The 72,089-nt window shown below is 46.1% G+C and overlaps 3 long non-coding RNA genes across 6 annotated transcripts; all 3 read left to right on the top strand.

Annotated features, from left to right (window-relative positions):
• Window positions 1-12,207: 12,207 nt before the first annotated feature.
• LOC134928908 (uncharacterized) lies at window positions 12,208-14,233 on the top strand. Of its 2 annotated transcripts, none has more exons than XR_010178120.1 (3): window positions 12,208-12,263; window positions 12,678-12,798; window positions 13,974-14,233. It is a non-coding gene; the product is annotated as an uncharacterized LOC134928908 (long non-coding RNA). The 2 variants fall into 2 exon arrangements; XR_010178119.1 differs by lacking the exon at window positions 12,208-12,263 and adding an exon at window positions 12,271-12,364.
• A 19,415-nt stretch (window positions 14,234-33,648) lies between these two features.
• On the top strand, window positions 33,649-35,674 carry LOC134928907 (uncharacterized). 2 transcript variants are annotated; one of them, XR_010178118.1, is made up of 3 exons: window positions 33,649-33,704; window positions 34,119-34,239; window positions 35,415-35,674. It is a non-coding gene; the product is annotated as an uncharacterized LOC134928907 (long non-coding RNA). The 2 variants fall into 2 exon arrangements; XR_010178117.1 differs by lacking the exon at window positions 33,649-33,704 and adding an exon at window positions 33,712-33,805.
• A 3,120-nt stretch (window positions 35,675-38,794) lies between these two features.
• LOC134928906 (uncharacterized) lies at window positions 38,795-50,254 on the top strand. 2 transcript variants are annotated; one of them, XR_010178115.1, is made up of 4 exons: window positions 38,795-39,027; window positions 48,240-48,284; window positions 48,699-48,819; window positions 49,995-50,254. It is a non-coding gene; the product is annotated as an uncharacterized LOC134928906 (long non-coding RNA). The 2 variants fall into 2 exon arrangements; XR_010178116.1 differs by lacking the exons at window positions 38,795-39,027; window positions 48,240-48,284 and adding an exon at window positions 48,297-48,385.
• The last annotated feature ends 21,835 nt before the right edge of the window (window positions 50,255-72,089 follow it).

Raw genomic sequence — 72,089 nt, 5'->3', positions numbered from 1 at the left:
TATAAGTACGGACTGTGTGACGTGCCTACTTGGATGCGGTCACTCATATAATCCTCCACCATTCTTTCAATGGGGAGAGAATCATATGCAGTGCCAGTAGACGACATGTCCGTATCCGTAATCGTTGTCAGGTCCTTCAGTCCGGACCAGATGTCAGCATCAGCAGTCGCTCCAGACTGCCCTGCATCACCGCCAGCGGGTGGGCTCGGAATTCTGAGCCTTTTCCTCGCACCCCCAGTTGCGGGAGAATGTGAAGGAGGAGATGTTGACAGGTCGCGTTCCGCTTGACTTGACAATTTTCTCACCAGCAGGTCTTTCAACCCCAGCAGACTTGTGTCTGCCGGAAAGAGAGATCCAAGGTAGGTTTTAAATCTAGGATCGAGCACTGTGGCCAAAATGTAGTGATCTGATTTCAACAGATTGACCACCCGTGAATCCTTGTTAAGCGAATTAAGGGCTCCATCCACAAGTCCCACATGCCTAGCGGAATCGCTCCGTGTTAGCTCCTCCTTCAATGTCTCCAGCTTCTTCTGCAAAAGCCTGATGAGGGGAATGACCTGACTCAGGCTGGCAGTGTCTGAACTGACTTCACGTGTGGCAAGTTCAAAGGGCATCAGAACCTTGCACAACGTTGAAATCATTCTCCACTGCGCTTGAGACAGGTGCATTCCACCTCCTATATCGTGCTCAATTGTATAGGCTTGAATGGCCTTTTGCTGCTCCTCCAACCTCTGAAGCATATAGAGGGTTGAATTCCACCTCGTTACCACTTCTTGCTTCAGATGATGGCAGGGCAAGTTCAGTAGTTTTTGGTGGTGCTCCAGTCTTCTGTACGTGGTGCCTGTACGCCGAAAGTGTCCCGCAATTCTTCTGGCCACCGACAGCATCTCTTGCACGCCCCTGTCGTTTTTTAAAAAATTCTGCACCACCAAATTCAAGGTATGTGCAAAACATGGGACGTGCTGGAATTTGCCCATATTTAATGCACACACAATATTGCTGGCGTTGTCCGATGCCACAAATCCACAGGAGAGTCCAATTGGGGTAAGCCATTCCGCGATGATCTTCCTCAGTTGCCGTAAGAGGTTTTCAGCTGTGTGCGTATTCTGGAAACCGGTGATACAAAGCGTAGCCTGCCTAGGAAAGAGTTGGCGTTTGCGAGATGCTGCTACTGGTGCCGCCGCTGCTGTTCTTGCGGCGGGAGTCCATACATCTACCCAGTGGGCTGTCACAGTCATATAGTCCTGACCCTGCCCTGCTCCACTTGTCCACATGTCCGTGCTTAAGTGGACATTGGGTACAACTGCATTTTTTAGGACACTGGTGAGTCTTTTTCTGACGTCCGTGTACATTCTCGGTATCGCCTGCCTAGAGAAGTGGAACCTAGATGGTATTTGGTAACGGGGGCACACTGCCTCAATAAATTGTCTAGTTCCCTGTGAACTAACGGCGGATACCGGACGCACGTCTAACACCAACATAGTTGTCAAGGCCTCAGTTATCCGCTTTGCAGCAGGATGACTGCTGTGATATTTCATCTTCCTCGCAAAGGACTGTTGAACAGTCAATTGCTTACTGGAAGTAGTACAAGTGGGCTTACGACTTCCCCTCTGGGATGACCATCGACTCCCAGCAGCAACAACAGCAGCGCCAGCAGCAGTAGGCGTTACACGCAAGGATGCATCGGAGGAATCCCAGGCAGGAGAGGAATCATCAGAATTGCCAGTGACATGGCCTGCAGGACTATTGGCATTCCTGGGGAAGGAGGAAATTGACACTGAGGGAGTTGGTGGGGTGGTTTGCGTGAGCTTGGTTACAAGAGGAAGGGATTTACTGGTCAGTGGACTGCTTCCGCTGTCGGCCAAAGTTTTTGAACTTGTCACTGACTTATTATGAATGCGCTGCAGGTGACGTATAAGGGAGGATGTTCCGAGGTGGTTAACGTCCTTACCCCTACTTATTACAGCTTGACAAAGGGAACACACGGCTTGACAAATGTTGTCCGCATTTCTGGTGAAATACTTCCACACCGAAGAGCTGATTTTTTTGGTATTTTCACCAGGCATGTCAACGGCCATATTCCTCCCACGGACAACAGGTGTCTCCCCGGGTGCCTGACTTAAACAAACCACCTCACCATCAGAATCCTCCTGGTCAATTTCCTCCCCAGCGCCAGCAACACCCATATCCTCCTCATCCTGGTGTACTTCAACACTGACATCTTCAATCTGACTATCAGGAACTGGACTGCGGGTGCTCCTTCCAGCACTTGCAGGGGGCGTGCAAATGGTGGAAGGCGCATGCTCTTCACGTCCAGTGTTGGAAAGGTCAGGCATCGCAACCGACACAATTAGACTCTCCTTGTGGATTTGGGATTTCGAAGAACGCACAGTTCTTTGCTGTGCTTTTTCCAGCTTGAGTCTTTTCATTTTTCTAGCGAGAGGCTGAGTGCTTCCATCCTCATGTGAAGCTGAACCACTAGCCATGAACATAGGCCAGGGCCTCAGCCGTTCCTTGCCACTCCGTGTGGTAAATGGCATATTGGCAAGTTTACGCTTCTCCTCCGACAATTTTATTTTAGGTTTTGGAGTCCTTTTTTTACTGATATTTGGTGTTTTGGATTTGACATGCTCTGTACTATGACATTGGGCATCGGCCTTGGCAGACGACGTTGCTGGCATTTCATCGTCTCGGCCATGACTAGTGGCAGCAGCTTCAGCACGAGGTGGAAGTGGATCTTGATCTTTCCCTAATTTTGGAACCTCAACATTTTTGTTCTCCATATTTTAATAGGCACAACTAAAAGGCACCTCAGGTAAACAATGGAGATGGATGGATACTAGTATACAATTATGGATGGACTGCCGAGTGCCGACACAGAGGTAGCTACAGCCGTGGACTACCGTACTGTACTGTGTCTGCTGCTAATATAGACTGGATGATAATGAGATGTAGTATGTATAAAGAAGAAAGAAAAAAAAAACCACGGGTAGGTGGTATACAATTATGGACGGACTGCCGAGTGCCGACACAGAGGTAGCTACAGCCGTGGACTACCGTACTGTACTGTGTCTGCTGCTAATATAGACTGGTTGATAATGAGATGTAGTATGTATGTATAAAGAAGAAAGAAAAAAAAACCACGGGTAGGTGGTATACAATTATGGACGGACTGCCGAGTGCCGACACAGAGGTAGCTACAGCCGTGGACTACCGTACTGTACTGTGTCTGCTGCTAATATAGACTGGATTATAATGAGATGTAGTATGTATAAAGAAGAAAAAAAAAACCACGAGTAGGTGGTATACAATTATGGACGGAGTGCCGACACAGAGGTAGCTACAGCCGTGGACTACCGTACTGTACTGTGTCTGCTGCTAATATAGACTGGATGATAATGAGATGTAGTATGTATAAAGAAGAAAGAAAAAAAAACCACGGGTAGGTGGTATACAATTATGGACGGACTGCCGAGTGCCGACACAGAGGTAGCTACAGCCGTGGACTACCGTACTGTACTGTGTCTGCTGCTAATATAGACTGGATGATAATGAGATGTAGTATGTATAAAGAAGAAAAAAAAAACCACGGGTAGGTGGTATACAATTATGGATGGACTGCCGAGTGCCGACACAGAGGTAGCTACAGCCGTGGACTACCGTACTGTACTGTGTCTGCTGCTAATATAGACTGGTTGATAATGAGATGTAGTATGTATGTATAAAGAAGAAAGAAAAAAAAAACACGGATAGGTGGTATACAATTATGGACGGACTGCCGAGTGCCGACACAGAGGTAGCTACAGCCGTGGACTACCGTACTGTACTGTGTCTGCTGCTAATATAGACTGGATGATAATGAGATGTAGTATGTATAAAGAAGAAAGAAAAAAAAACACGGGTAGGTGGTATACAATTATGGACGGACTGCCGAGTGCCGACACAGAGGTAGCTACAGCCGTGGACTACCGTACTGTACTGTGTCTGCTGCTAATATAGACTGGATGATAATGAGATGTAGTATGTATAAAGAAGAAAGAAAAAAAAACCACGGGTAGGTGGTATACAATTATGGACGGACTGCCGAGTGCCGACACAGAGGTAGCTACAGCCGTGGACTACCGTACTGTACTGTGTCTGCTGCTAATATAGACTGGTTGATAATGAGATGTAGTATGTATGTATAAAGAAGAAAGAAAAAAAAAACACGGGTAGGTGGTATACAATTATGGACGGACTGCCGAGTGCCGACACAGAGGTAGCTACAGCCGTGGACTACCGTACTGTACTGTGTCTGCTGCTAATATAGACTGGATGATAATGAGATGTAGTATGTATAAAGAAGAAAAAAAAAAACACGGGTAGGTGGTATACAATTATGGACGGAGTGCCGACACAGAGGTAGCTACAGCCGTGGACTACCGTACTGTACTGTGTCTGCTGCTAATATAGACTGGATGATAATGAGATGTAGTATGTATAAAGAAGAAAGAAAAAAAAACCACGGGTAGGTGGTATACAATTATGGACGGACTGCCGAGTGCCGACACAGAGGTAGCTACAGCCGTGGACTACCGTACTGTACTGTGTCTGCTGCTAATATAGACTGGATGATAATGAGATGTAGTATGTATAAAGAAGAAAAAAAAAACACGGGTAGGTGGTATACAATTATGGATGGACTGCCGAGTGCCGACACAGAGGTAGCTACAGCCGTGGACTACCGTACTGTACTGTGTCTGCTGCTAATATAGACTGGTTGATAATGAGATGTAGTATGTATGTATAAAGAAGAAAGAAAAAAAAAAACACGGGTAGGTGGTATACAATTATGGACGGACTGCCGAGTGCCGACACAGAGGTAGCTACAGCCGTGGACTACCGTACTGTACTGTGTCTGCTGCTAATATAGACTGGATGATAATGAGATGTAGTATGTATAAAGAAGAAAGAAAAAAAAACCACGGGTAGGTGGTATACAATTATGGACGGACTGCCGAGTGCCGACACAGAGGTAGCTACAGCCGTGGACTACCGTACTGTACTGTGTCTGCTGCTAATATAGACTGGATGATAATGAGATGTAGTATGTATAAAGAAGAAAGAAAAAAAAACCACGGGTAGGTGGTATACAATTATGGACGGACTGCCGAGTGCCGACACAGAGGTAGCTACAGCCGTGGACTACCGTACTGTACTGTGTCTGCTGCTAATATAGACTGGTTGATAATGAGATGTAGTATGTATGTATAAAGAAGAAAGAAAAAAAAACCACGGGTAGGTGGTATACAATTATGGACGGACTGCCGAGTGCCGACACAGAGGTAGCTACAGCCGTGGACTACCGTACTGTACTGTGTCTGCTGCTAATATAGACTGGATGATAATGAGATGTAGTATGTATAAAGAAGAAAAAAAAAACCACGGGTAGGTGGTATACAATTATGGACGGAGTGCCGACACAGAGGTAGCTACAGCCGTGGACTACCGTACTGTACTGTGTCTGCTGCTAATATAGACTGGATGATAATGAGATGTAGTATGTATAAAGAAGAAAGAAAAAAAAAACCACGGGTAGGTGGTATACAATTATGGACGGACTGCCGAGTGCCGACACAGAGGTAGCTACAACCGTGGACTACCGTACTGTACTGTGTCTGCTGCTAATATAGACTGGATGATAATGAGATGTAGTATGTATAAAGAAGAAAAAAAAAACACGGGTAGGTGGTATACAATTATGGATGGACTGCCGAGTGCCGACACAGAGGTAGCTACAGCCGTGGACTACCGTACTGTACTGTGTCTGCTGCTAATATAGACTGGTTGATAATGAGATGTAGTATGTATGTATAAAGAAGAAAGAAAAAAAAACCACGGGTAGGTGGTATACAATTATGGACGGACTGCCGAGTGCCGACACAGAGGTAGCTACAGCCGTGGACTACCGTACTGTACTGTGTCTGCTGCTAATATAGACTGGATGATAATGAGATGTAGTATGTATAAAGAAGAAAGAAAAAAAAACCACGGGTAGGTGGTATACAATTATGGACGGACTGCCGAGTGCCGACACAGAGGTAGCTACAGCCGTGGACTACCGTACTGTACTGTGTCTGCTGCTAATATAGACTGGATGATAATGAGATGTAGTATGTATAAAGAAGAAAGAAAAAAAAACACGGGTAGGTGGTATACAATTATGGACGGACTGCCGAGTGCCGACACAGAGGTAGCTACAGCCGTGGACTACCGTACTGTACTCTGTCTGCTGCTAATATAGACTGGATGATAATGAGATGTAGTATGTATAAAGAAGAAAGAAAAAAAAACCACGGGTAGGTGGTATACAATTATGGATGGACTGCCGAGTGCCGACACAGAGGTAGCTACAGCCGTGGACTACCGTACTGTACTGTGTCTGCTGCTAATATAGACTGGATGATAATGAGATGTAGTATGTATAAAGAAGAAAGAAAAAAAAACCACGGGTAGGTGGTATACAATTATGGATGGACTGCCGAGTGCCGACACAGAGGTAGCTACAGCCGTGGACTACCGTACTGTACTGTGTCTGCTGCTAATATAGACTGGATGATAATGAGATGTAGTATGTATAAAGAAGAAAGAAAAAAAAAACCACGGGTAGGTGGTATACAATTATGGATGGACTGCCGAGTGCCGACACAGAGGTAGCTACAGCCGTGAACTACCGTACTGTGTCTGCTGCGACTGGATGATAAATAATGATATAAAAAATATATATATATCACTACTGCAGCCGGACAGGTATATATTATATAATGACGGACCTGCTGGACACTGTCTGTCAGCAGAATGAGTTTTTTATAGAATAAAAAAACACCACACAAGTCACACGACGAGTGTTTAACTTTTTCAGGCAATCACAATATAGTATACTATACTGGTGGTCAGTGTGGTCAGGTCACTGGTCAGTCACACTGGCAGTGGCACTCCTGCAGCAAAAGTGTGCACTGTTTAATTTTAATAATATGTACTCCTGGCTCCTGCTATAACCTATAACTGCTCCCCAGTCTCCCCCACAATTAAGCTGTGTGAGCACAGTCAGATATTATACATAGATGATGCAGCACACTGGGCTGAGCACAGATATGGTATGTGACTGAGTCACTGTGTATCGTTTTTTTCAGGCAGAGAACGGATTATATTAAATAAAACTGCACTGGTGGTCACTGGTCAGTGGTCAGTCACTAGTAAACTCTGCACTCTCTAGTACTCCTAAGCTCCAGTAAATCAAGTGTCTCTGTCTCAATCTCACTCTCTCTCTTCTAATCTAAATGGAGAGGACGCCAGCCACGTCCTCTCCCTATCAATCTCAATGCACGTGTGAAAATGGCGGCGACGCGCGGCTCCTTATATAGAATCCGAGTCTCGCGATAGAATCCGAGCCTCGCGAGAATCCGACAGCGTCATGATGACGTTCGGGCGCACTCGGGTTAACCGAGCAAGGCGGGAAGATCCGAGTCGCTCGGATCCGTGTAAAAAAAGCTGAAGTTCGGGCGGGTTCGGATTCCGAGGAACCGAACCCGCTCATCTCTACTATAAGCGGGGCCCAACACAAATTGGGCTTAAGAAAATTGTTAGTATTACTCACAGTGGTAGTAAGCAAGGCTAATGCAGCATGGTAGGCAGTCACAGCACCAGCAGTAAGATCGTGTCACAGGAGGTGGAGATCACACTGGTGGGTGGGGCATTGCACTTGTAGTCAGTCACATCACCTGCAGGAGAATCATGTCACAGGAGGTGGAGATCACACCAGTAGGTGGCGCATTGCACTGGTAGGCAGTAACAACAGCACCAGCAGAAGGATCGTGTCACAGGAGGTGGAGATCACACCAGTAGGCGAGGCATTGTACTGGTAGGCAGTCACAGTACCTATGGTAGCTACACCCCTATATATAATACATGTAACTGTGACAGGGAAGGTGGCCGCTCTCAGCTCTGGGCCCCATAGTAGCTAGCTGCACTCCCTGCACCTATGGTAGCTACACCCTTGTATATAACACATGTAACTGTGACAGGGAAGGTGGCCCCTCTCAGCTGTGGGCCCCAAAGCAGCTGCACCTATGGTAGCTACACCCTGCATATAACACATGTAATTGTGACAGGGAAGGTTGCCCGTCTGAGCTCTGCATAGCAGCTGCAATCCCTGCACCTATGGTAGCTACACCCTGCATACAACACATGTAATTGTGACAGGGAAGGTTGCTCCTCTCAGCTCTGCATAGCAGCTGCAATCCCTGCACCTATGGTAGCTACGCCCTTGGCGAGCCCGCATGGGCTCTGTTGCACTCATATCCCCACCGGCAATCTGGCGGCTAGGATCCCGGCATCAGGATGCTGACTGCTGGGATCCCAACCGCCGGTTACACGATGCCAACGCATGATAGAGCATATGGTACTTGCCTATTCTCCCTCAATGTCTTGGAGACTCCAGGATAGCAGGCACCAAGGTGTAGGCATATCTTCAGTAACGCCTCAGTTCCACACGCTGATGCCCACTTCCCATGTGAAGTGACCAGTCCAGGCGAGCTGATGACGCTATTCCTGCTGAATCCCATCATCATGGCCCCTTCCCCCGCTTTACAATGATGTAATCGTGACTTTATATACTGTGCCTTGATGATGCGATTCTGCTGACATGCCCCTGCACTGCCCACATGGTTGTGCCATTCCCCTCCCAGCTGGCAGCCAAGAACTTGGTAAGTGTGTGATATCTGGGCCCTGTAGCTCACCAGCAAAAAAGTATCTATTTTTTAACCATTTCATCACCCCCACATCCGCTGCATACAATGGGGTCTATGTACTAAGCCTTGGAGAGAGATAAAGTGGATGGAGATAAAGTACCAGCCAATCAGCTCCTGTCATTTTTAAAACCCAGCCTATAATATGACAGTTAGCAGCTGATTGACTAGTACTTATCTCCATCCACTTTATCTCTCTCCAAGGCTTAGTAAATAGACTCCAGTATTTGTAACGAGCCCCGGTGCTTTAGCCTACCAAACACCCACCACCACCAATTTTGCAACTAAACACTGTAAAGCATGAGAGGACGTGGGCTGTTATCCGATGTCTCCACTGTACAGCTGGCCACACGCAGGCCCATCCCGCCTCTGGAGCTGCGGCCCAGGATTATTGATCAATTTGACCTCACACCTGGATGGCCAAACCTGACATGGACCAGTAAAACAGCCCCATGGGGTTTCTGGAGGATCCATGGGGCCAATTCAGACCTGATCGCTCGCTAGCTATTTTTTGCAGTCCTGAGTTCACATAGTCGCTGCCCACCGGGGAGTGTATTTTAGCTGTGTAAGTGTGCGATTGCATGTGTAGCCGAGCGGTACAAAAAGATGTTGTGCAGTTTCTGAGTAGCTGCTGCGATCACCTCAACCTATCTGGGATCGGAATTCACGTCAGACACCCGCCCTGCAAACGCTTGGGAACGCCTGCGTTTTTCCAACCACTCCCAGAAAATGGTCCGTTGACACCCACAAATGCCTTCTTCCTGTCAATCTCCTTGCGATCGCCCATGCGAATGGATTCTTTGCACAAACCCATCGCAGAGCAATGAACCTCTTTGTACCTGTGCGATGTGCCTGCACATTGCGTTGCATGCGCAGTTCTGACCTGATGGCAGCGCTGCAAAAAACGCTAGCAAACGATCAGATCTGAATTAGGCCCTATAAACACTGTGTTATGCGCACATTAAGTGGTATAAATGAAAATGTATGGAACATGAGTAGTTAACATGAATTAAAAACAAATCATCACATTATAATGAAGTCCAGTAAACATGACACAATGGGAGTTGTAGTGCACCAAGGTCCTCCTAGACAGATCCGCACATGACATTCCACCATGCACTGGGCTCAGCCACCAAGCATCCCTGGAACTTGTTATAAAATGTTGCCAAGTATGACAGTCACATATCAAAGTAAACTCTAAGTGTATCTACTATATAAAAGCAGCACAGAGTATATCAGGAGACAGCATAACTCCGGAATTGCTAGAGCAATGTACTCAAAACTTGGTACACGTATGCCTTACAATCTGGGAACAAACACTGTGGGAGGTAGACATCCCTAGCACTCCTAGGGCTGGGACAGCAGCACAGAGTATGTCAGCAGACAGCATAACTGTGGAAGGCCTGGAGCAATTTACACCAAACTTGGTACACATCTGATTTACAATCTGCAAATAAACTCTGTGGGGGTTAGACACCCCTAGGGGTGGGACAGCAGCACAGAGTATGTCAGGAGACAGCATAACTCCTGAATGCCTGGACCAATTTACAACAAACTTGGTTCACATGTGACTTGCAAGCTGGGAACAAACACTGTGGGGGTAAGACACCCCTAGCACCCCTAGGTGTGAGGCAGCAGCACAGAGTTTTTCAGCAGTCAGCATAACTCTGGAATGCCTGGAGCAATTTACACCAAACTTGCTACACATATGACTTACACTCTGGGAACAAACACTGTGGGGGTAACATACCACTAGCACCCCTATGGGTAGGCCAGCAGCACACTCTATATCAGTACATGCATGATATCTCAGTGATGACAAGCCTGCATGTGACAGGGCCAGTGACAGAGTTGTATAGTGGGAAGAGCAGGATCCCTTGGGGCACCAAAAAGGGGTGCGGCCACTACACAAAGTGCATCAGGGAAGCAAGATATGCCTATATACTAGATCTCCAATCAACGTAAATGAACAAACTATCATTCTAATTTACCATCCTCATCCCGTACCAAAATACGGGTATTCAGCTATCTACTATGTTATTTATACTGTGTGTTTAATATTTACATGTATTTTTTGTAAACAGATATTCTTAAAATCTGGGGCAACGCCGGGTACTCCAGCTAGTATATACTAAATCATCTGTCACAGTAGCAATATTCTGAGTATACTGGAAGTCTCGCAATAGAACATTTATAGATGGAGTTTAAGATCATACATGTTAACATTCAGCAATATGCTATGTCGGCATGCCCTCTTATGGAGTCTATGTAAGTCATTAGCAAAACCAAATGCTCCGTCTACATACAGTACAGCGCAGGCACAAGGTCGTCATGCAATAAGTGATATGCCGGCCAGACTCTTATATCTAAGTTTCCTTTTGATGCTTGATCCAAATAATGTATCACTAACAATGACATTACTGTGAAGTAAAGGAGAGATGATTAGGATGGTCACCTGTAACACACATGCAATGTTTCTGTGACATGGAAAAACAATGGAAGAAATGTTATGGAGTCACCTTCATTGTTGTCCTAGTTGATAGGATAACCAGAAGAGTAGCTTTGGGTGGAGTGTCATGAGATGAAATGAAAACCAAAAAGTTATGTACCCTCCAAGTTCCGTTCTCAGCAGTTTGGCTGTCGGTACAGTGGTGCCACGTGGTGCCTCGTGGTGCCACATGGCACAGCCACGCTCACTGTCCACTCAACCTCTTTCCAACACGTCCAGCAGGTGTGAACAAGTTGAGTGGATATCATTACCTATTCCCTGTGAATGTCACCTTGCGGGCCCGCCTTACCGGTTTATATACGCTGGTATTGAATAATACATTTCTAGTACGCCAGCAAAAAAGACAACTCTTATTTCTTCTCCTCTTTATACGCTCATGGGTTACACAGGTTCTGTGGCTGATTAAACAAGGTGAAATGCAGACTTGAGGCCAGCCAGCCACAGAAACTGTATAATTCGTGAGTTTCCTGGATTAATGGGATAGTATAGCGCTCTCTCTCTCTCTCTCTCTATGTGTATGTATATATATATATATATATATATGTATAAACATATATACACACACACACACACCCACACACATAATGGAAAATTATTAATTCAGCTTCTTAGATAAAGAGCTTTATTTCCTTATAAAATATAAGCGGTGATTTAGTCTAGAAATTCCTGTCACTTATGTTTTCCCTTTACCTATATATTGAGGCACTTTACAACATTGCCTTATACTTCATTTTCTATACTTGTCTCATTTTTTTTAAATTAGAAACTCATGTATATCCAGTTGTAATTGATATAGAAAATGTATATGTAAGATAGCTGTAACTCTGTAGCTTTGCTGCTGGTTGCTGTGACATCACACCTAGCCTGTGACATCACTAGCCCGTGACATCACAATGCTTCATCCTGTAACATTCTATCTACAGCTGCTGACGTTTCCAGTTTCCATGCAGGAAGACAGGTAGGATGAGGTGAGTCCTACATAGCAGGGTATGATGGAGGGGGTAAGGAAGACAGAGTGCAGTATAGTCCGCTGAAAGGCAAGACAAGATAGACAGAACAGGGAAAACAGGTACAAACACACATAAATAGGAGAAGTGCAGGAAGGAACGACATATTTAGGAATAAAAATGTAGCGTTACAGGAATAAAGAGGGCAGTATGGAGGATAAGCACACATACAGGGGATGCAGATAACCTGGGTCTCTATGAGGCAGGATCATGGCTTTAGGATGAAAAAGTTAATAAAATAGATAAATGGGATATTGATAACTTTGAAAGTATCTTATTTGGTTTAAGGAAAATTGGGAAACTGGTTGACTCATGGACATTTTATTGTACTTAAACTAGTGCTATGCTTAATGATAGTCTTTTGTGGTTTTTTAGATCAACTGGCAAAGAGATTTGCAGAGTGTCGGGTGACCGGCAAAGAGATCTGCAAAGTGTCAGTTGAAGACGACGGGAGGGGTCGCAAAGGAATTAATGACTGGAGAATAGCATGCAGGAGGTAAGTTACCATACTTGTGTAATTGTGTGTGTGGTGGGGGTATTGTGAGCACAGTACAAAACAGGGTCTATGGTGGGGGAGAGCGGACAATACAAAACATGCAGAAGGGGGCAACTTGGTACAGTACATACAGATGGTGTGGGGGCACAATACAAAAACATAGAAATTGTGGCGTACTCTATAGGACATATAGAGGAAGGACATACACTTTTGGGGGCTGCGAGATGTAGTACACACTGTAATACAGAAAAACAGGAAGGGTGGGAGAGCATGATACAGAACATACAGATCGGGGGAAGAACAATACAGATCGGGGGAGATAGTGAAATGGCTGACCTTTACAGTATATCAATAAACTGGGGGCAAGTATACAAAGCCTGGGAGAGTAATAAAGTGGAGAGAGATAAACTAACAACCAATCAGCTCCTAGTTGTCATTTTTCAAACACAGCCTGTAACATGGCAGTTAGGAGCTGATTGGCTGGTACTTTACCTCTCTCCACTTTATCGCTTTGCAGGGCTTAATACATCTCCCCCATAGAATAACCAAATGATGAAATGGTACAGAATGGTATAAATTATGTGAATTGGAGCTGTAACAAGTGACTGTTTCCCTATCTTTACATATAATAAAGTTGACATAGTCCTTTCCCTAGAGTCCTTCTCCTTACCGCTCAGGGGGCCTGATTCAGATGCGGACGCAGAACTGCTGTTGCACCAAGTGACTCAATGCTTTTTCACTGTGCATGCGTGTAAGCTGCACTGCGCACAAAATGAAATCAAGATCACATAGAGCATCCCATTGCAAAGTGATTGACAGGAAGTCAGCATTTGAGGTGGTAACGGGGGTGGCTCACTGTATACAGGCGTGTCAGGTCCGTTCAAATGCCGTTCCATGTGTGTGCATAAATTACCCATTGCGACCTGTGTTGCTGCTGGAGAGCCCCCTGTGTCTAGGGGACTTGCTCAGCCTACGACTGCTCAGATTCACAATGCAATTGTGAACGGCAAGATTGCAACAGCGATCGCTTCAACAACCACAACTAAATCAGGCCCACAATTACACCATTATATTTTACTATTTTATCACATTTAACAACTAAGAGTCAGTTTCTCTCTCTGCTTGTTCTTCCAATAACAATAATTTTTCATCTCTTCCTCTTCGTCTACACGCAGTGGGTGATCCCTGAATAGCTGCCCTGGGAGGAGAGCTGCGGACACATGCTACAAATATTGGGACATATGCATTACCTATTAGGAGATGTGGTAAAGATGCCGGCTGTCGGGTTTACGGCAGTCAGAATACTGACACTGGGATCCCGACACTCTACAGAATCCCGACGTTGGAACTCCGAATGGGCAAGGATACCGGCGCCCGTATCTCCATGATCATAGGTTTAGGGCTGGGCAAAGGGGGTTAGGTTTAGGCATCAGGCATGGGGGGAGGAGGGGGTGGTTAGGCTACGGGGGAGGGAGGGTTAGGTTTAGGCGCCAGGCGGGGGGGTTAGGTTTAGGCGTCAGGCGGGGGGAGGTTAGGGTTAGGCTGCAGGTGGGGGAAGGTTAGTGTTAGGCTGCAGGTGGGGGGAGGTTAGGGTTAGGCTGCAGATAGGGTTGGTTAGGCACCCCCAGGGGAGGTTAGGCTGCGTGGGAGGGAGGGTTAGGTTTAGGTATCAGGCGGGAGGGTTAGGTTTAGGCGTTAGGCAGGGGGGTTCAGTTTAGGCTGTGGGTGGAGGGAGCTTAGTGTTAAGCACCCCTGGGGGTGGTTAGGCTGCGGGGGATGGAGGGTTAGGTTTAGGCATCAGGTGAGGGGGTTAAGTTTAGGCTGTGGGTGGGGGGAGGTTAAGGTTAGACTGCGGGTAGAGTTGGTTAGGGTTAGGCACCCCTGGCGGTGGTTAGGCTGCGGGGGAGGGAGGGTTAGGTTTAGGCATCAGGGATGGAGGAGGGGTGGTTAGGCTGCGGGAAAGGGAGGGTTATGTTTAGGCAGCAGGGATGGAGGTTAGGATTAGGCACCTTCGCGGGAGGGATAGGCACAAAGGGGGAGGTTAGGGATAGACTGCTTATAGGTAGGGTTAGGGGGGTGGGGAGAGGGTTAGGCATCAGTCTGAGGGGTTAGGGTTAGGCAGCGGGTGGGGGGAGGATAGGGTTAGGGTTAGGAACCCCCGGGGGTGGTTAGGATGCGGGGGAGGGAGGGTTAGGTTAAGGCATCAGGTGGGGATATTAGGTTTAGGCATCAGGCAGGGGGTAGTTTTAGGCTATTGGTGGAGGGAGGTTAGGGTTAGGCAGCGGGGAAGGTTGGTTAGGTTTAGGCACCCCTGGGAGTGGTTAGGCTGTGGAGAAGGGAGGGTTAGGTTTAGGCATCAGGCGGGGGGTTAGGATTAGGCTGCGGGTGGGGGGAGGATAGGGTTAGGCTGCGGGTGGGGGGAGGATAGGGTTAGGCTGCGGGTGGGGGGAAGTTAGGTTTAGGCTGCGGGTAGGGTGGGTTATGCACCCCCAGGAGTGGTTAGGCTGCGGGGAAGGGAGGGTTAGGTTTAGGCAGCAGGGACGAAGGTTAGGATTAGGCACCTAGGGAGAAGGTTAGGGTTACACTGTGGACAGGCAGGGTTAGGGGTGTGGGGAGATGGGAGAACACCCCTTACTCACCCCTGTCGGTCTTTTCTGTACTGGGATCCCGGTATCGGTACGACAACCACCGGGATCCCATGCGCTGGGATAGCATACTGACCCCTCTATTAGTACACCTCTTAATGCCCAGAGGGAAGGGCGATCCTGAAGCCATGGTTCCCCAGAGGTTTCCCCCCAAGGGGGTTTTCCTCTCCTGAGTGCTGAAGGATGACTCTTTGTGAGTCCAGAGGTGTAGCTTTTATGCCATAATGAGTACCAATCTCATGCCCGGCCCTGCAATGTATAAGAAGTAAAATAATCGCTAATGCGATCACTTTACTTCTGGGTTTAGACCCCGGCTGCGCTAGTTCACATGTGCAATCGTCAGACTGCGTATGTGAGAGCAGACAGTAATGCAGAGGGATCCCAAGGATCCTTCTCCTGGGAATTATTGCATAATGTAGCCCACAGGCTACAAAAGCCATTTAGAAATGGCATTAGCTGCCAGGCCAAGCTCAGAAATACTTTGCATTCTGGAGCTTGGTGAGTTTCACAGTTTACCATCTGCCGTAGAAACTTTTGGTGGCTGCTTTTGTGTTCAAAATAGGAGGAACGCAATAGATATATCAAATATCCATTGCAGTCCCCAATACATACATTCAGGGGCTGCTTAATATTTGTGGGCAGCCCCCAAAACCGACTGTTTTTGGAGATGTCTCGCAAATACTATTTATTAAATATTCCACTTAATAAACTTTTTATATTTTAACATAAACTAAAAAATGTTTTTTTGTATTCATTGACTGAGTCTCCCGTCTTTACTGAATGCTAATTTCACAGGGTCCGCAAATTATTACTGATATGACTGTTACTCTACTGTCCTGCTGGTGCTCCTGGCCTGCTGTATAGCAGCCAGACATATATTTTATATGCAGCACTCTTAGGGAGATGTATCAAGCCTTGGAGAGAGATAAAGTGCAGATGTCCAAACCACCCAATCATCTTCTGTCACTTATCTAGCACAGTACATGAAATGATACCTGTAGTTAGAACCTTCATTTGATTTGGGCAAATACTCAACTTTCTGTCTCTCCACGGCTTGATACATCTCCCGGAAAATATAATGTCTTCCTTTCACTTAATTAACAAGTTCAATTAATTAATTGTCTTGGAAACTGGGTAAGAAATTCACAGTATAAGATAATGTTATAAAGGCTTGTCAATATCTTCTGGTACATTTACATTGATTTATCATTCACATTTCTTCCATGCCAGACAGGGGCGGATTGGGAACGTAAAGTGGCCCTGGAAATATATGAAAAGTGGCCACATGTAGGTTGGAGTACTGTAAGTCAGCTATAAGCGGGGCCCAACACAAATTGGGCTTAAGCAAATTGTTAGTATTACTCACAGTGGTAGTAAGCAAGGCTAATGCAGCATGGTAGGCAGTCACAGCACCAGCAGTAAGATCGTGTCACAGGAGGTGGAGATCACACCAGTAGGTGGCGCATTGCGCTGGTAGGCAGTAACAACAGCACCAGCAGAAGGATCGTGTCACAGGAGGTGGAGATCACACCAGTAGGGGAGGCATTGTACTGGTAGGCAGTCAGGGCCGGATTAACAATGGGGCGGATGGAGCTGCAACTCCAGGCCCCCCATTGTAAATAGGCCCACACGACCCCAACCCAAAGGCCTATCTGTAACTGCCGTTTCTCCCCCGAATACACCTGACATTATCATGCCCCCTTCCCACCCCGTCCGAATCCCCGCCCCCACGATCGTCTGCTAACCTCAGACTCGGACTGCGCACAGTAGGATAAATCCCCAGTGAGCTCCCAGTTCCCTGCTCTGTAACCCCGCCCACTATCATAGGGGGGCGTGGCCAAGGCAGGGTCGGCTGATGACTGTCAGGGTGAAGCTGTATACAGCAGTCACTACTTCAGCAGCTGCTGCTGTGCTGCGTACAGTGGACTGGCCTGCTAATGTAACGCTGAGGAGATTCCTGCTCGGTGCAGGAACTCCCCAGCAGTGTCTGCTGTGCTCCGATTGGCAGAGTGACACATCACTCAGTCACTCAGCCAATCGGAGCACAGACAACCCCACACCCTTCCCAGAAAGGAGGCTTGCTAGTCTGACTGTACATGAAATTGCAGGCTAAAGCTCAACACTAACACGGCACAAATGGTAAGTGTAGTGTCAGTGTGTCACATACTATGTACTGTATGTGTATAGCACTGTACAGAGTAATCACTGTAATAAGCGAGGCCCCTCCCCCTCTTCTCCCCAGAGCTTACATGTTCCTTATAGCCTTATCCCCTGGATGTAGCAGCCTCTTATGTAACCCCCTCCCTCCTGGCTGCCTTTTCTACAGTATGTATAGCTATATATAATATGTATATACTGTGTATATTCTATGTACGTGTATACCATGTGTTTGTGTGCTATATGTGTAAATATATATATATATATATATATATATATATAAACAAATCAGCCTGTTTATATGTTTTTATTCATTGAGCAACACGTGGGAGGGCACCCAGGCAATATTGGAGAGCTGTGGAATTGAGTGCCGACACACTTTCATGCTTAACTATATTTAACATACAGATGGAGCCATGCTAATCGTGGCTCCGTCTGTGCCAAGGCGCGTCCGTGATGCGCATGCACCCCATTCACAAGAATGGGAGCGTCTCTGTTCACTCCCGGCGGGGCTAGGCGGCCGGATTGCCTAGTCCCGCCGGGAGTGCACCTATACGATAGAGCCACACTAGATGAGAGCAGCTCCATGTGCATGCAAATATATATACACATACTCTATATATGTGCAGGGTGGTATTCAGTTTGCCGGCTGTTGGGATCCTGGCGCACAGTATACCGACGCCGGAATCCCGACACCCGGCATACCGACAACTTTTCTCCCTCTTGGGGATTCACGACCCCCCTGAAGGGAGAATAAATAGCGTGACGCGCGTAGCGAGCCCGCAAGGTGCTCATTTGCGCTCACCCAGCTGTCAGTATGCCGGCGGTCAGGATCCCGGTGCCGGTATGCTGGCCGCCGGGAGCCTGGCTGCCGGCATACCATACTACACCCTATGTACACTGTATCTGCAGGCACGCTATGTACACTATATATATATATATATATATATAGTCTATAGGTATATATACTATATGTGTGTATGCATACTGTACTATGTATATGTATTTTGTATTGGTATTTATGCTATGTAAATGTAAACATGCATTCTATGTATACTGTAGATAATGTTTATGTACACTGCAAACATATGCTGGGTGTGATACATTTTACCAGCGTTTGGGATGCCGGCAGTCATAAAACTGACAGCGACATCCCGAAGGAGAAGACGTCGACAGGGGTTCGGTAACTATACTTGCCTTCCCCACCAACCCCCCTAACCCTCCCTCCCCGCAGCCTAACCCTAACCCTCCCCAGTGGTGCGTAAACCTAACCCCCCCTTCTCACAGCCCCCCTGCAGCCTAACCCTCCCCGGTGGCTCCTAAACCTAGCCCCTCCCTCCATGACCTAACCCTAAGAGTCCCCAGCATACTTACGATCTTGATTCCGGCGTCAGCATTTCAAGTCATGATGGAGTTCCGGCCGCATGTCGGGATTCTGGCACCAGGATTTGGAGTGACGGCATCCTGACCACCAGCATGCTGAACGTATCCCCATATACTACTATGTATACCGGAGGCAGTCAATTGACCGCCTGTCTGGATCCCGGCGGTCAAGGTACCAACGCTGGAATCCCGACACCAGCTGAAATACTGGCGGTAGGATTCCCGACCGCCGGCTGGTTACCCCTCTTGGGTGGTGGTCCACGCCACCACCCGGAGGGGAGCAGAACCCTGTGGCGACCAGAGGTCGCCACCGGGCCCGAAGCGTGGCGAGCAGACACACTGCATTCGCCGTCGGGATCCCGGCTGTTGGGCTCCCAGCGTCGGTCTTCTGACCGCCGGGATACCAAATGCCGGGATCTCGTACTGATCCGATGTATACATATGCATAATATATAGGTACACTGTATATTGGGTAGGCAATGTTCAGCACTCCAGCTACAGTTTAACTGTACATCCCAGCACGCATTGCCACAGATTTGCTGTTAGGGCAAACTATAACTGCTAAAGGACATGCTGAGATATTTAATTCCACAGCACCTGGAGGGCTGGACATTGCCAATCCCTGCTGTATATATACTGTACATGTATACTGTGGGGTTGTGGCTGCATGACCGGCTGCCGGGATCCCAGTGACTGCATCCCATACCATGTATATGCACATATACTATACATATGGATACTGTATATGTACACTGTGGAGGAGATTCAAATTGTTTTGCACACCCATTCTCCCGTCTAAAATGATGGGAGATCGCGGGGCGCAATTCAATAGTTTTATTTTTAATTCACTAATCTCGCCCAGACAGGCCAGGTTTAGACACATAAAATTGCTAAACCCACCCAAAATGCTGGGCGTGACGTGAAAGGTGCTGTTTGCACGCTGAAACGGGTCACTTTTCACACACTTCAGCTTGCCACACTGCCGGCTACGAGCTGAAATGTATCTTCCCACGGCTCAGCGTGCCCAAATGGAGCAACAATTGAATTCCCCCCTTAATCTAGGTATGTTAACTATGTTTATGTACACCATGTATATGTATACTATGTATGTACACTATCTATCTTTAGCTTAGGGGTCAGTCCTACTGCGGGCTAACGGTGCAAGTTGCCTGTTGTAGTGGTGTGGAGACGGCAGTAATGGCACTGCATCTTGCACCATTAATGGCACACTCCCACCCCGAATTTTAACAATTTTGCACGCAGACCCAAAAAGCTGCTTACAAAATTGTACAAGTCGCAGCAGGCATAAAGTACTAATTTGCGGGAATGAGAATATCACTTGCAATTGTATTCTTCCCGTTATGTGTAAACTATGGGAGGGATGTAAGGTCGTCCGAGTTCGCCGGATGTGCAGGTTGCCGGCCAAAGTTGAATGTTTTTTTAAAGGGGCATTCATTTACAAGGCAAAACCATGCCTTAGTGATTGCCCCTTCAGAAAAACGTCCGAGTTCGGCCGGCAACCTGCACGTCCAGCAAACTCGGACAGCATTACATACTGCCTCGTGTATTATTGCTAATCTATTAAAAGGGGCACCGATTATTGATATTTTTTTAAGGGGGAGCAGATTAATGATATTTTAGTAAAAGGGGCATGGATTAATGTTAATCTAATTTAATGGGCACAGATTATTTACATTATAATGTGGGTTGACCACACCCCTCCTATTGATGGCCACACTTACCTAAGGCTGGTTATGTCCCTTCAGTGGGCCCCTGCCATTGCATTCCTCTGTGGGCCCTTGATGCCCCAGTCTGACACTGACCTCAGTGGACGACCCTGGAGCAGCCCTGGGCAACCCAATCTGCCATCTGAGAATTTAGATATCTTCCCAGGAAAGGAATTCCTGAGCTCTTGCAAAGACCACCTGCTGCTGGCAGAGTGGGTAAGAGCCCAATTATCAGAGGTGCTTCAGTTTCCCTAGTCATTTGTCCGGGGACCCTCTAACATGTTGGTCTGAGTTAAACCACTACACGCAGCTGTGCACAGGCAGCCTATGGCACTTATCAGGGTGATCTATAGGAGCTTTGTATTGTCCCTCCATTTATTTCACCCCTATACCTTGTCCCTGCTTCCAGCTACCGTCACCCCTAGATCATGTCCCTGCATCCCGGTACCATCACCCCTGCACCCTGTCCCTACATCCTGATAGACTCACCTCTACTCCCTGTACCTGCATCCAGGTACCGTCATCCCTACACCCTGTCCCTGCATCTAAATACAGTCATCCCTACACCCTGTTCCTGCATCCAGATACCATAACTCCTACACCTAGTCCCTCCATCCAGGTACCATTACCCCTGCAATCTGTCGCTGTATCCTGATACCCTCACCCCTACACCCTGACCCTGCATCCCAGTACCCACACCCTGTTCCTACATCCAGGTACCCACACCTTGTTCCTACATCCAGGTACCCTCACCCCTACACCCTGACCCTGCATCCCAGTACCCACACCCTGTTCCTACATCCAGGTACCCTCACCCCTACACCATGTCCCTGCATCCCAGTACCCACACTTTGTTCCTACATCCAGGTACCCTCACCCCTACACCATGTCCCTGCATCCCAGTACCCACACCCTGTTCCTACACCCAGGTACCCTCACCCTGTCCATACATCCAGGTACCATCATCCCTACACTCTATCCTTTCATCCAGAGACCCTCACCTCTACACAGTGTAATTTCATCCAGAGACCTGCTCACATCTATAGCAACACCCAGTCTAGCAATCTCCTAGACTACCTATGCCTCAGATCTCTGTTCCTATCCTCACACTCGTCTCCTCAAAGTCATCTACTCTCAGTTTTACCCCATGGGAGTGGTGTCCTTTGTATTTTATGGTGGTGGTTGGAGCTCTCTATATATAATATGGCATTTATTGTAATGTTCTTTAGTGTGTGGAGGTCATTTGAATGCTTTGTGTATTACATGTTAGTCACTGGAATGCTCTCTAATGTGGACACTGTTACTCTATCTTTTTTATGTGGCAGTCATTGCGATGCTCTTGGTATTATATGATGTTCACTGCAATACTCTCTGTATCATATGGCGACACTGTAAAGCTTTCTGTGTCATATGGCGGTCACTGCAATGGTCTCTGTATTATATGGTGGTCACTGTGATGCTGTCTGTATCATATGGCGGTCACTGATGGATCTGTATATATGGTCACAAACTTTTTGTTATTATATCTTCACTTAAGTAGTTGAAGGTAGACACTAGCTATGACCTCCATGGGGATAGCGACACACACAGCACAGGCCACACCCACTTTGTAAACCACACCACACTGGTCACACCGCCGCAGCGCTCGTCACACCTCCTGGCGAGGCACACAATAGGCCCTTCATAAATTTCAGCTCCAGGCCCATGTGGACCTTAATCTGGCACTGCAGGCAGTCACAGTACCTATGGTAGCTACACCCCTATATATAATACATGTAACTGTGACAGGGAAGGTGGCCGCTCTCAGCTCTGGGCCCCATAGTAGCTAGCTGCACTCCCTGCACCTATGGTAGCTACACCCTTGTATATAACACATGTAACTGTGACAGAGAAGGTGGCCCCTCTCAGCTGTGGGTCCCAAAGCAGCTGCACCTATGGTAGCTACACCCTGCATACAACACATGTAATTGTGACAGGGAAGGTTGCTCCTCTCAGCTCTGCATAGCAGCTGCAATCCCTGCACCTATGGTAGCTACGCCCTTGGCGAGCCCGCATGGGCTCTGTTGCACTCATATCCCCACCGGCAATCTGGCGGCTAGGATCCCGGCATCAGGATGCTGACTGCTGGGATCCCAACCGCCGGTTACACGATGCCAACGCATGATAGAGCATATGGTACTTGCCTATTCTCCCTCAATGTCTTGGAGACTCCAGGATAGCAGGCACCAAGGTGTAGGCATATCTTCAGTAACGCCTCAGTTCCACACGCTGATGCCCACTTCCCATGTGAAGTGACCAGTCCAGGCGAGCTGATGACGCTATACCTGCTGAATCCCATCATCATGGCCCCTTCCCCCGCTTTACAATGATGTAATCGTGACTTTATATACTGTGTCTTGATGATGCGATTCTGCTGTCATGCCCCTGCACTGCCCACATGGTTGTGCCATTCCCCTCCCAGCTGGCAGCCAAGAACTTGGTAAGTGTGTGATATCTGGGCCCTGTAGCTCACCAGCAAAAAAGTATCTATTTTTTAACCATTTCATTACCCCCACATCCGCTGCATACAATGGGGTCTATGTACTAAGCCTTGGAGAGAGATAAAGTGGATGGAGATAAAGTACCAGCCAATCAGCTCCTGTCATTTTTCAAACCCAGCCTATAATATGACAGTTAGCAGCTGATTGACTAGTACTTATCTACATCCACTTTATCTCTCTCCAAGGCTTAGTAAATAGACTCCAGTTTTTGTAACGAGCCCCGGTGCTTTAGCCTACCAAACACCCACCACCACCAATTTTGCAACTAAACACTGTAAAGCATGAGAGGACGTGGGCTGTTATCCGATGTCTCCACTGTACAGCTGGCCACACGCAGGCCCATCCCACCTCTGGAGCTGCGGCCCAGGATTATTGATCAATTTGACCTCACACCTGGATGGCCAAACCTGACATGGACCAGTAAAACAGCCCCATGGGGTTTCTGGAGGATCCATGGGGCCAATTCAGACCTGATCGCTCGCTAGCTGTTTTTTGCAGTACTGAGTTCACATAGTCGCTGCCCACCGGGGAGTGTATTTTAGCTGTGTAAGTGTGCGATTGCATGTGTAGCCGAGCGGTACAAAAAGATGTTGTGCAGTTTCTGAGTAGCTGCTGCGATCACCTCAACCTATCTGGGATCGGAATTCACGTCAGACACCCGCCCTGCAAACGCTTGGGAACGCCTGCGTTTTTCCAACCACTCCCAGAAAATGGTCCGTTGACACCCACAAATGCCTTCTTCCTGTCAATCTCCTTGCGATCGCCCATGCGAATGGATTCTTTGCACAAACCCATCGCAGAGCAATGAACCTCTTTGTACCTGTGCGATGTGCCTGCACATTGCGTTGCATGCGCAGTTCTGACCTGATGGCAGCGCTGCAAAAAACGCTAGCAAACGATCAGATCTGAATTAGGCCCTATAAACACTGTGTTATGCGCACATTAAGTGGTATAAATGAAAATGTATGGAACATGAGTAGTTAACATGAATTAAAAACAAATCATCACATTATAATGAAGTCCAGTAAACATTAGAGATGAGCGCCTGAAATTTTTCGGGTTTTGTGTTTTGGTTTTGTGTTCGGTTCCGCGGCCGTGTTTTGGGTTCGACCGCGTTTTGGCAAAACCTCACCGAATTTTTTTTGTCGGATTCGGGTGTGTTTTGGATTCGGGTGTTTTTTTCCAAAAACACTAAAAAACAGCTTAAATCATAGAATTTGGGGGTCATTTTGATCCCAAAGTATTATTAACCTCAAAAACCATAATTTCCACTCATTTTCAGTCTATTCTGAATACCTCACACCTCACAATATTATTTTTAGTCCTAAAATTTGCACCGAGGTCGCTGTGTGAGTAAGATAAGCGACCCTAGTGGCCGACACAAACACCGGGCCCATCTAGGAGTGGCACTGCAGTGTCACGCAGGATGTCCCTTCCAAAAAACCCTCCCCAAACAGCACATGACGCAAAGAAAAAAAGAGGCGCAATGAGGTAGCTGTGTGAGTAAGATTAGCGACCCTAGTGGCCGACACAAACACCGGGCCCATCTAGGAGTGGCACTGCAGTGTCACGCAGGATGGCCCTTCCAAAAAACCCTCCCCAAACAGCACATGACGCAAAGAAAAAAAGAGGCGCAATGAGGTAGCTGTGTGAGTAAGATTAGCGACCCTAGTGGCCGACACAAACACCGGGCCCATCTAGGAGTGGCACTGCAGTGTCACGCAGGATGTCCCTTCCAAAAAACCCTCCCCAAACAGCACATGACGCAAAGAAAAAAAGAGGCGCAATGAGGTAGCTGACTGTGTGAGTAAGATTAGCGACCCTAGTGGCCGTCACAAACACCGGGCCCATCTAGGAGTGGCACTGCAGTGTCACGCAGGATGTCCCTTCCAAAAAAACCCTCCCCAATCAGCACATGATGCAAAGAAAAAGAAAAGAAAAAAGAGGTGCAAGATGGAATTGTCCTTGGGCCCTCCCACCCACCCTTATGTTGTATAAACAAAACAGGACATGCACACTTTAACCAACCCATCATTTCAGTGACAGGGTCTGCCACACGACTGTGACTGATATGACGGGTTGGTTTGGACCCCCCCCAAAAAAGAAGCAATTAATCTCTCCTTGCACAAACTGGCTCTACAGAGGCAAGATGTCCACCTCATCTTCACCCTCCGATATATCACCGTGTACATCCCCCTCCTCACAGATTATCAATTCGTCCCCACTGAAATCCACCATCTCAGCTCCCTGTGTACTTTGTGGAGGCAATTGCTGCTGGTCAATGTCTCCGCGGAGGAATTGATTATAATTCATTTTAATGAACATCATCTTCTCCACATTTTCTGGATGTAACCTCGTACGCCGATTGCTGACAAGGTGAGCGGCGGCACTAAACACTCTTTCGGAGTACACACTTGTGGGAGGGCAACTTAGGTAGAATAAAGCCAGTTTGTGCAAGGGCCTCCAAATTGCCTCTTTTTCCTGCCAGTATAAGTACGGACTGTGTGACGTGCCTACTTGGATGCGGTCACTCATATAATCCTCCACCATTCTATCAATGTTGAGAGAATCATATGCAGTGACAGTAGACGACATGTCCGTAATCGTTGTCAGGTCCTTCAGTCCGGACCAGATGTCAGCATCAGCAGTCGCTCCAGACTGCCCTGCATCACCGCCAGCGGGTGGGCTCGGAATTCTGAGCCTTTTCCTCGCACCCCCAGTTGCGGGAGAATGTGAAGGAGGAGATGTTGACAGGTCGCGTTCCGCTTGACTTGACAATTTTGTCACCAGCAGGTCTTTCAACCCCAGCAGACCTGTGTCTGCCGGAAAGAGAGATCCAAGGTAGGCTTTAAATCTAGGATCGAGCACGGTGGCCAAAATGTAGTGCTCTGATTTCAACAGATTGACCACCCGTGAATCCTTGTTAAGCGAATTAAGGGCTGCATCCACAAGTCCCACATGCCTAGCGGAATCGCTCCCTTTTAGCTCCTTCTTCAATGCCTCCAGCTTCTTCTGCAAAAGCCTGATGAGGGGAATGACCTGACTCAGGCTGGCAGTGTCTGAACTGACTTCACGTGTGGCAAGTTCAAAGGGCATCAGAACCTTGCACAACGTTGAAATCATTCTCCACTGCACTTGAGACAGGTGCATTCCATCTCCTATATCGTGCTCAATTGTATAGGCTTGAATGGCCTTTTGCTGCTCCTCCAACCTCTGAAGCATATAGAGGGTTGAATTCCACCTCGTTACCACTTCTTGCTTCAGATGATGGCAGGGCAGGTTCAGTAGTTTTTGGTGGTGCTCCAGTCTTCTGTACGTGGTGCCTGTACGCCGAAAGTGTCCCGCAATTTTTCTGGCCACCGACAGCATCTCTTGCACGCCCCTGTCGTTTTTTAAAAAATTCTGCACCACCAAATTCAAGGTATGTGCAAAACATGGGACGTGCTGGAATTTGCCCATATTTAATGCACACACAATATTGCTGGCGTTGTCCGATGCCACAAATCCACAGGAGAGTCCAATTGGGGTAAGCCATTCCGCGATGATCTTCCTCAGTTGCCGTAAGAGGTTTTCAGCTGTGTGCGTATTCTGGAAAGCGGTGATACAAAGCGTAGCCTGCCTAGGAAAGAGTTGGCGTTTGCGAGATGCTGCTACTGGTGCCGCCGCTGCTGTTCTTGCGGCGGGAGTCCATACATCTACCCAGTGGGCTGTCACAGTCATATAGTCCTGACCCTGCCCTGCTCCACTTGTCCACATGTCCGTGGTTAAGTGGACATTGGGTACAACTGCATTTTTTAGGAGACTGGTGAGTCTTTTTCTGACGTCCGTGTACATTCTCGGTATCGCCTGCCTAGAGAAGTGGAACCTAGATGGTATTTGGTAACGGGGGCACACTGCCTCAATAAATTGTCTAGTTCCCTGTGAACTAACGGCGGATACCGGACGCACGTCTAACACCAACATAGTTGTCAAGGACTCAGTTATCCGCTTTGCAGTAGGATGACTGCTGTGATATTTCATCTTCCTCGCAAAGGACTGTTGAACAGTCAATTGCTTACTGGAAGTAGTACAAGTGGGCTTACGACTTCCCCTCTGGGATGACCATCGACTCCCAGCGGCAACAACAGCAGCGCCAGCAGCAGTAGGCGTTACACGCAAGGATGCATCGGAGGAATCCCAGGCAGGAGAGGACTCGTCAGACTTGCCAGTGACATGGCCTGCAGGACTATTGGCATTCCTGGGGAAGGAGGAAATTGACACTGAGGGAGTTGGTGGGGTGGTTTGCGTGAGCTTGGTTACAAGAGGAAGGGATTTACTGGTCAGTGGACTGCTTCCGCTGTCGCCCAAAGTTTTTGAACTTGTCACTGACTTATTATGAATGCGCTGCAGGTGACGTATAAGGGAGGATGTTCCGAGGTGGTTAACGTCCTTACCCCTACTTATTACAGCTTGACAAAGGGAACACACGGCTTGACACCTGTTGTCCGCATTTCTGGTGAAATACCTCCACACCGAAGAGCTGATTTTTTTGGTATTTTCACCTGGCATGTCAACGGCCATATTCCTCCCACGGACAACAGGTGTCTCCCCGGGTGCCTGACTTAAACAAACCACCTCACCATCAGAATCCTCCTGGTCAATTTCCTCCCCAGCGCCAGCAACACCCATATCCTCCTCATCCTGGTGTACTTCAACACTGACATCTTCAATCTGACTATCAGGAACTGGACTGCGGGTGCTCCTTCCAGCACTTGCAGGGGGCGTGCAAATGGTGGAAGGCGCATGCTCTTCACGTCCAGTGTTGGGAAGGTCAGGCATCGCAACCGACACAATTGGACTCTCCTTGTGGATTTGGGATTTCAAAGAACGCACAGTTCTTTGCGGTGCTTTTGCCAGCTTGAGTCTTTTCAGTTTTCTAGCGAGAGGCTGAGTGCTTCCATCCTCATGTGAAGCTGAACCACTAGCCATGAACATAGGCCAGGGCCTCAGCCGTTCCTTGCCACTCCGTGTGGTAAATGGCATATTGGCAAGTTTACGCTTCTCCGACGACAATTTTATTTTAGGTTTTGGAGTCCTTTTTTTACTGATATTTGGTGTTTTGGTTTTGACATGCTCTGTACTATGCCATTGGGCATCGGCCTTGGCAGACGACGTTGCTGGCATTTCATCGTCTCGGCCATGACTAGTGGCAGCAGCTTCAGCACGAGGTGGAAGTGGATCTTGATCTTTCCCTAATTTTGGAACCTCAACATTTTTGTTCTCCATATTTTAATAGGCACAACTAAAAGGCACCTCAGGTAAACAATGGAGATGGATGGATTGGATACTAGTATACAATTATGGACGGGCTGCCGAGTGCCGACACAGAGGTAGCCACAGCCGTGAACTACCGCACTGTACTGTGTCTGCTGCTAATATATAGACTGGTTGATAAAGAGATAGTATACTCGTAACTAGTATGTATGTATAAAGAAAGAAAAAAAACCCACGGTTAGGTGGTATATACAATTATGGACGGGCTGCCGAGTGCCGACACAGAGGTAGCCACAGCCGTGAACTACCGCACTGTACTGTGTCTGCTGCTAATATATAGACTGGTTGATAAAGAGATAGTATACTCGTAACTAGTATGTATGTATAAAGAAAGAAAAAAAAACCACGGTTAGGTGGTATATACAATTATGGACGGGCTGCCGAGTGCCGACACAGAGGTAGCCACAGCCGTGAACTACCGCACTGTACTGTGTCTGCTGCTAATATATAGACTGGTTGATAAAGAGATAGTATACTCGTAACTAGTATGTATGTATAAAGAAAGAAAAAAAAACCACGGTTAGGTGGTATATACAATTATGGACGGGCTGCCGAGTGCCGACACAGAGGTAGCCACAGCCGTGAACTACCGCACTGTACTGTGTCTGCTGCTAATATATAGACTGGTTGATAAAGAGATAGTATACTCGTAACTAGTATGTATGTATAAAGAAAGAAAAAAAAACCACGGTTAGGTGGTATATACAATTATGGACGGGCTGCCGAGTGCCGACACAGAGGTAGCCACAGCCGTGAACTACCGCACTGTACTGTGTCTGCTGCTAATATATAGACTGGTTGATAAAGAGATAGTATACTCGTAACTAGTATGTATGTATAAAGAAAGAAAAAAAAACCACGGTTAGGTGGTATATACAATTATGGACGGGCTGCCGAGTGCCGACACAGAGGTAGCCACAGCCGTGAACTACCGCACTGTACTGTGTCTGCTGCTAATATATAGACTGGTTGATAAAGAGATAGTATACTCGTAACTAGTATGTATGTATAAAGAAAGAAAAAAAAACCACGGTTAGGTGGTATATACAATTATGGACGGGCTGCCGAGTGCCGACACAGAGGTAGCCACAGCCGTGAACTACCGCACTGTACTGTGTCTGCTGCTAATATATAGACTGGTTGATAAAGAGATAGTATACTCGTAACTAGTATGTATGTATAAAGAAAGAAAAAAAAACCACGGTTAGGTGGTATATACAATTATGGACGGGCTGCCGAGTGCCGACACAGAGGTAGCCACAGCCGTGAACTACCGCACTGTACTGTGTCTGCTGCTAATATATAGACTGGTTGATAAAGAGATAGTATACTCGTAACTAGTATGTATGTATAAAGAAAGAAAAAAAAACCACGGTTAGGTGGTATATACAATTATGGACGGGCTGCCGAGTGCCGACACAGAGGTAGCCACAGCCGTGAACTACCGCACTGTACTGTGTCTGCTGCTAATATATAGACTGGTTGATAAAGAGATAGTATACTCGTAACTAGTATGTATGTATAAAGAAAGAAAAAAAAACCACGGTTAGGTGGTATATACAATTATGGACGGGCTGCCGAGTGCCGACACAGAGGTAGCCACAGCCGTGAACTACCGCACTGTACTGTGTCTGCTGCTAATATATAGACTGGTTGATAAAGAGATAGTATACTCGTAACTAGTATGTATGTATAAAGAAAGAAAAAAAAACCACGGTTAGGTGGTATATACAATTATGGACGGGCTGCCGAGTGCCGACACAGAGGTAGCCACAGCCGTGAACTACCGCACTGTACTGTGTCTGCTGCTAATATATAGACTGGTTGATAAAGAGATAGTATACTCGTAACTAGTATGTATGTATAAAGAAAGAAAAAAAAACCACGGTTAGGTCACTGGTATATACAATTATGGACGGGCTGCCGAGTGCCGACACAGAGGTAGCCACAGCCGTGAACTACCGCACTGTACTGTGTCTGCTGCTAATATAGACTGGTTGATAAAGAGATAGTATACTACTAATATTATATACTGGTGGTCAGGTCACTGGTCACTAGTCACACTGGCAGTGGCACTCCTGCAGCAAAAGTGTGCACTGTTTAATTTTAATATAATATTATGTACTCCTGGCTCCTGCTATAACCTATAACTGGCACTGCAGTAGTGCTCCCCAGTCTCCCCCACAATTATAAGCTGTGTGAGCTGAGCAGTCAGACAGATATATAATATATATAGATGATGCAGCACACTGGCCTGAGCCTGAGCAGTGCACACAGATATGGTATGTGACTGAGTCACTGTGTGCTGTGTATCGCTTTTTTCAGGCAGAGAACGGATTATAAATAAAAGTGGTGGTCACTGGTCACTATCAGCAAAACTCTGCACTGTACACTACTGAGTACTCCTAATGCTCCCCAAAATTAGTAAATCAAGTGTCTAAACGGAGAGGACGCCAGCCACGTCCTCTCCCTATCAATCTCAATGCACGTGTGAAAATGGCGGCGACGCGCGGCTCCTTATATAGAATCCGAGTCTCGCGATAGAATCCGAGCCTCGCGAGAATCCGACAGCGTCATGATGACGTTCGGGCGCGCTCGGGTTAACCGAGCAAGGCGGGAAGATCCGAGTCGCTCGGACCCGTGAAAAAAAACATGAAGTTCTGGCGGGTTCGGATTCAGAGAAACCGAACCCGCTCATCTCTAGTAAACATGACACAATGGGAGTTGTAGTGCACCAAGGTCCTCCTAGACAGATCCGCACATGACATTCCACCATGCACTGGGCTCAGCCACCAAGCATCCCTGGAACTTGTTATAAAATGTTGCCAAGTATGACAGTCACATATCAAAGTAAACTCTAAGTGTATCTACTATATAAAAGCAGCACAGAGTATATCAGGAGACAGCATAACTCCGGAATTGCTAGAGCAATGTACTCAAAACTTGGTACACGTATGCCTTACAATCTGGGAACAAACACTGTGGGAGGTAGACATCCCTAGCACTCCTAGGGCTGGGACAGCAGCACAGAGTATGTCAGCAGACAGCATAACTGTGGAAGGCCTGGAGCAATTTACACCAAACTTGGTACACATCTGATTTACAATCTGCAAACAAACTCTGTGGGGGTTAGACACCCCTAGGGGTGGGACAGCAGCACAGAGTATGTCAGGAGACAGCATAACTCCTGAATGCCTGGACCAATTTACAACAAACTTGGTTCACATATGACTTGCAAGCTGGGAACAAACACTGTGGGGGTAAGACACCCCTAGCACCCCTAGATGTGAGGCAGCAGCACAGAGTTTTTCAGCAGTCAGCATAACTCTGGAATGCCTGGAGCAATTTACACCAAACTTGCTACACATATGACTTACACTCTGGGAACAAACACTGTGGGGGTAACATACCACTAGCACCCCTATGGGTAGGCCAGCAGCACACTCTATATCAGTACATGCATGATATCTCAGTGATGACAAGGCTGCATGTGACAGGGCCAGTGACAGAGTTGTATAGTGGGAAGAGCAGGATCCCTTGGGGCACCAAAAAGGGGTGCGGCCACTACACAAAGTGCATCAGGGAAGCAAGATATGCCTATATACTAGATCTCCAATCAACGTAAATGAACAAACTATCATTCTAATTTACCATCCTCATCCCGTACCAAAATACGGGTATTCAGCTATCTACTATGTTATTTATACTGTGTGTTTAATATTTACATGTATTTTTTGTAAACAGATATTCTTAAAATCTGGGGCAACGCCGGGTACTCCAGCTAGTATATACTAAATCATCTGTCACAGTAGCATTATTCTGAGTATACTGGAAGTCTCGCAACAGAACATTTATAGATGGAGTTTAAGATCATACATGTTAACATTCAACAATATGCTATGTCGGCATGCCCTCTTATGGAGTCTATGTAAGTCATTAGCAAAACCAAATGCTCCGTCTACATACAGTACAGCGCAGGCACAAGGTCGTCATGCAATAAGTGATATGCCGGCCAGACTCTTATATCTAAGTTTCCTTTTGATGCTTGATCCAAATAATGTATCACTAACAATGACATTACTGTGAAGTAAAGGAGAGATGATTAGGATGGTCACCTGTAACACACATGCAATGTTTCTGTGACATGGAAAAACAATGGAAGAAATGTTATGGAGTCACCTTCATTGTTGTCCTAGTTGATAGGATAACCAGAAGAGTAGCTTTGGGTGGAGTGTCATGAGATGAAATGAAAACCAAAAAGTTATGTACCCTCCAAGTTCCGTTCTCAGCAGTTTGGCTGTCGGTACAGTGGTGCCACGTGGTGCCTCGTGGTGCCACATGGCACAGCCACGCTCACTGTCCACTCAACCTCTTTCCAACACGTCCAGCAGGTGTGAACAAGTTGAGTGGATATCATTACCTATTCCCTGTGAATGTCACCTTGCGGGCCCGCCTTACCGGTTTATATACGCTGGTATTGAATAATACATTTCTAGTACGCCAGCAAAAAAGACAACTCTTATTTCTTCTCCTCTTTATACGCTCATGGGTTACACAGGTTCTGTGGCTGATTAAACAAGGTGAAATGCAGACTTGAGGCCAGCCAGCCACAGAAACTGTATAATTCGTAAGTTTCCTGGTTTAATGGGATAGTATAGCGCTCTCTCTCTCTCTCTCTCTCTCTCTATGTGTATGTGTATATATATATATATATATATGTATAAACATATATACACACACACACACCCACACACATAATGGAAAATTATTAATTCAGCTTCTTAGATAAAGAGCTTTATTTCCTTATAAAATATAAGCGGTGATTTAGTCTAGAAATTCCTGTCACTTATGTTTTCCCTTTACCTATATATTGAGGCACTTTACAACATTGCCTTATACTTCATTTTCTATACTTGTCTCATTTTTTTTAAATTAGAAACTCATGTATATCCAGTTGTAATTGATATAGAAAATGTATATGTAAGATAGCTGTAACTCTGTAGCTTTGCTGCTGGTTGCTGTGACATCACACCTAGCCTGTGACATCACTAGCCCGTGACATCACAATGCTTCATCCTGTAACATTCTATCTACAGCTGCTGACGTTTCCAGTTTCCATGCAGGAAGACAGGTAGGATGAGGTGAGTCCTACATAGCAGGGTATGATGGAGGGGGTAAGGAAGACAGAGTGCAGTATAGTCCGCTGAAAGGCAAGACAAGATAGACAGAACAGGGAAAACAGGTACAAACACACATAAATAGGAGAAGTGCAGGAAGGAACGACATATTTAGGAATAAAAATGTAGCGTTACAGGAATAAAGAGGGCAGTATGGAGGATAAGCACACATACAGGGGATGCAGATAACCTGGGTCTCTATGAGGCAGGATCGTGGCTTTAGGATGAAAAAGTTAATAAAATAGATAAATGGGATATTGATAACTTTGAAAGTATCTTATTTGGTTTAAGGAAAATTGGGAAACTGGTTGACTCATGGACATTTTATTGTACTTAAACTAGTGCTATGCTTAATGATAGTCTTTTGTGGTTTTTTAGATCAACTGGCAAAGAGATTTGCAGAGTGTCGGGTGACCGGCAAAGAGATCTGCAAAGTGTCAGTTGAAGACGACGGGAGGGGTCGCAAAGGAATTAATGACTGGAGAATAGCATGCAGGAGGTAAGTTACCATACTTGTGTAATTGTGTGTGTGGTGGGAGTATTGTGAGCACAGTACAAAACAGGGTCTATGGTGGGGGAGAGCGGACAATACAAAACATGCAGAAGGGGGCAACTTGGTACAGTACATACAGATGGTGTGGGGGCACAATACAAAAACATAGAAATTGTGGCGTACTCTATAGGACATATAGAGGAAGGACATACACTTTTGGGGGCTGCGAGATGTAGTACACACTGTAATACAGAAAAACAGGAAGGGTGGGAGAGCATGATACAGAACATACAGATCGGGGGAAGAACAATACAGATCGGGGGAGATAGTGAAATGGCTGACCTTTACAGTATATCAATAAACTGGGGGCAAGTATACAAAGCCTGGGAGAGTAATAAAGTGGAGAGAGATAAACTAACAACCAATCAGCTCCTAGTTGTCATTTTTCAAACACAGCCTGTAACATGGCAGTTAGGAGCTGATTGGCTGGTACTTTACCTCTCTCCACTTTATCGCTTTGCAGGGCTTAATACATCTCCCCCATAGAATAACCAAATGATGAAATGGTACAGAATGGTATAAATTATGTGAATTGGAGCTGTAACAAGTGACTGTTTCCCTATCTTTACATATAATAAAGTTGACATAGTCCTTTCCCTAGAGTCCTTCTCCTTACCGCTCAGGGGGCCTGATTCAGATGCGGACGCAGAACTGCTGTTGCACCAAGTGGCTCAATGCTTTTTCACTGTGCATGCGTGTAAGCTGCACTGCGCACGAAATGAAATCAAGATCACATAGAGCATCCCATTGCAAAGTGATTGACAGGAAGTCAGCATTTGAGGTGGTAACGGGGGTGGCTCACTGTATACAGGCGTGTCAGGTCCGTTCAAATGCCGTTCCATGTGCGTGCATAAATTACCCATTGCGACCTGTGTTGCTGCTGGAGAGCCCCCTGTGTCTAGGAGACTTGCTCAGCCTACGACTGCTCAGATTCACAATGCAATTGTGAACGGCAAGATTGCAACAGCGATCGCTTCAACAACCACAACTAAATCAGGCCCACAATTACACCATTATATTTTACTATTTTATCACATTTAACAACTAAGAGTCAGTTTCTCTCTCTGCTTGTTCTTCCAATAACAATGATTTTTCATCTCTTCCTCTTCGTCTACACGCAGTGGGTGATCCCTGAATAGCTGCCCTGGGAGGAGAGCTGCGGACACATGCTACAAATATTGGGACATATGCATTACCTATTAGGAGATGCGGTAAAGATGCCGGCTGTCGGGTTTACGGCAGTCAGAATACTGACACTGGGATCCCGACACTCTACAGAATCCCGACGTTGGAACTCCGAATGGGCAAGGATACCGGCGCCCGTATCTCCATGATCATAGGTTTAGGGCTGGGCAAAGGGGGTTAGGTTTAGGCATCAGGCATGGGGGGAGGAGGGGGTGGTTAGGCTACGGGGGAGGGAGGGTTAGGTTTAGGCGCCAGGCGGGGGGGTTAGGTTTAGGCGTCAGGCGGGGGGAGGTTAGGGTTAGGCTGCAGGTGGGGGAAGGTTAGTGTTAGGCTGCAGGTGGGGGGAGGTTAGGGTTAGGCTGCAGATAGGGTTGGTTAGGCACCCCCAGGGGAGGTTAGGCTGCGTGGGAGGGAGGGTTAGGTTTAGGTATCAGGCGGGAGGGTTAGGTTTAGGCGTTAGGCAGGGGGGTTCAGTTTAGGCTGTGGGTGGAGGGAGCTTAGTGTTAAGCACCCCTGGGGGTGGTGGTTAGGCTGCGGGGGATGGAGGGTTAGGTTTAGGCATCAGGTGAGGGGGTTAAGTTTAGGCTGTGGGTGGGGGGAGGTTAAGGTTAGACTGCGGGTAGAGTTGGTTAGGGTTAGGCACCCCTGGCGGTGGTTAGGCTGCGGGGGAGGGAGGGTTAGGTTTAGGCATCAGGGATGGAGGAGGGGTGGTTAGGCTGCGGGAAAGGGAGGGTTATGTTTAGGCAGCAGGGATGGAGGTTAGGATTAGGCACCTTCGCGGGAGGGATAGGCACAAAGGGGGAGGTTAGGGATAGACTGCTTATAGGTAGGGTTAGGGGGGTGGGGAGAGGGTTAGGCATCAGGCTGAGGGGTTAGGGTTAGGCAGCGGGTGGGGGGAGGATAGGGTTAGGGTTAGGAACCCCCGGGGGTGGTTAGGATGCGGGGGAGGGAGGGTTAGGTTAAGGCATCAGGTGGGGATATTAGGTTTAGGCATCAGGCAGGGGGTAGTTTTAGGCTATTGGTGGAGGGAGGTTAGGGTTAGGCAGCGGGGAAGGTTGGTTAGGTTTAGGCACCCCTGGGAGTGGTTAGGCTGTGGAGAAGGGAGGGTTAGGTTTAGGCATCAGGCGGGGGGTTAGGATTAGGCTGCGGGTGGGGGGAGGATAGGGTTAGGCTGCGGGTGGGGGGAGGATAGGGTTAGGCTGCGGGTGGGGGGAATTTAGGTTTAGGCTGCGGGTAGGGTGGGTTATGCACCCCCAGGAGTGGTTAGGCTGCGGGGAAGGGAGGGTTAGGTTTAGGCAGCAGGGACGAAGGTTAGGATTAGGCACCTAGGGAGAAGGTTAGGGTTACACTGTGGACAGGCAGGGTTAGGGGTGTGGGGAGATGGGAGAACACCCCTTACTCACCCCTGTCGGTCTTTTCTGTACTGGGATCCCGGTATCGGTACGACAACCACCGGGATCCCATGCGCTGGGATAGCATACTGACCCCTCTATTAGTACACCTCTTAATGCCCAGAGGGAAGGGCGATCCTGAAGCCATGGTTCCCCAGAGGTTTCCCCCCAAGGGGGTTTTCCTCTCCTGAGTGCTGAAGGATGACTCTTTGTGAGTCCAGAGGTGTAGCTTTTATGCCATAATGAGTACCAATCTCATGCCCGGCCCTGCAATGTATAAGAAGTAAAATAATCGCTAATGCGATCACTTTACTTCTGGGTTTAGACCCCGGCTGCGCTAGTTCACATGTGCAATCGTCAGACTGCGTATGTGAGAGCAGACAGTAATGCAGAGGGATCCCAAGGATCCTTCTCCTGGGAATTATTGCATAATGTAGCCCACAGGCTACAAAAGCCATTTAGAAATGGCATTAGCTGCCAGGCCAAGCTCAGAAATACTTTGCATTCTGGAGCTTGGTGAGTTTCACAGTTTACCATCTGCCGTAGAAACTTTTGGTGGCTGCTTTTGTGTTCAAAATAGGAGGAACGCAATAGATATATCAAATATCCATTGCAGTCCCCAATACATACATTCAGGGGCTGCTTAATATTTGTGGGCAGCCCCCAAAACCGACTGTTTTTGGAGATGTCTCGCAAATACTATTTATTAAATATTCCACTTAATAAACTTTTTATATTTTAACATAAACTAAAAAATGTTTTTTTGTATTCATTGACTGAGTCTCCCGTCTTTACTGAATGCTAATTTCACAGGGTCCGCAAATTATTACTGATATGACTGTTACTCTACTGTCCTGCTGGTGCTCCTGGCCTGCTGTATAGCAGCCAGACATATATTTTATATGCAGCACTCTTAGGGAGATGTATCAAGCCTTGGAGAGAGATAAAGTGCAGATGTCCAAACCACCCAATCATCTTCTGTCACTTATCTAGCACAGTACATGAAATGATACCTGTAGTTAGAACCTTCATTTGATTTGGGCAAATACTCAACTTTATGTCTCTGCACGGCTTGATACATCTCCCGGAAAATATAATGTCTTCCTTTCACTTAATTAACAAGTTCAATTAATTAATTGTCTTGGAAACAGGGTAAGAAATTCACAGTATAAGATAATGTTATAAAGGCTTGTCAATATCTCCTGGTACATTTACATTGATTTATCATTCACATTTCTTCCATGCCAGACAGGGGCGGATTGGGAACGTAAAGTGGCCCTGGAAATATATGAAAAGTGGCCACATGTAGGTTGGAGTACTGTAAGTCAGCTATAAGCGGGGCCCAACACAAATTGGGCTTAAGCAAATTGTTAGTATTACTCACAGTGGTAGTAAGCAAGGCTAATGCAGCATGGTAGGCAGTCACAGCACCAGCAGTAAGATCGTGTCACAGGAGGTGGAGATCACACCAGTAGGTGGCGCATTGCACTGGTAGGCAGTAACAACAGCACCAGCAGAAGGATCGTGTCACAGGAGGTGGAGATCACACCAGTAGGGGAGGCATTGTACTGGTAGGCAGTCAGGGCCGGATTAACAATGGGGCGGATGGAGCTGCAGCTCCAGGCCCCCCATTGTAAATAGGCCCACACGACCCCAACCCAAAGGCCTATCTGTAACTGCCGTTTCTCCCCCGAATACACCTGACATTATCATGCCCCCTTCCCACCCCGTCCGAATCCCCGCCCCCACGATCGTCTGCTAACCTCAGACTCGGACTGCGCACAGTAGGATAAATCCCCAGTGAGCTCCCAGTTCCCTGCTCTGTAACCCCGCCCACTATCATAGGGGGGGCGTGGCCAAGGCAGGGTCGGCTGATGACTGTCAGGGTGAAGCTGTATACAGCAGTCACTACTTCAGCAGCTGCTGCTGTGCTGCGTACAGTGGACTGGCCTGCTAATGTAACGCTGAGGAGATTCCTGCTCGGTGCAGGAACTCCCCAGCAGTGTCTGCTGTGCTCCGATTGGCAGAGTGACACATCACTCAGTCACTCAGCCAATCGGAGCACAGACAACCCCACACCCTTCCCAGAAAGGAGGCTTGCTAGTCTGACTGTACATGAAATTGCAGGCTAAAGCTCAACACTAACACGGCACAAATGGTAAGTGTAGTGTCAGTGTGTCACATACTATGTACTGTATGTGTATAGCACTGTACAGAGTAATCACTGTAATAAGCGAGGCCCCTCCCCCTCTTCTCCCCAGAGCTTACATGTTCCTTATAGCCTTATCCCCTGGATGTAGCAGCCTCTTATGTAACCCCCTCCCTCCTGGCTGCCTTTTCTACAGTATGTATAGCTATATATAATATGTATATACTGTGTATATTCTATGTACGTGTATACCATGTGTTTGTGTGCTATATGTGTAAATATATATATATATATATATATATATATATATATAAACAAATCAGCCTGTTTATATGTTTTTATTCATTGAGCAACACGTGGGAGGGCACCCAGGCAATATTGGAGAGCTGTGGAATTGAGTGCCGACACACTTTCATGCTTAACTATATTTAACATACAGATGGAGCCATGCTAATCGTGGCTCCGTCTGCGCCCAGGCGCGTCCGTGATGCGCATGCACCCCATTCACAAGAATGGGAGCGTCTCTGTTCACTCCCGGCGGGGCTAGGCGGCCGGATTGCCTAGTCCCGCCGGGAGTGCACCTATACGATAGAGCCACACTAGATGAGAGCAGCTCCATGTGCATGCAAATATATATACACATACTCTATATATGTGCAGGGTGGTATTCAGTTTGCCGGCTGTTGGGATCCTGGCGCACAGTATACCGACGCCGGAATCCCGACACCCGGCATACCGACAACTTTTCTCCCTCTTGGGGATTCACGACCCCCCTGAAGGGAGAATAAATAGTGTGACGCGCGTAGCGAGCCCGCAAGGTGCTCATTTGCGCTCACCCAGCTGTCAGTATGCCGGCGGTCAGGATCCCGGTGCCGGTATGCTGGCCGCCGGGAGCCTGGCTGCCGGCATACCATACTACACCCTATGTACACTGTATCTGCAGGCACGCTATGTACACTATATATATATATATATATATATATATAGTCTATAGGTATATATACTATATGTGCGTATGCATACTGTACTATGTATATGTATTTTGTATTGGTATTTATGCTATGTAAATGTAAACATGCATTCTATGTATACTGTAGATAATGTTTATGTACACTGCAAACATATGCTGGGTGTGATACATTTTACCAGCGTTTGGGATGCCGGCAGTCATAAAACTGACAGCAACATCCCGAAGGAGAAGACGTCGACAGGGGTTCGGTAACTATACTTGCCTTCCCCACCAACCCCCCTAACCCTCCCTCCCCGCAGCCTAACCCTAACCCTCCCCAGTGGTGCGTAAACCTAACCCCCCCTTCTCACAGCCCCCCTGCAGCCTAACCCTCCCCGGTGGCTCCTAAACCTAGCCCCTCCCTCCATGACCTAACCCTAAGAGTCCCCAGCATACTTACGATCTTGATTCCGGCGTCAGCATTTCAAGTCATGATGGAGTTCCGGCCGCATGTCGGGATTCTGGCACCAGGATTTGGAGTGACGGCATCCTGACCACCAGCATGCTGAACGTATCCCCATATACTACTATGTATACCGGAGGCAGTCAATTGACCGCCTGTCTGGATCCCGGCGGTCAAGGTACCAACGCTGGAATCCCGACACCAGCTGAAATACTGGCGGTAGGATTCCCGACCGCCGGCTGGTTACCCCTCTTGGGTGGTGGTCCACGCCACCACCCGGAGGGGAGCAGAACCCTGTGGCGACCAGAGGTCGCCACCGGGCCCGAAGCGTGGCGAGCAGACACACTGCATTCGCCGTCGGGATCCCGGCTGTTGGGCTCCCAGCGTCGGTCTTCTGACCGCCGGGATACCAAATGCCGGGATCTCGTACTGATCCGATGTATACATATGCATAATATATAGGTACACTGTATATTGGGTAGGCAATGTTCAGCACTCCAGCTACAGTTTAACTGTACATCCCAGCACGCATTGCCACAGATTTGCTGTTAGGGCAAACTATAACTGCTAAAGGACATGCTGAGATATTTAATTCCACAGCACCTGGAGGGCTGGACATTGCCAATCCCTGCTGTATATATACTGTACATGTATACTGTGGGGTTGTGGCTGCATGACCGGCTGCCGGGATCCCAGTGACTGCATCCCATACCATGTATATGCACATATACTATACATATGGATACTGTATATGTACACTGTGGAGGAGATTCAAATTGTTTTGCACACCCATTCTCCCGTCTAAAATGATGGGAGATCGCGGGGCGCAATTCAATAGTTTTATTTTTAATTCACTAATCTCGCCCAGACAGGCCAGGTTTAGACACATAAAATTGCTAAACCCACCCAAAATGCTGGGCGTGACGTGAAAGGTGCTGTTTGCACGCTGAAACGGGTCACTTTTCACACACTTCAGCTTGCCACACTGCCGGCTACGAGCTGAAATGTATCTTCCCACGGCTCAGCGTGCCCAAATGGAGCAACAATTGAATTCCCCCCTTAATCTAGGTATGTTAACTATGTTTATGTACACCATGTATATGTATACTATGTATGTACACTATCTATCTTTAGCTTAGGGGTCAGTCCTACTGCGGGCTAACGGTGCAAGTTGCCTGTTGTAGTGGTGTGGAGACGGCAGTAATGGCACTGCATCTTGCACCATTAATGGCACACTCCCACCCCGAATTTTAACAATTTTGCACGCAGACCCAAAAAGCTGCTTACAAAATTGTACAAGTCGCAGCAGGCATAAAGTACTAATTTGCGGGAATGAGAATATCACTTGCAATTGTATTCTTCCCGTTATGTGTAAACTATGGGAGGGATGTAAGGTCGTCCGAGTTCGCCGGATGTGCAGGTTGCCGGCCAAAGTTGAATGTTTTTTTAAAGGGGCATTCATTTACAAGGCAAAACCATGCCTTAGTGATTGCCCCTTCAGAAAAACGTCCGAGTTCGGCCGGCAACCTGCACGTCCAGCAAACTCGGACAGCATTACATACTGCCTCGTGTATTATTGCTAATCTATTAAAAGGGGCACCGATTATTGATATTTTTTTAAGGGGGAGCAGATTAATGATATTTTAGTAAAAGGGGCATGGATTAATGTTAATCTAATTTAATGGGCACAGATTATTTACATTATAATGTGGGTTGACCACACCCCTCCTATTGATGGCCACACTTACCTAAGGCTGGTTATGTCCCTTCAGTGGGCCCCTGCCATTGCATTCCTCTGTGGGCCCTTGATGCCCCAGTCTGACACTGACCTCAGTGGACGACCCTGGAGCAGCCCTGGGCAACCCAATCTGCCATCTGAGAATTTAGATATCTTCCCAGGAAAGGAATTCCTGAGCTCTTGCAAAGACCACCTGCTGCTGGCAGAGTGGGTAAGAGCCCAATTATCAGAGGTGCTTCAGTTTCCCTAGTCATTTGTCCGGGGACCCTCTAACATGTTGGTCTGAGTTAAACCACTACACGCAGCTGTGCACAGGCAGCCTATGGCACTTATCAGGGTGATCTATAGGAGCTTTGTATTGTCCCTCCATTTATTTCACCCCTATACCTTGTCCCTGCTTCCAGCTACCGTCACCCCTAGATCATGTCCCTGCATCCCGGTACCATCACCCCTGCACCCTGTCCCTACATCCTGATAGACTCACCTCTACTCCCTGTACCTGCATCCAGGTACCGTCATCCCTACACCCTGTCCCTGCATCTAAATACAGTCATCCCTACACCCTGTTCCTGCATCCAGATACCATAACTCCTACACCTAGTCCCTCCATCCAGGTACCATTACCCCTGCAATCTGTCGCTGTATCCTGATACCCTCACCCCTACACCCTGACCCTGCATCCCAGTATCCACACCCTGTTCCTACATCCAGGTACCCACACCTTGTTCCTACATCCAGGTACCCTCACCCCTACACCCTGCCCCTGCATCCCAGTACCCACACCCTGTTCCTACATCCAGGTACCCTCACCCCTACACCCTGACCCTGCATCCCAGTACCCACACCCTGTTCCTACATCCAGGTACCCACACCTTGTTCCTACATCCAGGTACCCTCACCCCTACACCCTGACCCTGCATCCCAGTACCCACACCCTGTTCCTACATCCAGGTACCCTCACCCCTACACCATGTCCCTGCATCCCAGTACCCACACTTTGTTCCTACATCCAGGTACCCTCACCCCTACACCATGTCCCTGCATCCCAGTACCCACACCCTGTTCCTACACCCAGGTACCCTCACCCTGTCCATACATCCAGGTACCATCATCCCTACACTCTATCCTTTCATCCAGAGACCCTCACCTCTACACAGTGTAACCTGCTCACATCTATAGCAACACCCAGTCTAGCAATCTCCTAGACTACCTATGCCTCAGATGGATCTCTGTTCCTATCCTCACACTCGTCTCCTCAAAGTCATCTACTCTCAGTTTTACCCCATGGGAGTGGTGTCCTTTGTATTTTATGGTGGTGGTTGGAGCTCTCTATATATAATATGGCATTTATTGTAATGTTCTTTAGTGTGTGGAGGTCATTTGAATGCTTTGTGTATTACATGTTAGTCACTGGAATGCTCTCTAATGTGGACACTGTTACTCTATCTTTTTTATGTGGCAGTCATTGCGATGCTCTTGGTATTATATGATGTTCACTGCAATACTCTCTGTATCATATGGCGACACTGTAAAGCTTTCTGTGTCATATGGCGGTCACTGCAATGGTCTCTGTATTATATGGTGGTCACTGTGATGCTGTCTGTATCATATGGCGGTCACTGATGGATCTGTATATATGGTCACAAACTTTTTGTTATTATATCTTCACTTAAGTAGTTGAAGGTAGACACTAGCTATGACCTCCATGGGGATAGCGACACACACAGCACAGGCCACACCCACTTTGTAAACCACACCACACTGGTCACACCGCCGCAGCGCTCGTCACACCTCCTGGCGAGGCACACAATAGGCCCTTCATAAATTTCAGCTCCAGGCCCATGTGGACCTTAATCTGGCACTGCAGGCAGTCACAGTACCTATGGTAGCTACACCCCTATATATAATACATGTAACTGTGACAGGGAAGGTGGCCGCTCTCAGCTCTGGGCCCCATAGTAGCTAGCTGCACTCCCTGCACCTATGGTAGCTACACCCTTGTATATAACACATGTAACTGTGACAGAGAAGGTGGCCCCTCTCAGCTGTGGGTCCCAAAGCAGCTGCACCTATGGTAGCTACACCCTGCATACAACACATGTAATTGTGACAGGGAAGGTTGCTCCTCTCAGCTCTGCATAGCAGCTGCAATCCCTGCACCTATGGTAGCTACGCCCTTGGCGAGCCCGCATGGGCTCTGTTGCACTCATATCCCCACCGGCAATCTGGCGGCTAGGATCCCGGCATCAGGATGCTGACTGCTGGGATCCCAACCGCCGGTTACACGATGCCAACGCATGATAGAGCATATGGTACTTGCCTATTCTCCCTCAATGTCTTGGAGACTCCAGGATAGCAGGCACCAAGGTGTAGGCATATCTTCAGTAACGCCTCAGTTCCACACGCTGATGCCCACTTCCCATGTGAAGTGACCAGTCCAGGCGAGCTGATGACGCTATACCTGCTGAATCCCATCATCATGGCCCCTTCCCCCGCTTTACAATGATGTAATCGTGACTTTATATACTGTGTCTTGATGATGCGATTCTGCTGTCATGCCCCTGCACTGCCCACATGGTTGTGCCATTCCCCTCCCAGCTGGCAGCCAAGAACTTGGTAAGTGTGTGATATCTGGGCCCTGTAGCTCACCAGCAAAAAAGTATCTATTTTTTAACCATTTCATTACCCCCACATCCGCTGCATACAATGGGGTCTATGTACTAAGCCTTGGAGAGAGATAAAGTGGATGGAGATAAAGTACCAGCCAATCAGCTCCTGTCATTTTTCAAACCCAGCCTATAATATGACAGTTAGCAGCTGATTGACTAGTACTTATCTACATCCACTTTATCTCTCTCCAAGGCTTAGTAAATAGACTCCAGTTTTTGTAACGAGCCCCGGTGCTTTAGCCTACCAAACACCCACCACCACCAATTTTGCAACTAAACACTGTAAAGCATGAGAGGACGTGGGCTGTTATCCGATGTCTCCACTGTACAGCTGGCCACACGCAGGCCCACCCCGCCTCTGGAGCTGCGGCCCAGGATTATTGATCAATTTGACCTCACACCTGGATGGCCAAACCTGACATGGACCAGTAAAACAGCCCCATGGGGTTTCTGGAGGATCCATGGGGCCAATTCAGACCTGATCGCTCGCTAGCTGTTTTTTGCAGTACTGAGTTCACATAGTCGCTGCCCACCGGGGAGTGTATTTTAGCTGTGTAAGTGTGCGATTGCATGTGTAGCCGAGCGGTACAAAAAGATGTTGTGCAGTTTCTGAGTAGCTGCTGCGATCACCTCAACCTATCTGGGATCGGAATTCACGTCAGACACCCGCCCTGCAAACGCTTGGGAACGCCTGCGTTTTTCCAACCACTCCCAGAAAATGGTCCGTTGACACCCACAAATGCCTTCTTCCTGTCAATCTCCTTGCGATCGCCCATGCGAATGGATTCTTTGCACAAACCCATCGCAGAGCAATGAACCTCTTTGTACCTGTGCGATGTGCCTGCACATTGCGTTGCATGCGCAGTTCTGACCTGATGGCAGCGCTGCAAAAAACGCTAGCAAACGATCAGATCTGAATTAGGCCCTATAAACACTGTGTTATGCGCACATTAAGTGGTATAAATGAAAATGTATGGAACATGAGTAGTTAACATGAATTAAAAACAAATCATCACATTATAATGAAGTCCAGTAAACATGACACAATGGGAGTTGTAGTGCACCAAGGTCCTCCTAGACAGATCCGCACATGACATTCCACCATGCACTGGGCTCAGCCACCAAGCATCCCTGGAACTTGTTATAAAATGTTGCCAAGTATGACAGTCACATATCAAAGTAAACTCTAAGTGTATCTACTATATAAAAGCAGCACAGAGTATATCAGGAGACAGCATAACTCCGGAATTGCTAGAGCAATGTACTCAAAACTTGGTACACGTATGCCTTACAATCTGGGAACAAACACTGTGGGAGGTAGACATCCCTAGCACTCCTAGGGCTGGGACAGCAGCACAGAGTATGTCAGCAGACAGCATAACTGTGGAAGGCCTGGAGCAATTTACACCAAACTTGGTACACATCTGATTTACAATCTGCAAACAAACTCTGTGGGGGTTAGACACCCCTAGGGGTGGGACAGCAGCACAGAGTATGTCAGGAGACAGCATAACTCCTGAATGCCTGGACCAATTTACAACAAACTTGGTTCACATATGACTTGCAAGCTGGGAACAAACACTGTGGGGGTAAGACACCCCTAGCACCCCTAGATGTGAGGCAGCAGCACAGAGTTTTTCAGCAGTCAGCATAACTCTGGAATGCCTGGAGCAATTTACACCAAACTTGCTACACATATGACTTACACTCTGGGAACAAACACTGTGGGGGTAACATACCACTAGCACCCCTATGGGTAGGCCAGCAGCACACTCTATATCAGTACATGCATGATATCTCAGTGATGACAAGGCTGCATGTGACAGGGCCAGTGACAGAGTTGTATAGTGGGAAGAGCAGGATCCCTTGGGGCACCAAAAAGGGGTGCGGCCACTACACAAAGTGCATCATGAAGCAAGATATGCCTATATACTAGATCTCCAATCAACGTAAATGAACAAACTATCATTCTAATTTACCATCCTCATCCCGTACCAAAATACGGGTATTCAGCTATCTACTATGTTATTTATACTGTGTGTTTAATATTTACATGTATTTTTTGTAAACAGATATTCTTAAAATCTGGGGCAACGCCGGGTACTCCAGCTAGTATATACTAAATCATCTGTCACAGTAGCATTATTCTGAGTATACTGGAAGTCTCGCAACAGAACATTTATAGATGGAGTTTAAGATCATACATGTTAACATTCAACAATATGCTATGTCGGCATGCCCTCTTATGGAGTCTATGTAAGTCATTAGCAAAACCAAATGCTCCGTCTACATACAGTACAGCGCAGGCACAAGGTCGTCATGCAATAAGTGATATGCCGGCCAGACTCTTATATCTAAGTTTCCTTTTGATGCTTGATCCAAATAATGTATCACTAACAATGACATTACTGTGAAGTAAAGGAGAGATGATTAGGATGGTCACCTGTAACACACATGCAATGTTTCTGTGACATGGAAAAACAATGGAAGAAATGTTATGGAGTCACCTTCATTGTTGTCCTAGTTGATAGGATAACCAGAAGAGTAGCTTTGGGTGGAGTGTCATGAGATGAAATGAAAACCAAAAAGTTATGTACCCTCCAAGTTCCGTTCTCAGCAGTTTGGCTGTCGGTACAGTGGTGCCTCGTGGTGCCACATGGCACAGCCACGCTCACTGTCCACTCAACCTCTTTCCAACACGTCCAGCAGGTGTGAACAAGTTGAGTGGATATCATTACCTATTCCCTGTGAATGTCACCTTGCGGGCCCGCCTTACCGGTTTATATACGCTGGTATTGAATAATACATTTCTAGTACGCCAGCAAAAAAGACAACTCTTATTTCTTCTCCTCTTTATACGCTCATGGGTTACACAGGTTCTGTGGCTGATTAAACAAGGTGAAATGCAGACTTGAGGCCAGCCAGCCACAGAAACTGTATAATTCGTGAGTTTCCTGGATTAATGGGATAGTATAGCGCTCTCTCTCTCTCTCTCTCTCTATGTGTATGTATATATATATATATATGTATAAACATATATACACACACACACACACACACATAATGGAAAATTATTAATTCAGCTTCTTAGATAAAGAGCTTTATTTCCTTATAAAATATAAGCGGTGATTTAGTCTAGAAATTCCTGTCACTTATGTTTTCCCTTTACCTATATATTGAGGCACTTTACAACATTGCCTTATACTTCATTTTCTATACTTGTCTCATTTTTTTTAAATTAGAAACTCATGTATATCCAGTTGTAATTGATATAGAAAATGTATATGTAAGATAGCTGTAACTCTGTAGCTTTGCTGCTGGTTGCTGTGACATCACACCTATCCTGTGACATCACTAGCCCGTGACATCACAATGCTTCATCCTGTAACATTCTATCTACAGCTGCTGACGTTTCCAGTTTCCATGCAGGAAGACAGGTAGGATGAGGTGAGTCCTACATAGCAGGGTATGATGGAGGGGGTAAGGAAGACAGAGTGCAGTACAGTCCGCTGAAAGGCAAGACAAGATAGACAGAACAGGGAAAACAGGTACAAACACACATAAATAGGAGAAGTGCAGGAAGGAACGACATATTTAGGAATAAAAATGTAGCGTTACAGGAATAAAGAGGGCAGTATGGAGGATAAGCACACATACAGGGGATGCAGATAACCTGGGTCTCTATGAGGCAGGATCGTGGCTTTAGGATGAAAAAGTTAATAAAATAGATAAATGGGATATTGATAACTTTGAAAGTATCTTATTTGGTTTAAGGAAAATTGTGAAACTGGTTGACTCATGGACATTTTATTGTACTTAAACTAGTGCTATGCTTAATGATAGTCTTTTGTGTTTTTTTAGATCAACTGGCAAAGAGATTTGCAGAGTGTCGGGTGACCGGCAAAGAGATCTGCAAAGTGTCAGTTGAAGACGACGGGAGGGGTCGCAAAGGAATTAATGACTGGAGAATAGCATGCAGGAGGTAAGTTACCATACTTGTGTAATTGTGTGTGTGGTGGGGGTATTGTGAGCACAGTACAAAACAGGGTCTATGGTGGGGGAGAGCGGACAATACAAAACATGCAGAAGGGGGCAACTTGGTACAGTACATACAGATGGTGTGGGGGCACAATACAAAAACATAGAAATTGTGGCGTACTCTATAGGACATATAGAGGAAGGACATACACTTTTGGGGGCTGCGAGATGTAGTACACACTGTAATACAGAAAAACAGGAAGGGTGGGAGAGCATGATACAGAACATACAGATCGGGGGAAGAACAATACAGATCGGGGGAGATAGTGAAATGGCTGACCTTTACAGTATATCAATAAACTGGGGGCAAGTATACAAAGCCTGGGAGAGTAATAAAGTGGAGAGAGATAAACTAACAACCAATCAGCTCCTAGTTGTCATTTTTCAAACACAGCCTGTAACATGGCAGTTAGGAGCTGATTGGCTGGTACTTTACCTCTCTCCACTTTATCGCTTTGCAGGGCTTAATACATCTCCCCCATAGAATAACCAAATGATGAAATGGTACAGAATGGTATAAATTATGTGAATTGGAGCTGTAACAAGTGACTGTTTCCCTATCTTTACATATAATAAAGTTGACATAGTCCTTTCCCTAGAGTCCTTCTCCTTACCGCTCAGGGGGCCTGATTCAGATGCGGACGCAGAACTGCTGTTGCACCAAGTGGCTCAATGCTTTTTCACTGTGCATGCGTGTAAGCTGCACTGCGCACAAAATGAAATCAAGATCACATAGAGCATCCCATTGCAAAGTGATTGACAGGAAGTCAGCATTTGAGGTGGTAACGGGGGTGGCTCACTGTATACAGGCGTGTCAGGTCCGTTCAAATGCCGTTCCATGTGCGTGCATAAATTACCCATTGCGACCTGTGTTGCTGCTGGAGAGCCCCCTGTGTCTAGGAGACTTGCTCAGCCTACGACTGCTCAGATTCACAATGCAATTGTGAACGGCAAGATTGCAACAGCGATCGCTTCAACAACCACAACTAAATCAGGCCCACAATTACACCATTATATTTTACTATTTTATCACATTTAACAACTAAGAGTCAGTTTCTCTCTCTGCTTGTTCTTCCAATAACAATGATTTTTCATCTCTTCCTCTTCGTCTACACGCAGTGGGTGATCCCTGAATAGCTGCCCTGGGAGGAGAGCTGCGGACACATGCTACAAATATTGGGACATATGCATTACCTATTAGGAGATGCGGTAAAGATGCCGGCTGTCGGGTTTACGGCAGTCAGAATACTGACACTGGGATCCCGACACTCTACAGAATCCCGACGTTGGAACTCCGAATGGGCAAGGATACCGGCGCCCGTATCTCCATGATCATAGGTTTAGGGCTGGGCAAAGGGGGTTAGGTTTAGGCATCAGGCATGGGGGGAGGAGGGGGTGGTTAGGCTACGGGGGAGGGAGGGTTAGGTTTAGGCGCCAGGCGGGGGGGTTAGGTTTAGGCGTCAGGCGGGGGGGAGGTTAGGGTTAGGCTGCAGGTGGGGGAAGGTTAGTGTTAGGCTGCAGGTGGGGGGAGGTTAGGGTTAGGCTGCAGATAGGGTTGGTTAGGCACCCCCAGGGGAGGTTAGGCTGCGTGGGAGGGAGGGTTAGGTTTAGGTATCAGGCGGGAGGGTTAGGTTTAGGCGTTAGGCAGGGGGGTTCAGTTTAGGCTGTGGGTGGAGGGAGCTTAGTGTTAAGCACCCCTGGGGGTGGTTAGGCTGCGGGGGATGGAGGGTTAGGTTTAGGCATCAGGTGAGGGGGTTAAGTTTAGGCTGTGGGTGGGGGGAGGTTAAGGTTAGACTGCGGGTAGAGTTGGTTAGGGTTAGGCACCCCTGGCGGTGGTTAGGCTGCGGGGGAGGGAGGGTTAGGTTTAGGCATCAGGGATGGAGGAGGGGTGGTTAGGCTGCGGGAAAGGGAGGGTTATGTTTAGGCAGCAGGGATGGAGGTTAGGATTAGGCACCTTCGCGGGAGGGATAGGCACAAAGGGGGAGGTTAGGGATAAACTGCTTATAGGTAGGGTTAGGGGGGTGGGGAGAGGGTTAGGCATCAGGCTGAGGGGTTAGGGTTAGGCAGCGGGTGGGGGGAGGATAGGGTTAGGGTTAGGAACCCCCGGGGGTGGTTAGGATGCGGGGGAGGGAGGGTTAGGTTAAGGCATCAGGTGGGGATATTAGGTTTAGGCATCAGGCAGGGGGTAGTTTTAGGCTATTGGTGGAGGGAGGTTAGGGTTAGGCAGCGGGGAAGGTTGGTTAGGTTTAGGCACCCCTGGGAGTGGTTAGGCTGTGGAGAAGGGAGGGTTAGGTTTAGGCATCAGGCGGGGGGTTAGGATTAGGCTGCGGGTGGGGGGAGGATAGGGTTAGGCTGCGGGTGGGGGGAGGATAGGGTTAGGCTGCGGGTGGGGAGAAGTTAGGTTTAGGCTGCGGGTAGGGTGGGTTATGCACCCCCAGGAGTGGTTAGGCTGCGGGGAAGGGAGGGTTAGGTTTAGGCAGCAGGGACGAAGGTTAGGATTAGGCACCTAGGGGGAAGGTTAGGGTTACACTGTGGACAGGCAGGGTTAGGGGTGTGGGGAGATGGGAGAACACCCCTTACTCACCCCTGTCGGTCTTTTCTGTGCTGGGATCCCGGTATCGGTACGACAACCACCGGGATCCCATGCGCTGGGATAGCATACTGACCCCTCTATTAGTACACCTCTTAATGCCCAGAGGGAAGGGCGATCCTGAAGCCATGGTTCCCCAGAGGTTTCCCCCCAAGGGGGTTTTCCTCTCCTGAGTGCTGAAGGATGACTCTTTGTGAGTCCAGAGGTATAGCTTTTATGCCATAATGAGTACCAATCTCATGCCCGGCCCTGCAATGTATAAGAAGTAAAATAATCGCTAATGCGATCACTTTACTTCTGGGTTTAGACCCCGGCTGCGCTAGTTCACATGTGCAATCGTCAGACTGCGTATGTGAGAGCAGACAGTAATGCAGAGGGATCCCAAGGATCCTTCTCCTGGGAATTATTGCATAATGTAGCCCACAGGCTACAAAAGCCATTTAGAAATGGCATTAGCTGCCAGGCCAAGCTCAGAAATGCTTTGCATTCTGGAGCTTGGTGAGTTTCACAGTTTACCATCTGCCGTAACTTTTGGTGGCTGCTTTTGTGTTCAAAATAGGAGGAACGCAATAGATATATCAAATATCCATTGCAGTCCCCAATACATACATTCAGGGGCTGCTTAATATTTGTGGGCAGCCCCCAAAACCGACTGTTTTTGGAGATGTCTCGCAAATATTATTTATTAAATATTCCACTTAATAAACTTTTTATATTTTAACATAAACTAAAAAAAATTTTTTGTATTCATTGACTGAGTCTCCCGTCTTTACTGAATGCTAATTTCACAGGGTCCGCAAATTATTACTGATATGACTGTTACTCTACTGTCCTGCTGGTGCTCCTGGCCTGCTGTAAAGCAGCCAGACATATATTTTATATGCAGCACTCTTAGGGAGATGTATCAAGCCTTGGAGAGAGATAAAGTGCAGATGTCCAAACCACCCAATCATCTTCTGTCACTTATCTAGCACAGTACATGAAATGATACCTGTAGTTAGAACCTTCATTTGATTTGGTCAAATACTCAACTTTATGTCTCTCCACGGCTTGATACATCTCCCGGAAAATATAATGTCTTCCTTTCACTTAATTAACAAGTTCAATTAATTAATTGTCTTGGAAACAGGGTAAGAAATTCACAGTATAAGATAATGTTATAAAGGCTTGTCAATATCTTCTGGTACATTTACATTGATTTATCATTCACATTTCTTCCATGCCAGACAGGGGCGGATTGGGAACGTAAAGTGGCCCTGGAAATATATGAAAAGTGGCCTCATGTAGGTTGGAGTACTGTAAGTCAGCTATAAGCGGGGCCCAACACAAATTGGGCTTAAGAAAATTGTTAGTATTACTCACAGTGGTAGTAAGCAAGGCTAATGCAGCATGGTAGGCAGTCACAGCACCAGCAGTAAGATCGTGTCACAGGAGGTGGAGATCACACTGGTGGGTGGGGCATTGCACTTGTAGTCAGTCACATCACCTACAGGAGAATCATGTCACAGGAGGTGGAGATCACACCAGTAGGTGGCGCATTGCACTGGTAGGCAGTAACAACAGCACCAGCAGAAGGATCGTGTCACAGGAGGTGGAGATCACACCAGTAGGCGAGGCATTGTACTGGTAGGCAGTCACAGTACCTATGGTAGCTACACCCCTATATATAATACATGTAACTGTGACAGGGAAGGTGGCCGCTCTCAGCTCTGGGCCCCATAGTAGCTAGCTGCACTCCCTGCACCTATGGTAGCTACACCCTTGTATATAACACATGTAACTGTGACAGGGAAGGTGGCCCCTCTCAGCTGTGGGTCCCAAAGCAGCTGCACCTATGGTAGCTACACCCTGCATATAACACATGTAATTGTGACAGGGAAGGTTGCCCGTCTGAGCTCTGCATAGCAGCTGCAATCCCTGCACTTATGGTAGCTACGTCCTTGTATATAACACATATAACTGTGACAGGGAAGGTGGCTCCTCTCAGCTCTGGGCCCCATAGCAGCTGCACTCCCTGCACCTATGGTAGCTATACCCTTGTATATAACACATGTAACTGACCGAGAAGGTGGCCCTTCTCAGCGTGGGTCCCAAAGCAGCTGCACCTATGGTAGCTACTGTCAAAGTCAGAAAAATATCACGATGCACACTGCCATATTTGCACCTCATACAGGTCCGAGCTGCGCATGCGTGCGCTCTCCCGTGCGTGCGCATACTCGCTGTTGCGGGCACCCGCGGGCGCGCGGTATGTGCATTTACGGTAGAGTTCATGTGTTCGTAGCGTGCGACTCAATCGTTACATATTTCCACTATATAATGTATTTTGTAGATCATGGTCCCGTTGATAGATTCTGAAAGTTTGGTTAATGTAGCATGTTCATGGACAGAGAAATCCCTCTTTGTTTGATACGAAGGGTCAGACAGGAGTAATACTGTGGTGTTTAGTATCCATCGGAAGAGTATTTAATTAGCAATATTCCGGTGTTGGTTTGAAGCGGATTAATCGCTCGTGCGAATAGTTATGGACATAAGAAGTTTATGTCCATTTACTATTATTTGCACTTACTTATCCATGCGGCGGGAAACCTAGTTTCCCACCCACCTGAGCAGTTGGAAATCGTCACAGCCCACCTGTATGAATCAACCTATGACCTTTTGTTATAATGCGAGGAGGAATTCCTGTGTCCAATGAACAATGAGATTGTAGGGACCATTGAATTGTATTGTGTGTGGGGCATAAATAGACAAGCCGATCACATCCAGCTCACTCTTCAACGGTTCTCATTGCTGAAAATCGGGAGCTGGATGTCCAGAGGCGCATGCGATCGTTCCCCTTGTGCGTAAGTTTTCTCCGCAATCATATTGTCTTTCTTGTTATTATGGGCCATATCTCTCTCTCTCTCTCTTCTCCTTTTTCTTTCATTTTCCCTTAAAACGTAATTGTATTGTATTGTATTTACTGTGTAGTTATCTGGTTAGTTAGTCTATGTTATATTGTAGTGTATGACTTGTAATTGTATTATTCTTTTTCAAGTATAACATTCATATTAGGCGTTAGACCCTAAGCACGGTATTTGTGTATTTCTTATAGTGTTAAGTATTCTCAGAGCGTCGGTGACGCTCGAACAGCTTTTAAGTTAATAAGGTTACACGGTGTTGCATCTACACTCAATCTCTGCACCAAGGTTTACAGCATAATACACTGTTTTATGGTATAGTTACAAAGGTTTAACATTGTGAGCGTCTGCGCCGCTGGTGATCTCCTCGTGGTCTCGAGCGTTCGCATCGCTAAAGCAAATCATTACGTTAGTCGGCAGCCAATAGTGTGCCTGTCTGTGATCTCTTGGCCGTGAGCGAACGTGACGCTTGAGCGTCTCGACCTCGGCTAAGCGATTGCTACGCAACGTGCGTACCCTTACGGTACTCCATACGTCAATAGCGTACAGTGTTCTTAGGCCTCTTAAAGGGTTTTAAATAAGATAAATATTTAGCTTTATCAATTGGCGGCTCGTCCTGTCCTTCACATATCTCTGCTAGGTAATTTCAGCAGACATTATCCAGCAGCAAAGGGCGGGAGGTCATATTCCTCGTAGTGCTGTTTGGATAAGCGTCTGCTTCGCTTAGTAAGGGGTGCTGAAGGAATCCGGAACCGGAGGTAAGAACAAAACGCTAGTGTCTTTTAAAACTGTTTATTTCTATCTTGCGTACGCACGCACATATCTGCATTTCTTTTCATTCGTGTATTTTCATATATCACTCTCCTGTTTGCCATTTTATAATTGATAAAACGTGCTAAGAGAGATTTGTCGCTATTTCATAGTTAAAGTGTAAATGTAATATATAAAGGGATAAAGTGTAAAGCCCACACGCAACTCTACCTAAGGTATAAGGAGAGATTGGTGTGTTGCGCGGTAGACGATCGAGGATCATCTACATTGATAAAACGTGTTAGTTGTGTTGCGGTGGATATTTGCTTTGCGTACACGTGTCTCTAACAAAGGGTGAGACTCGCGTACGCAACTCAAAGGCCGACGCACGCAGCGTAAATTACGCAACGGAGCGTCCGGGTACGCCCACGTAACTCAAATCACACGATAGTGTTATTGCAACAGGCGGAAAGGTGGCAACGTGGTAAGTAGCGCAAGTCTATTTTAGTGTCCGAAATTTAGATTAACAGATCCTTCTCCAAATTCACAACACATCTGGTCTAAAGAAAATTTCTGCGCAGAAATAGAAATAGAAACAAAAGTGTACATGTGGTGAGTGAGTGTTTTGTATATATAAGTTTAAATGTCCAGGTAGGCAGCACGCACAGTTAAAGATTACAATGGTCCGGTGCCTTCCGTAGAGGTCCCGCATGCAGGGTACTCCAGTCATATATTCACAGTCGGCGGCACTCGTAAATCATCAGACATAAACAGGGATGTGCTTCAACGTTTCGAGGACTTTATTTCCTCGTCATCAGGATAAATAAATAAACACAAAACTCACGTTTATATCCCCTCACCGCACCACGTGGATCTCGGCTGGATCCGGAAGACCGAGGACGGCGCCCACAAATGACGTCATCATTCGTTCCCCGTCACCATAACAACCGATCAAAACAAATTCTGTGACAAATAAAACGGCATAATGAGGGAGCAAGTATCCATAAGGAGTATTCAGACAAATACAACAAGTAATTCTAATAGGTATTATATTATAAATATGGTTATTATAATCCAATGTTGATCTGAACCCGACCACATAAAGGATAGCACATTATGTAATATTTGCTAAACTCACATAAATCCGACAGGCAACCCAAATGAAATTAATCTAGCAGCATGATAACACACATCAGATTAATAAAGAAATATCCAGAATACATATATCCCATATTATACAGTGTGTATTATAATATACATACTCTTTTAAAAGTTTTACTCTCAAAGGAAGCAATGGAGCCCAAGGGTTTCATTGAGACCCTTAGGGGACATGGTATTTAATCTGTGAATCCATCTAGATTCACAGCGCAAAAGTGCAAGGGATCTATCTCCCCCTCTACATCGGGGGGGCACATGGTCTATAATCATATACCTAAGAGTTGATAGATTATGGCCAGCTCTCACAAAGTGTCTTGCAATAGGTTGATCGCTATGGCCTTTCTCCAGAGCAGTCCTGATCGATAATCTGTGTGTAGCCATACGTTCACGTAGGGTTCTATCTGTCCTCCCTACGTAACTGAGGCCACAGGGACACGTGATCATGTATACAACAAATTTCGTCGTACATGTCACCCGATGCCTAATAAAAAACTTCTTGCCGCTATGTGGATGTCTAAAGCTGTCCCCAGCCACCATGTAGCTGCAAGTGGTGCAGCTCAGACATTTATAGCAGCCGTTCTTTCTTGACAAAAAATGGGGCTCAGGGGTTTAAATTTTGGTAATGTCAGTCTTGACTACCCAGTCACGTATATTTCTCCCCCTGGTATAACATGGCATCACTGTCTTACCCATTAGATTTAAGTTCTTGTCAGTGCTCACTATAGGCCAAAGTTTTTTTGTAATAGTTCTAATCTGATTACTCTTATCATTATAGTGGTTTACCCACGCAATGCGATTAGTATTATCGTTTCTTTGTTTAGTAACCAGAAGTTGCTCACGAGGGATTGCTAATGCTCTAGCTTTTGCTTGCTGTAGCATCTGTTCATCATAACCCCGGGTTTTAAATTTACCTATCATTTGATTAATGTTATCAATAGCTAGCTCACCATTACTACAAATCCGCCTGGCACGGAGGAATTGAGAGTATGGTAACCCATACTTCAGAGGCTTAGGATGAAAACTTGTTGCATGTAGCAGGGTATTTCGGTCTGTTTGTTTACTGAATAGATTCGTAGAAATTTTCCCATCATTCAATTCTATCAATACATCAAGGAAATGTACTGACTTACAGTCAATGGAATAAGTGAATTTAATGGGACTATCGGATATATTATGACTATATACCAGCTAATAGTTTACTATGTAGTATAGATGTTTCAAATCTGTACACGATTATACCTAATGCGGAGGGTATTCGTGCAGTAAGGGAGTTAACTGCTTCAAACCCATTATATACAGGTCCCAATATTGATTTTGTTTTAGAACTGTTGGAACTAGTATTGACTAAAAATTATTTCCTTCATGATGGGAAATATTACCTGCAGACATCCGGGTGTGCGATGGGGTCCAATGTGGCCCCTTCGTACGCCAACGCGTTTATGTTTAGCGCAGAACGTGATATCTTCTTTAATAGAACATTAGTTGGGAATAAAGTTCTATTTTATGCTAGATATATAGACGACATATTCCTTATCTGGACAGGTTCGGAGGAATCATTTGTGTCGCTTATATCTAGTCATAATATATCCGATAGTCCCATTAAATTCACTTATTCCATTGACTGTAAGTCAGTACATTTCCTTGATGTATTGATAGAATTGAATGATGGGAAAATTTCTACGAATCTATTCAGTAAACAAACAGACCGAAATACCCTGCTACATGCAACAAGTTTTCATCCTAAGCCTCTGAAGTATGGGTTACCATACTCTCAATTCCTCCGTGCCAGGCGGATTTGTAGTAATGGTGAGCTAGCTATTGATAACATTAATCAAATAATAGGTAAATTTAAAACCCGGGGTTATGATGAACAGATGCTACAGCAAGCAAAAGCTAGAGCATTAGCAATCCCTCGTGAGCAACTTCTGGTTACTAAACAAAGAAACGATAATACTAATCGCATTGCGTGGGTAAACCACTATAATGATAAGAGTAATCAGATTAGAACTATTACAAAAAAACTTTGGCCTATAGTGAGCACTGACAAGAACTTAAATCTAATGGGTAAGACAGTGATGCCATGTTATACCAGGGGGAGAAATTTACGTGACTGGGTAGTCAAGACTGACATTACCAAAATTGAAACCCCTGAGCCCCATTTTTTGTCAAGAAAGAACGGCTGCTATAAATGTCTGAGCTGCACCACTTGCAGCTACATGGTGGCTGGGGACAGCTTTAGACATCCACATAGCGGCAAGAAGTTTTTTATTAGGCATCGGGTGACATGTACGACGAAATTCGTTGTATACATGATCACGTGTCCCTGTGGCCTCAGTTACGTAGGGAAGACAGATAGAACCCTACGTGAACGTATGGCTACACACAGATTATCGATCAGGACTGCTCTGGAGAAAGGCCAAAGCGATCAACCTATTGCAAGACACTTTGTGAGAGCTGGCCATAATCTATCAACTCTTAGGTATATGATTATAGACCATGTGCCCCCCCCCGATGTAGAGGGGGAGATAGATCCCTTGCACTTTTGCGCTGTGAATCTAGATGGATTCACAGATTAAATACCATGTCCCCTAAGGGTCTCAATGAAACCCTTGGGCTCCATTGCTTCCTTTGAGAGTAAAACTTTTAAAAGAGTATGTATATTATAATACACACTGTATAATATGGGATATATGTATTCTGGATATTTCTTTATTAATCTGATGTGTGTTATCATGCTGCTAGATTAATTTCATTTGGGTTGCCTGTCGGATTTATGTGAGTTTAGCAAATATTACATAATGTGCTATCCTTTATGTGGTCGGGTTCAGATCAACATTGGATTATAATAACCATATTTATAATATAATACCTATTAGAATTACTTGTTGTATTTGTCTGAATACTCCTTATGGATACTTGCTCCCTCATTATGCCGTTTTATTTGTCACAGAATTTGTTTTGATCGGTTGTTATGGTGACGGGGAACGAATGATGACGTCATTTGTGGGCGCCGTCCTCGGTCTTCCGGATCCAGACGAGATCCACGTGGTGCGGTGAGGGGATATAAACGTGAGTTTTGTGTTTATTTATTTATCCTGATGACGAGGAAATAAAGTCCTCGAAACGTTGAAGCACATCCCTGTTTATGTCTGATGATTTACGAGTGCCGCCGACTGTGAATATATATATAAGTTTATACAATTTTCCAGGTTGAACCACAAGAAGTCGAGTTCTTGCAGAGGTACATACATGTAAGTGACGTGCATGGTGGCTAGGGAGGCATCTCTGGTTAAACATAAAATTTGAGCAGTAGAGTATAGTAGACCAGGAGGTCATACTACAGACCAGGAGGTCCAGGTACAGCAGACTAAGAAGTCTGCCATAAATAAGAGAAAAGGGCACAACCCAGGGGGTTGGTGCAAAACCCATATAGGCCAATAAAGCTCTGGCTGAAGGAATTCGCAGCCGAAATTTTCGATTCCACTGGTCGCTCAGTACATAAGATTAGTTGCTTATGTGCTGAACGATTGTACCGCACGTAATTGTGTACATTAGTTAGTCTGACCAGTACCATTTGTGTACGAACCCGGTCGTAAAACTATTTGTACACTCTGATGTGATTTGTGTAATTTTTTATTTTTTTGAAGGGAAGTTCGCTGGTCACTCAGGAATTGTCCAACAACCAATAGTTACTGGAAAGAGTAAGTGTTCTGCGGATATCCCTCGCATGTTCCAGTAAATAGAGGTTCATAGGGGCCCTGGGTCGAGTACGCCAGCGCTAAGGCAGTGTGTAGGTCGTATTGGTCGGCGTGGGCGAGTGAGTGGGGTACTCGGTAAACCGCCACCGTCAGCCTATCGTGAACATTTTGGTTTTTGTAAGGGTTCGCTGAAGACCCTGATTGAAGGTCAGAGGTGGTGAAAGCAACGCCTGCAAGTTATGGGGGCCAATTGTTCAGGAAGGGGGCGATCAACCTCGGTTCGGGTTGATTCAGTAAACCAACCAGTCGGGTCGGCAAGGTACGTAATGTGTGAAAAATATGGTTCACATACAGAGGTTTTATGTGATGAATGGGAGAGAATGACAGTGCATGACGGGAAGAAATTCCCAAGAGTAGGTAGCTTTAGCCCAGAAGTGTTGCAAAATTTAAGGAGGATGATATGTCTCATTAAATCAACAAAGAGACGAATCCAACATTATGATTATTTGCAGTTATGGCAACAGGAGGGTGAAATACAGAGAGGATTGGCTCTGGCGGCGGGATCTAATCCTATCAAGAAATTGATAGCGACGGCCCCGCCGCCACCATACATATCAGGAGAGAAATTGGTTGCGGAGAATGACGCATTAGGGTGTAACAAACAAACACTTAGCAACTGTGTAAATGTTAATAAGTTAACTAATGCAAGTATTAACCCGTGCAAGTTGTACCCTGTTTTGAACTTTCCCCAGGAGTGTGATCAAGAGGACGAATCGGCAACAATATCAGCGCTCTCTCTAGCAGCCACCATAGCAGAGACAACAGTAGGCACGGCTCCACCCACGAGATTAGTAACAAAAGCCCCTAGCGGAGGGATAGGTGAGGTCGTATCTACAGGTAAGTACGGCACCATACACTACGCTGAAACCATTTCACCACAGGCTGTAGAACCTACACAGAGTGATGTTAGTAAACTTAATCCTGTTAGGGTAATAGCAGTGCCAAATGGGAAAACTGACACGACAGGAATCACACCTGTTAGGAACATTGCCATGTACAGCCCATTTTCCCGAATGGAATTAAGAACCATAGTGTCAGAATTCCCTGACCCTAGGAAAGACTTAGTTGCTAGCCAGAAATACATCAGAGACCTAGGGAACACTTTAGAGCCCAATAACAAAGACTGGCAGGTATTGCTGAGGGCATGTTTACCCTCCAATGTCGACGCAGCTCAATTTTTAGCTGACTGTGGATTAGATCAGGATGTACCTCTTACAGATGTGTACAACAAAGATAACGTAAAAAGAATAAGTTTACAGTTAAAGGAGTATTTTCCAGCGGTAGTTAAGTGGAACAAGATTTTCTCCATTAGACAGAAAGAGTCAGAAACTGCTGCAGAATATTTTCACAGGGCATTACTAGAAATGGCAAAATACACAGGTATAGAGGACATTAAAACAAACATAAACCATCGAGAAGTAGCAGTATCTGTACTAATGGATGGTTTAAAAGAGACATTAAAGACAAGGGTACAGACCACGCAACCATGTTGGCGAGGTCTGTCGGTGGCTACTTTGAGAGAGGCTGCTATTGATCACGACCGGAATATCACCCGACATAGGGAGTCACAAGGTGATAAGTTAATGGCCGTTGCCTTATTGACAGATGGGAAGGACCATACCAAGTCTTATTGACTAGCACTACAGCATTGAAAGTTGCCGAGAGAGAGACTTGGGTTCATTCGTCCCATTGTAAGAAGGTTGCTGATCGAGAGAGGTCCCGTGATAAGGAACAGACAGTAGAGGAAGTTGTATCACTGGAGTGTCTGTTCCAGGAGGACTGAGGCGGCACCTGAGCATTGAGAATCACAAGATCAAAAGCAGTTGTCGATTCCCTGTTCCCTTTTATTGTTTTTCTCCACTTCCCATCCCCCCTCCCTCAAATTATTTTTCCCCCTTCTCATTCTTCTTCGTTTCCTCCTATAAGATGGACTTGCCCCAAGAGACTGTGATCCGGATTTTCCTGTTGACCATGATGTTGACCAGAGCAGTCTGTTCCGGCGAGAGTACCATGGAGGTCGAGAGAGGTTCTGGAATGGGTTCTGATGACAGAGATGGAGGCGTAGTTTTCCGAGAACAACATAATCAACAAGCAAAGGCGAGTATCAGAAAACGATCCGATAGCATTGACCATAGAAGGAATTGTGAAGGATTGTTAGCTGAAGAAAACTGTATCTGTAGGCTCTGTGACAATGTAGTTGAGGATGGGTGCATCAAGAAATGCCAATCCAGTTTTAATATCCACATGGACCGGCATCCCTTGAGTGACTATCACTCCTTAGTGGGTAGTGTGCTAAATCAAACAGATTGTTGGGTATGCTCTCAAGTACCTCAAGGTCATAGCAAATCAGGACTAGTACCATTTCCTTTAACGATAGGGGAGGTACTTGAGCTAAGTGGTGGGAGGCCGGTGGACAGGAGGTTTAATATCTCCAGTCCTCCTAGTTTGAAGCTCCTCCAATATCATGTGGATAGATCCCTCATATGTTTTAACATTTCCAATCCCCGAAAGCCGGGAAATTGGGAAGTGTCATGGAGTAACCAAACCATGACCTTTTCATATAGAGCAGATAGAATGCCGACAGATACAGAGCTTATACGCCACATAGCCAGTAGAGGAAAATCTTTCCGATATAGGTATACCCTAGGAAATAGGATTACGAGAGTTGGAGAGGTATCACCAGGATACTGTGCACATATCGTACAAGCTGATACGTGTACTAGACAGATGGGAGAATTAGGGTTAGGAGATTTCACATGGAAGATGTGTAATATGGTTATGTCCTACTCCGTCCCATATGTTCTCCCCGATGATGCATATTTCATATGCGGGAGGAAGGCGTATAAGTGGCTTGCCCCAAACTCTGAAGGATTGTGTTATATTGGAAAAGTATTGCCTGAAGTAATGACTGTATCACATGCCAAAATGAAAGATATACACCGTGTTGCCCAAGCTCCTTATACTCACACCCATTACGAGCACGTAGTTAAACGGCACCTGATAGAAAGAACAGAGCATCCGGCCTCTGACATGATCCATGAATCCACCGGGATTCAGTTTCTAATCGCGTTAGACATCACTCGCACCGCCAGAGGAGTGTTGAATTATAAATACATATCTGCGCTCGCAAATTTGTTAGACAATATCACAGAAATGTATGATGACACGTTTAGGTATACTGGAAGAGAACTTCAAGCTTATAAAACAGAACTGGTTCAGCATAGAATGATTCTCAATTATCTCACGGCAGTGACAGGTGGATATTGTGTCACACTGGCAACGCAGTACGGCGTGAAATGTTGCACATATATTACAAATAGTACCGAGGACCCGGTCGTGGTCATAGACCAAAAGATGGACGATATTCTCCAACTGAAGTGGGAATTTCGCAGGAGACACAATCTCACTCTTGCTGCTGTAGGTAATGAGCTGACTGGTTGGGTGTCATGGTTGAACCCGCGAAATTGGTTCTCTGGTTTAGGAGAATGGGCTCAAGGAGTCATAATGGATGTTGGGAAGTTTCTCCTATGTATCTTAGGTGTTATCATAACGATTGGCTGGATATTTAGATGCGGTCAGGCTTTAACGAAGTGTAAACGAAGTACCACGGTGATGAGTTTAAGGAGTGAGGAAATTGTAATTCCAATGGATTTGATTTATGACCCAAATGTAGAAACAATGATGTGATGAAAATGCGATTTCTACGGTCCGTTTCTTTCACCTGTTTTTCCGTTTTCTCCAAGGTAAAAAGACCCACTTGGACGAGGAATTTGATGATCCTGTATACAGACAACTGATGGATTAAAGAAGAAGTTTTGACAACCTTATACACAGATATTTGATGAACTTTGCCATAGACCCCCAGTTTCCCTAGAAATTTTAAAATTACGCTAGCCCAACATTTTTGTAAGTCTATGGACATTGACAAAGCTTTTTGCCCACACGCCTTTTGGCAAAAGCACAAAGAAGACTGCATTCAACAGACACCGAACAAGACTTCAACCGACAAATGTTCATTTACCTGACATAGAATACCACTGCATTTACCGTAATTATGTCTTTTCTTCATCTCTACAACCTTCAGGTAATTACACACATAGTCGATAGGGAATACAGGCAGAGATATCAGCAATCACATATTCCCCCATTCATGTATCATCAACTAAAATGTGCTCCCCATTTTGTTACAACCACAGCCGAAAAGAGCTCGGTAAAGTTTGACAGCCCATCCACAGACCCGTACCACGGGATAAGAAGGAATTCAAATGTATACTTCGCAATGCCTCGAAGCTTGATTTAAAACACGTACGGCACGATGATACATGACCCCCAAACACGGATTCATACACACATGCTTCTGCTATCTCACTAGGTCATACCCTTTTCCTACCTTCTCCTCTCCTCCCCTACCCAACCATGTAAATGTATTAACCCCTGACATATATTTTTCTCGTTTTTGAAATGTTTTAGGAAGTGGCAGTTATTGTTGACTGCCAAAGGGTGGACTGTCAAAGTCAGAAAAATATCACGATGCACACTGCCATATTTGCACCTCATACAGGTACGCGCTGCGCATGCGTGCGCTCTCCCGTGCGTGCGCATACTCGCTGTTGCGGGCACCCGCGGGCGCGCGGTATGTGCATTTACGGTAGAGTTCATGTGTTCGTAGCGTGCGACTCAATCGTTACATATTTCCACTATATAATGTATTTTGTAGATCATGGTCCCGTTGATAGATTCTGAAAGTTTGGTTAATGTAGCATGTTCATGGACAGAGAAATCCCTCTTTGTTTGATACGAAGGGTCAGACAGGAGTAATACTGTGGTGTTTAGTATCCATCGGAAGAGTATTTAATTAGCAATATTCCGGTGTTGGTTTGAAGCGGATTAATCGCTCGTGCGAATAGTTATGGACATAAGAAGTTTATGTCCATTTACTATTATTTGCACTTACTTATCCATGCGGTGGGAAACCTAGTTTCCCACTCACCTGAGCAGTTGGAAATCGTCACAGCCCACCTGTATGAATCAACCTATGACCTTTTGTTATAATGCGAGGAGGAATTCCTGTGTCCAATGAACAATGAGATTGTAGGGACCATTGAATTGTATTGTGTGTGGGGCATAAATAGACAAGCCGATCACATCCAGCTCACTCTTCAACGGTTCTCATTGCTGAAAATCGGGAGCTGGATGTCCAGAGGCGCATGCGATCGTTCCCCTTGTGCGTAAGTTTTCTCCGCAATCATATTGTCTTTCTTGTTATTATGGGCCATATCTCTCTCTCTCTCTCTCTCTTCTCCTTTTTCTTTCATTTTCCCTTAAAACGTAATTGTATTGTATTGTATTTACTGTGTAGTTATCTGGTTAGTTAGTCTATGTTATATTGTAGTGTATGACTTGTAATTGTATTATTCTTTTTCAAGTATAACATTCATATTAGGCGTTAGACCCTAAGCACGGTATTTGTGTATTTCTTATAGTGTTAAGTATTCTCAGAGCGTCGGTGACGCTCGAACAGCTTTTAAGTTAATAAGGTTACACGGTGTTGCATCTACACTCAATCTCTGCACCAAGGTTTACTGCATAATACACTGTTTTATGGTATAGTTACAAAGGTTTAACATTGTGAGCTTCTGCGCCGCTGGTGATCTCCTCGTGGTCTCGAGCGTTCGCATCGCTATAGCAAATCATTACGTTAGTCGGCAGCCAATAGTGTGCCTGCCTGTGATCTCTTGGCCGTGAGCGAACGTGACGCTTGAGCGTCTCGACCTCGGCTAAGCGATTGCTACGCAACGTGCGTACCCTTACGGTACTCCATACGTCAATAGCGTACAGTGTTCTTAGGCCTCTTAAAGGGTTTTAAATAAGATAAATATTTAGCTTTATCACTACACCCTGCATACAACACATGTAATTGTGACAGGGAAGGTTGCCCGTCTGAGCTCTGCATAGCAGCTGCAATCCCTGCACCTATGGTAGCTACGCCCTTGGCGAGCCCGCATGGGCTCTGTTGCACTCATATCCCCACCGGCAATCTGGCGGCTAGGATCCCGGCATCAGGATGCTGACTGCTGGGATCCCAACCGCCGGTTACACGATGCCAACGCATGATAGAGCATATGGTGCTTGCCTATTCTCCCTCAATGTCTTGGAGACTCCAGGATAGCAGGCACCAAGGTGTAGGCATATGTTCAGTAACGCCTCAGTTCCACACGCTGATGCCCACTTCCCGTGTGAAGTGACCAGTCCAGGCGAGCTGATGACCCTATTCCTGCTGAATCCCATCATCATGGCCCCTTCCCCCGCTTTACAATGATGTAATCGTGGCTTTATATACTGTCCCTTGATGATGCAATTCTGCTGTCATGCCCCTGCACTGCCCACATGGTTGCACCATACCCCTCCCAACTGGCAGCCAAGAACTTGGTAAGTGTGTGATATCTGGGCCCTGTAGCTCACCAGCAAAAAAGTATCTATTTTTTAACCATTTCATCACCCCCACATCCGCTGCATACAATGGGGTCTATGTACTAAGCCTTGGAGAGAGATAAAGTGGATGGAGATAAAGTACCAGCCAATCAGCTCCTGTCATTTTTCAAACCCAGCCTATAATATGACAGTAAGCAGCTGATTGGCTGGTACTTATCTCCATCCACTTTATCTCTCTCCAAGGCTTAGTAAATAGACTCCAGTATTTGTAACGAGCCCCGGTGCTTTAGCCGACCAAACACCCACCACCACCACCAATTTTGCAACTAAACACTGTAAAGCATGAGAGGACGTGGGCTGTTATCCCATGTCTCCACTGTACAGCTGGCCACACGCAGGCCCATCCCACCTCTGGAGCTGCAACCTAGGATTATTGATCAATTTGACCTCACACCTGGATGGCCAAACCTGACATGGACCAGTAAAACAGCCCCATGGGGTTTCTGGAGGATCCATGGGGCCAATTCAGACCTGATCGCTCGCTAGCTGTTTTTTGCAGTCCTGAGTTCACATAGTCGCTGCCCACCGGGGAGTGTATTTTAGCTGTGTAAGTGTGCGATCGCATGTGTAGCCGAGCGGTACAAAAAGATTTTGTGCAGTTTCTGAGTAGCTGCTGCGATCACCTCAACCTATCTGGGATCGGAATTCACGTCAGACACCCGCCCTGCAAACGCTTGGGAACGCCTGCGTTTTTCCAACCACTCCCAGAAAATGGTCCGTTGACACCCACAAATGCCTTCTTCCTGTCAATCTCCTTGCGATCGCCCATGCGAATGGATTCTTTGCACAAACCCATCGCAGAGCAATGAACCTCTTTGTACCTGTGCGATGTGCCTGCACATTGCGTTGCATACGCATGCGCAGTTCTGACCTGATGGCAGCGCTGCAAAAAACGCTAGCAAACGATCAGATCTGAATTAGGCCCTATAAACACTGTGTTATGCGCACATTAAGTGGTATAAATGAAAATGTATGGAACATGAGTAGTTAACATGAATTAAAAACAAATCATCACATTATAATGAAGTCCAGTAAACATGACACAATGGGAGTTGTAGTGCACCAAGGTCCTCCTAGACAGATCCGCACATGACATTCCACCATGCACTGGGCTCAGCCACCAAGCATCCCTGGAACTTGTTATAAAATGTTGCCAAGTATGACAGTCACATATCAAAGTAAACTCTAAGTGTATCTACTATATAAAAGCAGCACAGAGTATATCAGGAGACAGCATAACTCCGGAATTGCTAGAGCAATGTACTCAAAACTTGGTACACGTATGCCTTACAATCTGGGAACAAACACTGTGGGAGGTAGACATCCCTAGCACTCCTAGGGTTGGGACAGCAGCACAGAGTATGTCAGCAGACAGCATAACTGTGGAAGGCCTGGAGCAATTTACACCAAACTTGGTACACATCTGAGAATACTTATTATTTGATGAATCTTTCATAGGTCTTTAGAAGGATTTGGATAACCTCAAAAAACAGAAAATACATATAGTGTTATATCTTTATAACAATTTGTCTAGGTCTTTATGAGGAAAACCGTACCCTTATATTTGTCTACCGGGTTTAATGATAGACAAAAAAGCGTCTCGACCTCCAAATGGTCATACAGGGTTCCTCCTTTCAGTAAAACCTCCTTTTCGGCCTTCCAATGGAAACTCCTCAGGTTTTCACATGTAAAAACAGAAAATCACCACCATAGTGTAAAACCATAATTTATTTTCACATACAGAATTAAAAATTGGCCTCCCACCCTTAATGGTGGTCTACCAGTCAAAGTAGACAAAAACAGCATAAAATGGCCAAGTTGTTATAACTGCAAATGTTGGACTCCTATATATATTAGGAGTCCAACATTTGCAGTTATAACAACTTGGCCATTTTATGCTTTTTTTGTCTACTTTGACTGGTAGACCACCATTAAGGGTGGGAGGCCAATTTTTAATTCTGTATGTGAAAATAAATTATGGTTTTACACTATGGTGGTGATTTTCTGTTTTTACATGTGAAAACCTGAGGAGTTTCCATTGGAAGGCCGAAAAGGAGGTTTTACTGAAAGAAGGAACCCTGTATGACCATTTGGAGGTCGAGACGCTTTTTTGTCTATCATTAAACCCGATAGACAAATATAAGGGTACGGTTTTCCTCATAAAGACCTAGACAAATTGTTATAAAGATATAACACTATATGTATTTTCTGTTTTTTGAGGTTATCCAAATCCTTCTAAAGACCTATGAAAGATTCATCAAATAATAAGTATTCTCTGTGGAAATTAATTATTCTTTGTGTGTGCGCTATTCTGTGTGGAGGTATTCTATTTTTGTTTGTTACGTTGTGAAGTGTTGGTGGAACTTCAATTCCTCTACTGAGAAAAGCAGCCACAGTTGCGCAAGTGTGACTGTCTATCCATTGTTGTCTTGGTACACATCTGATTTACAATCTGCAAACAAACTCTGTGGGGGTTAGACACCCCTAGGGGTGGGACAGCAGCACAGAGTATGTCAGGAGACAGCATAACTCCTGAATGCCTGGACCAATTTACAACAAACTTGGTTCACATATGACTTGCAAGCTGGGAACAAACACTGTGGGGGTAAGACACCCCTAGCACCCCTAGGTGTGAGGCAGCAGCACAGAGTTTTTCAGCAGTCAGCATAACTCTGGAATGCCTGGAGCAATTTACACCAAACTTGCTACACATATGACTTACACTCTGGGAACAAACACTGTGGGGGTAACATACTACTAGCACCCCTATGGGTAGGTCAGCAGCACACTCTATATCAGTACATGCATGATATCTCAGTGATGACAAGGCTGCATGTGACAGGGCCAGTGACATGATGTGAGGAGGGGAATGGAGGCAGCAGGAAGCCACAGACTGAGAGTTGTATAGTGGGAAGAGCAGGATCCCTTGGGGCACCAAAAAGGGGTGCGGCCACTACACAAAGTGCATCAGGGAAGCAAGATATGCCTATATACTAGATCTCCAATCAACGTAAATGAACAAACTATCATTCTAATTTACCATCCTCATCCCGTACCAAAATACGGGTATTCAGCTATCTACTATGTTATTTATACTGTGTGTTTAATATTTACATGTATTTTTTGTAAACAGACATTCTTAAAATCTGGGGCAATGCCGGGTACTCCAGCTAGTATATACTAAATCATCTGTCACAGTAGCATTATTCTGAGTATACTGGAAGTCTCGCAACAGAACATTTATAGATGGAGTTTAAGATCATACATGTTAACATTCAACAATATGCTATGTCGGCATGCCCTAAATGCTCCGTCTACATACAGTACAGCGCAGGCACAAGGTCGTCATGCAATAAGTGATATGCCGGCCAGACTCTTATATCTAAGTTTCCTTTTGATGCTTGATCCAAATAATGTATCACTAACAATGACATTACTGTGAAGTGAAGGAGAGATGATTAGGATGGTCACCTGTAACACACATGCAATGTTTCTGTGACATGGTAAAACAATGGAAGAAATGTTATGGAGTCACCTTCATTGTTGTCCTAGTTGATAGGATAACCAGAAGAGTAGCTTTGGGTGGAGTGTCATGAGATGAAATGAAATCCAAAAAGTTATGTACCCTCCAAGTTCCGTTCTCAGCAGTTTGGCTGTCGGTACTGTCAAAGTCAGAAAAATATCACGCTGCACATTGCCATATATGCACCTCATGCTTGTGCCCGCTGCACGTGCATGAGCCCTCCCGTGCGTGCGTATACTCGCAGTCGCGTGCACTCGCAGGCGCACGATATGCGCATTTACGGTAGAGTTTGTGTGCGTCTAGCGGGCGACTCGATCGTTACATATTTTAGTCATATAATGTATTTTGTAGATTATGGTCCCTTTGATAGAATCTGAAAGTTTAGTTAATGTAGTATGTTCAGAGACAAAGAGATCCCTCTTTGTTTGATACGAAGGGTCAGACAGGGGTGACACAGTGGTGTTTAGTATCCATCGGAAGAGTATTAAATTAGCAATATTCCGGTGTTGGTTAGAAACGGATTAATCGCTCGTGCGTATAGTTATGGCCATAAGAAGTTTATGGACATTTGCTATATTTGCAGTTTATTACCCATGCGGCGGGAAACCTGAGTTTCCCTCCCACTTGAGCAGTTTGAAATAGTCACAGCCCACCTGTATGAACCAACCTATGACCTTTTGTTATAATGCGGAGACGGATTCATGTGTCCAATGAACAATAAGAATGTAGGGACCATTGTACTGTACTGTGTGTAAGTGTATATAAAGACAAGCCGACTTGGGCCAGCTCTCTACTCTTCTCAACGGTTCTCATCACTGATAATCGGGAGCTGGATATCCAGAAAGGCGCTTGCGATTGTTTCCCCTTGTGCGTAAGTTCTCTGCAACCATATTTATCTCCTATTTGTTGTAAGCCATTTCTATCTCTCCTTCCCCTTAAATGTAATTGTGCCGCTATTGTAATTTTAACGTGTAGTAATTCGGTTAGGTATTTTATGTTAGTTTGGTAGTGTATAAGTTGTAATGTGTATTCTTTTGCAATTGAACGTTTATTCTCTCTCTTAAAGGTGTTAGAATCTTAGACCGGTATTTGAGTGTTTATTATATTGCTAAAAGTGTTCTCTGAGTGTCACGGACGCTCATACAGCTATTAAACTAACAAGGTTACATTGCGTTGCATTTACACCCTAACACTGCACAAAGGTTTACAGTATAAGTACATTACTTATGGTATAGTTATTAAGGTTTAATTCTGTGAGCGTCAGCGCCGCTTGTGATCTCCTCGTGGTCTCGAGCGTCCGCTACGCTGGTAGCGTATCATTACGGTAATCGGCAGCCTATAGCGTGCTTGCCTCTACGCATTAAGCCGTGAGCGAACGTGCCGCTCGTGCGTCTCGTCCACGGTTAAGCGTCCGCTACGCTAAGTGCGTACCCTTGCGGTACCACATACTCCAATAGCGTACTGAGTCTCTTAACCTTTTAGCGTGTTTAATATAGGATAAAATCAGTAGGCTTTATCAATTGGGGACTCATCCGCTCTTCACATATCTGCACTAGGTAACTTTAGCAGACATTATCGGTCAGCAAAGGGCGGGAAGGTGATATCCCTCGCAGTGCTGACCAGATAAGCGTCTGCTTCGCTTAGTAAGGAGTGCTGAGGGAATCCGGAACCGGAAGGTAAGAACAGTACGTTATTGTCTTTTAAAAGTGTTTAGTTTCTGTTTTGCGTACGTACGCATAAGCACACACACCTGTATTTCGTGTTTAGCATTATTTGTCCGTATCTCATTCTCCTGATTGCCACACACTAGTGATAACGTGCTGAGACATTTGTTGTTATTAATAGTTAAAAGATAAAAAGTAATATTTAAGGGAATAATTGTAAAAGGCACGCACACAGTCTCACCTAGAAATACAAGGGAGATTTGGGTGGTGCCCAGTAAATGATTACACTTAAAAAATCATTTATATTGATAAATGTGTAGTTGTGGTACTGTGGACGTACTTGGTCTGTGTACACGTGTCCTTACAAGGGCAGGGTGTACGC

This window comes from Pseudophryne corroboree, chromosome 5 (genome assembly GCF_028390025.1).
Source record: "Pseudophryne corroboree isolate aPseCor3 chromosome 5, aPseCor3.hap2, whole genome shotgun sequence".
Taxonomy (NCBI): domain Eukaryota; kingdom Metazoa; phylum Chordata; class Amphibia; order Anura; family Myobatrachidae; genus Pseudophryne; species Pseudophryne corroboree.
Note: the sequence above shows the minus strand (reverse complement) of the source record. Positions and strands in the feature narration are given on the sequence as shown.